Source organism: Anabrus simplex, chromosome 3, assembly GCF_040414725.1.
Source record: "Anabrus simplex isolate iqAnaSimp1 chromosome 3, ASM4041472v1, whole genome shotgun sequence".
In the NCBI taxonomy this organism is placed as follows: domain Eukaryota; kingdom Metazoa; phylum Arthropoda; class Insecta; order Orthoptera; family Tettigoniidae; genus Anabrus; species Anabrus simplex.
Genome location: NC_090267.1, coordinates 98,712,036 through 98,784,124, shown reverse-complemented (window position 1 = coordinate 98,784,124; position 72,089 = coordinate 98,712,036).

Genomic DNA, 72,089 nt, shown 5'->3' with positions numbered 1-72,089 from the left:
GCGACTGAAAATAAACTGTACTTAAATGTAGAAAAATGTGTATCGATGTCGTTCACTAGAAGGAAAACTCCCGTCCACTACACTTACAAACTAGGTGACAGTGATTTGCGATCAGTTTGCGAGATGAAAGACCTCGGGGTTTTATTCGACCACAAGCTTACATTCAATTCGCATATACTGAAAATGGTAGCTGAGTCGTACAAGACCCTAGGATTCATTATCAGGAATATAAAACCCTTCAAAAACACACAAACTTGCATTCGTCTGTTCAATACCATAGTAAGACCAAAAATAGAATATGCCAGCATCGTTTGGAGCCCTAGGTGTCAAACATATGTTTATCAGATTGAAAAATTACAAAAAAGATTTTTAAAATACTTACAATATAAAAAAACTGGCTGCTATCCCCGTATGGTACCCTATAGTGATATCCTTTTAAATTTCGGAGTGGAGAGTTTAGAAATTCGCAGACGGAAGGATGCAGTAAAATTTCTTTTTAAAGTTGTAAACTATGCTGTTGATAATCCTGAATTACTTTCTGTCCTAAATTTCCATGTACCTCGCTTCAATTCCAGAAATAATATAACATTTTTAAATGTAAAATCCAGGACGTGTGCCCATGATAACTCGCCGGTAAACAGACTCTGCAGTATCTTCAACAGTGCCATTCAGAAAAATAATGGCCTTGACTTCAGTTTGCCATTGAGTGAGTTTGTAACTGAACTTCATCGCGCAATTATATGAAGTCCTAAAATAGGGGAAATTGTAAGGTGAAGTTCTATAATATTATGCAATATAATGTATTGCTTTATTTATTCTATCATTTTACTTTGTCGTGTGTTGTTCCACCGCATTAATATAAGGTTTCTTTAGTCTTTAGAAAAATACTTTCATATTTTATATCAATACTATGCAATATAATGCATTGCTTGATTTATTTTATCGTTTTACTTTGTCGCGTGTTGTTCTACCGCATTAATATAAGGCTTCTTTAGTCTTTAGAAAAATACTTTCATATTTTATATCAATATTATGCAATATAATGTATCGCTTTATTTATTTTATCATTTTACTTTGTCGTGTGTTGTTCCACCGCATTAACATAAGCCTCTTTAGTCTTTAGAAAAATACTTTCATATTTTATATCAATAGTATAGGAGATTAGATAAAATTGTAGAATATAGTTTAGATATAAGTTTCACCATGTTAACTGTAGCTTGTCTGTCGTAGTTGCCACTGTAATTGGGACACTAAGTCCTGTAGTGTGCAATCAATAAATCAATAAATCAATAAATGTGTATTTGTTTCGTTAGTTGACATCCAAGTGTTGCAGTCTCCTGTCTTATTCTTCGTAGCAGTGTTTTGTTCATGACGGCAGTTTATTAGTTTGCGTGTGTATTATGTGTAAGTAAGTTGCAAATAAAGCTGTGTACACACTGCGTGTGTGCGTCTTTGTGGCTACAACATGTTGTCAAAAGAAAGTTTTCTGCAACGACGCCTAATTACCGACGCCATAATGAACAAGGTACTAGAAGAAATTGAAAACAGAGCTTACCACAGATTGAAACTTATCAGTGTCTCCATTGCAGCAGTTAACTAATAGTTAGAGCCCTGCACGGATGCTGATATCCACGGATATCGGCGAAGTTAATGTCTCGGCGGATACAAACTCTATACCAGTGCGGATAATTTTGCTGATAATTTTTAAATAATTTGACAGGCCCCGTATTTTAGGTGTAGCGAGCCTGCCTCTTACCCGGAGGCCCCAGGTTCGATTCCCGGCCAGGTCAGGGATTTTTACCTGGACCTGAGGGCTGGTTCGAGGTCCACTCAGCCTACGTGATTTAAATGGAGGAGCTATTTGACGGTGAGATATGGACCCCGGTCTAGAAAGCCAAGAATAACGGCCGAGAGGATTCGTCGTGCTGACCACACGACACCTCGTAATCTGGAGGCCTTCGGGCTGAGCAGCGGTCGCATGGTAGGCCAAGGCCTTTCAAGGGCTGTAGTGCCATGGAGTTTCGTTTGATTTGGTTTATTGATTTTCACTCAGGTATACTCTTACATTTACTTGTAGTTAGGTGGCCCTTGACATTGGTATGGGGGAATGGTGATATATAGAGCCTTTAGACCATAAACCGTAAATCTGACCTAAGCCTAACTGGCTCCTGCCCGCAATTAGTGGAAGAAAGGAACGAAGGTCAATACATCGGTAGTTGTCGCAAGAGAAAATTCCTCATAAACCTGTGACTGTAGGTGTTCTGGTGCCAGGTGTCAGACCTATTGTATTAAGTTACCAGATCTATCCGTTGCAGTATTTTGGCTGTAATATACTGTAGGTAAATATTTATAATATTCGCGGATAACTATTTGCAGATGCGGATAACAATTCGCGGATGCGGATGTTATTTTATATATCCGCGCAGGGATCTACTTATAGTTCATAAATATAACCGGGAGAGTTGACCGTGTGGTTAGGACCGCGCCAACTATGAGCTTGCATCCTGCATATTTTTCTGTGGTTTGCCATTTTCACACCAGGAACATGCTGGGACTGTACCTTAATTACGGCCATGGCCGCTTCCTTCTCACGGTCAGGCCTACCATATCCCGTAGTCGCTATAAGACATACTGTATCTGTGTCGCTGCGACGGAAACAAATTGTAAGAGAAGAAAAAAATATCTTAGATATTATGCTTCCGACTCTTTTCATGTAATTGTAGGCCACTATGTTCATGAGTGCAAGCCAAGAGTGTGTAGAGCTCTGCAAAGAGTTTCTGTTGCCAATTATATTTGTCCTCGGACACCCCCGGCACTAAAAGCCATACGCTATTTCATTTAGGCCTACATTATATTCCCCACAGCAAAAGAATGCCCGAAAATAATTCAAGATGCACATCAATTATCACATTTTTCCGATGTTGCACGATCCTTAGATTGCACTAATATAAGAGTAACACAACAGTCCGTTCTTTCACTTTTCAAGCACACTCGCGTACTTTCAAATTAAATCTATAACAACATTTGTCTCGCATTCATTAAAATAACCATTTTGTTCTCTCTTACTTTACGCCTTAGCGGTTTCCGCTAACCATAACCTATAATAATGCCAACCATGTGTGACAAAATACTATTCCAGCATACCACTAGGAGGGCTGTTTTTGTAAAAAACAAAACAAAAGACACTCACTGCCAAACGCGTCCAGAAATCTCACGGAAAGGTATTTAAAAGTTGTTTCCTAACAAGTGTTAGAAATGTGTTCGTGAAACAAGGTACTTTTAACCGAAGGGTTACATTAATAACAATTATTGTTGGTTAACGTTTGTTAAGTAAAATTTAACACAGAGATGAAGAAGTCGAATACAGATTCAAGCCGGCAACTTGTCCGTACACGCCGTTACGTGGGTATGCATACCTTCCAGGCGTTCTAAATGGCGATACGAACGGACTTTTGTCCCCACCTGACATTTTAGTACGCAGCCAGCCTTTGGGCTGATATCGTGACAGAGAAAAGAAATACGCCTCTTTTTAGTCCATAGGAATTCGTATCAGAAACTATTTTAAGCACCCCTGGTTCTCGGCTTGAAAAGATGTGAGGGTTGACTCTTTATATATGGCCACGGAGTGGATTATCTTTATATCTCATGGGACGAGGAGGCAAGGTGGCAGGGGAGAGCGAGAGAGAGAGAGAGAGAGAGAGAGAGCGTGCGGCCCAAACGAGGAATAAAAGGACGCCAGCGCCGCAAAGACATGCAAAGTAGACATACAGGGAGACGCTCCATATTATGCAGAAAGGAGCAAGCCTTATTCTCAACGACCACCATCATTGGAATTTCTCATCCGGAACAAATTTTTGATTTTTTCTACATTTTTAGTAACTTCCTCCCCCATTTTTGCTCATTTTTCTTACATTCATAGACCTCTATATATTCATTCTGGGCCTACCACTTCCTCTACATTCCCATAAAAATGTTTTGAAGCAAAGAAAGCAAGCAAGCAACTAAGGGCGCAATAAAAGGATATATCTTGCGTCTTCTTTTTTGTTCTTATAAGCAAGAAATAGGGAGGATCTCATATGACATGTGTACGTGGTTTTGAAAGACGTTGTTATAGATTCTGTACAAGCGTGTGCACTGCAGTCAAGTGGGTGAGATTTCCTGTTCATCCCACAGACAGATTGTCGAATAAATAACGAGGGAGAGAAATGAATAAAGCTGTAACTTACGGTAGTAAAGTGGCAGGTGCAATAATTGAATGTACAAGAATATGTTTGGGATAAGCGACAGACAGAGAGAGAGGATTATTCCTTTGTCAACAAAAATTGAAATTAATTAACTGTGAAATAACCAGCGTTTTGCCCCAGTATAGCGGCGGGCACAGCAGGTGGTTCTTAATTAAGATCACAGTCGCTTCCTTCTCATCGCTGACATGTCGGTGTGACGTAAACGACTTTTGACAACTTTCTTTATTTGAGTCCTGCGGAGACTGGTTTAGATTCGTTTTGATTCGACTGGCCATTAAACATCACGCTACAGTTGTGCTCTGCCAAACTTTTAACAGAGCCCCGAACTTGCCGCCGCCAACCCTGTAGCTTAAGAAAAAATACCACGTGTCTGACGGTATACAGCCAAATATTGTATAGGCCTAATTCTTCTTCTTCTCCTCTGTATTAGCATTTATCCCGCTTAATTGCGGCGTCTTCTGTTCTGCACTTCCTTTTCTACTTGATGCTGTCTTGAGCATCTTCAAGAGAGACTTTCGCCACATGCATGTCATCCCGCAGAGTGTCGAGCTAGCGCTTCTTAGGTTACCCTCGTGGTCTGCGGCCCTCAGGACTTAAGTTTTATTCCCTTCTCGCAACTGAAGGTTATTCCACTGAAGCTCAGCTTGTAGGATTTCAGCAAAATATAGCAGATATCCTGGATTCAGGAGGCCAAATGGTCTGCATTGCGATTGACCTATCTAAGGCATTTGATAGGGTACATCATGGAAGACTACTGGCAAAAATGAGTGCTATTGAACTAGAAAAAAGAGTGACTGAATGGGTGGCTGTATTTCTAGAAAATAGAACTCTGAGAATTAGAGTAGGCGAAGCTTTATCTGATCCTGTAATAATGAGGGGAATTCCTCAAGGCAGTATTATTGGACCTTTATGTTTTCTTATATATATCAATGATATGTCTAAAGAAGTGGAATCAGAGATAAGGCTGTTTGCAGATGATGTTATTCTGTACAGAGTAATAAATAAGTTACAAGATTGTGAGCGGCTGCAGGGTGACCTCGATAGTGTTGTAAGATGGACGGTGGGCAATGGTATGTTGATAAATGGGGTTAAAAGGTTGTGAGTTTCACACATAGGAAAAGTCCTCTCAGTTTTAATTACTGCGTTGATGGGGTGAAAGTTCCTTTTCGGGATCATTGTAAGTACATAGGTGTTAATATGAGAAAAGACCTTCATTGGGGTAATCACAGAAATATGATTGTAAATAAAGGGTACAGATCTCTGCACATGGTTATGGGGGTATTTAGAGGTTGTAGTAGGGATGTAAATGAGAGGGCGTATAAGTCTCTGGTAAGACCCCAACTAGAGTGTGGTTCCAGTGTATGGAACCCTCACCAGGATTACTTGATTCAAGAACTCGAAAAAATCCAAAGAAAAGCAGCTCGATTTGTTATGGGTGATTTCCGACAAAAGAGTAGCGTTGCAAAAATATTGCAAAGTTTGGGCTGGGAAGTCTTAGGAGAAAGGAGACGAGCTGCTCGATTTAGTGATATGTTCCGAGCTGTCAGTGGAGAGATGGCGTGGGAGGACATCAGTAGATGAATAAGTTTGAGTGGTATCTTTAAAAGTAGGAAAGATAACAATATGAAGATAAAGTTGGAATTCAAGAGGACAAATTAGGGCAAATATTCGTTTATAGGAAGGGGAGTTAGGGATGTTCAATAATTTTCCAATTTCTTTGTGATCATTTAAGAAAAGGCTAGGAAAACAACAGATAGGGAATCTGCCACCTGGGCTACTGCCCTAAATGCAGATCAGTAGTGATTGATTGATTGATTGATTGATTGATTGATTGATTGATTGATTGATTGATTGATTGATTGATTGATTGATTGATTGATTGATTGATTGATTGATTGATTGATTGATTGATTGATTGATTGATTGATTGATTGATTGATTGATTGATTGATTGATTTTGCGTAGCACATGGCCCTACCATCGCAAACGATTCTCTCACATTTTCTCAGGGATTGGGGTCACTCCAAATGCCATCCGAACATCCTCATTTCTGATGTGATCCAGTCTAGTGAGTCCCATTGGCCAATGAATCATCTTCATCATCATCATAGCATGCAATACCATGTCTCCTTTCGACTGGCCAACATTCGATTCCATACAGTGCTACTGGTCTAATGATGGTTTTATAGATCTTGGATTTCGAATTCACTGGCACCCTCTAATCAAAAAGTGCTCCTACCCAGAAATGCCGTTCTTTCTCTTACCGTACTTAAATATTATCTGAGCGATTTAATTATCAGAATGAGATTTCCACTTTCGGAGGTGCATATGGCCTTGCTGTTCACTCAGCCTCCAATATAAATGAGTACCAGGTTAGTTCTAGACGTAGAACTGACCACTGTATCCCACCCACGGATAGTGGAAGCCTTTACCTTTCACTGCCGACCCGTGTAGGGGTAGCGTGCCTGCTTCCTATCCGGAGGCCCCGGGTTCGATTCCAGGCCAGGACAGGGATTTTTATCTGGACCTGAGGACTGGTTCGATGTCCACTCAGCTACGTGATTAGAATTAAGGAGCTGTCTGACGGTGAGATAGCGGCCCCGGTCTAGAAAGCCAAGAACAACGGCCGAGAGGATTCGTCGTGCTGACCACACGACACCTCGTAATCTGCAGGCCTTCGGGATGAGCAGCGATCGCCTGGTAGGCCAAGGCCCTTTAAGGGCTGTAGTGACATAGGTGGGGGTTACGTTTCACTCCTCCCAGGGCCTTTATTGCCTGTACCGAGATGACTTTGCTTTTCTATTTAATTAAAAGACCATAAGACGACTTTCACAGTCTTATATGTATTTTCTTCCTGGTGTTAAATATGCATTTTTTCTTTAAGTGCTACTTGTTCTTAAGCGAAGATATGGATTGTATTCATAAGCATTTGTAATTTGTGATTCATAACTGTGTCTGTGAAAGTCATCTTATGGTCTTTTAAGATTGAAAGGTGTGCTATTCTGCGTATAAATGCATATGAGACTGAAAAGAGCTGCACCACCTCGGCTCGAAGACACGACACCTCCGAGGGTGGCAGGCAATAGTTCTCACCGTTATTCTAAGCAGATGGACGTTATATTCATAAATAATTCTTGTATAATAATTGAATGAAGCAGAAAATACCACCATACATAAGTAGTTGTACGTGTTCTAGTAGTTGTCAGTGGCAGCTGGTGGTATCCGAAGCTGTGTGTTGCACCAAATTGTTATACGAGAAGCTTACAGAAATAACAAGAAACTCTATTACCGTTCAGTAATGAACTACATTCCTATTAAAACTCAAGTATATTCGGCACTTAAAACACAGGAAATAAGATGCTAATTATACGGTATAAATACATTTATTCTTACCTCACTTGAATTGAAAATATGACATCCTGTTTTTCATTGATGCAAAAATGTTAGTATTTTTTTTTTTTTTTTTTGCAAGTTGCTTTACGTCGCACCGACACAATCAGGCCTTATGGCGACGATGGGACAGGAAAGGGATAGGAGTGGGAGGGAAGTGACCGTGGCCTCAATTAAGGTATAGAACCAGCATTTGCTTGGTGTGAAAATGGGAAACCACTGAAAGCCATCCTCAGGGCTGCCGACAGTGGGGTTCGAACCCACTATCTCCCGAATACTGGACGCACTTAAGCGACTGCAGCTATCGAGCTCGGTAGTAATTTTGTGGGCGGTCCGGTATGATGTACCCTAGTGGCGTGGAAAAGAAATTACCGTTGCGAGAGGAGAGAAAGCAGGAATGAAGTCATCGCCGTAGAATGATGCGATCTAACGGGGACATTTGGATTTTTTTTCTCGATGGGGGCTTGTTGGCCACGTGCAACACCCAACAACCGATACTGGCAACCGTGCTACCTGGTGCTACGTACACGCTTACTGTAGGCTGCCTTCACACGTACCATTTTGCGACCACACCACAACCACAGCACACCGATTTGTTGGGGGTGGTCTCAAGCTCTTATGAAAATACAATCTTGCCTTTACTCGTAGCATACACACTTCAGTCATGTTCAACCACTGTCGCAGTCTGTGGGCGATCGTCGCTGGCAGCATTCGAACGCAATTTACACGTACCACTTAGCAACCACACGCCAGTGATGGCGCTGCGAACCTCGGGCACACCCATTCACTTCAGTCGTTCTCTTAGTTTCCAGCAGAAGATACGTATTTCCGCTCTATCAATGAATATTATTACTATACCTCGGATTTGTAGGTGGTAATAGGTTAGAATGCAAAGTAATTTGGTTTGTAGGAAGTGTCATGCAACCCGTTGTACCACAATGTAGGAAGAGTAGCATAAATTCAAGGAGTTCTATAGGCTGTACCCCTAATATTTATGCAAATCTCATAGCATAACCGTTGCACATTGTAGGATATACTTGTTACTGGCTTAAGTAAGTTTGCATTCTAACCTATCAGTACCTAATAATACGGACTCTAATTATTACTATCAATACATTAATTAATCAATTTATTTATTTATTTATTTATTTATTTATTTATTTATTTATTTATTTATTTATTTATTTATTTATTTATTTATTTATTTATTTATTTATTTATTTATTTATTTATTTATTTATTTATTAAAAACTTGTCAACGTACATTCTCAAAGACTGATAGAGTAAATGAAAATGAGTTTCGCTCCTGGTTTCTATAATAGGATGGATCCAATAAACTCTATTTCGATGACGCCGTCTTCGTTGACGTAATAAAAGCAACAGCAATGCTTTCTCTTCGAAATCCATTTCAGTACTGTGCACGTACGGATGTAGAGTGGTTGGATTGTGGTCGATACGAACTTCAAATAACCACAAAGAAGCACCTAATTGTGGTAAAGATTGGTCGATTTTAACCACGGTTGAATCACTGAAGAATCACAGTTTTGCAGTTGCAACGTCTTGCTTGTGATGATGATGCTTGTTGTTTAAAGGGGCCTAACATCTAGGTCATCGGCTGCAAAGTCGTATGTGTGAAGGCAGCCTTAAGCTCGTCCCCGCTGAAGCTACATTGCGCCGTGCTGTCCGCTTCGGATTTGCCGTAGGAAAGCAAACGTCCTCAATTTTATTCGAAGTCGGCAGCGTTTATTGATCCATTACGAAGCATTAGTACATCGAAAGACCAAATATGGTTGATTTTAACCGATTTTAGAATATATTAGTTGATGTACCCGTGCTTCACCATGGATTTTTCAAAAAGACTGTCTTTGCGGTTTTCCCAACTGAAGTCAACGTAACAGTCAGTCAGTCAGTGATCTGCATTTTCTTAGACGTTTCCAAATGACTTCGAAATTTAGGTCATTACAATGATGTCAGTAGGAATGTAGCGATTAAAAGAAATGTTATCATACAAAATACTCGATCAAATGAAAAAACCGCACATTTTCTCGATTTTGACGAACAGTACTACGCTGCCGATCTAACAGTCCAAATGGCCAGGCTGCAGACAGCCGCAAACACTCCTCTGCCACTATTCCGTTAAATGTGCACACTGCTAATTCTAATGAGTGCCTCAGAGTAGGAATTGAATAGCTGAACTGCTATGATGAACTACTGTGTTACGTACCAGTAGTATCATAAAATTTATGAACCAGAGGAATGACATGCTAAAGAAGAGAGAGGTCTAACTCCCCAGCTTTCCCGCCAATATTCAGGCAGGCTGTTATACACGGTACGCAGCAGTAATCCAATCCATCGGAGATGTGTGACAATGGAAGACACAAAGCACATCACAACAAACAATGGTCATTGTTATTGTTGATCAATTTTATGAGTTTTCTATATTGTAGGCCTTCACATTTAGTTATCTCCAGAATCTGTGATATTAGACTTCTTATAAAATTATATATGTAGCGTTGACTGTAGAGCCGTATTCCTCGACTTCACACAGCGATTTTTATTAAAATATGTTTACCCATTTTCTCGTGACTCGGCGCTGATATGGACTTCCAGATTCATGAATATTTCTGTTATCATAGCCAGTACGGTAAAAATGTATAAGCCATAAATAAGCAAAAATGTAATACTATGTATGTAACTTTGCCTTAGCATTTATTGATAGGACCACTAACAACATCAATATTTGAGAATTAAATTTTAGGCCTTTCCCTAACTACCATTACATTCGGCGTGAATAAAATTATTTATGGCCTAGATCATAGTGGCCCATTGTCCCACTTTACATACCCATTTTCATTAAATTCTCTTCAGCCTTTTCTCGTGATGCGCGTACATATGTTTACAGACAGACAGACAGACAGACAGACAGACAGACAGACAGACAGACAGACAGACAGACAGACAGACAGACAGACAGACAGACAGACAGACAGACAGACAGACATTACGGAAAATTAAAACATGCATTTTCTTGTTACTCTGGACACGACCGATACAGAAATACAATTATTTTAAAATTCTGAGCATATACAGACAAAACAGGTTTATAAAACTAAACAATTAGAAGAAAAGACGACAATACAAGAATAATTGGGAGTTGTACAACACTGCAACAATACCACGCACTACCTCTGGCAGTTGTTGATTTTGTGATTGTGGTGATAGTAGTGCGATTCAACTCCAAGCAAGGGAAATCAGAAGGGACACATTTTACACAAGCAGAAAGGACCGAACATAACCAAACTCTATGTCCAACCCTCTCCGAGGTTGGGTATGAAATGAGACGAATCTCCATAGCGAAGTTTTACGATGTTCCTGATGTCAACTTCATCCGGGAAGTCAATGCGACGTGATCTATGACAGTAGAGAGGGAAAGGCTGAAATACGATGACATCACATAGCCTACTCCTATCGAATAGCACCAAAGAGTCTGCGCGAGGCTTAACATTCCCATCCGACGGAAGAAACCCCATCAACAGCGTGATTTCCACCCTTTCCCGCACCCATAAAAACATTGCGGAGAGGTTTGGAATTGAATCCAGGCTTTTGGCATGCAATCTAGTGATTAGATACCTGCCGGCCAACATTCTGATGGTGCAGATTTTTTCGACCAACGGGAAAACAAGGGCTATCTAACGATCCGGGCGGGGAACACAAACTATGCCAGTTATTTCATACTCGTTGGAGTATACAAAACTGCTTTACAAAAGCGTTTGGCGGATTGCCGATATAACCGGGCGTCAGGCTATTTATTTTAATCTATTGTTTTCACATTCTGACATACAGAACTCTATTTGTTATCTTCAAACTTTGTTTAACCACGAAAGAGTTCTAAAGAAAAAAGGAACAATAATTACCAAACACAAGTAAAATGGCATTATTGGCAGAAAACATGTATAATACTTGAAGAACGGTAAAAACTGTTATAATATTGCAAAAATTATTTTTGTGCCATCATTTAAAATTGAAAGCATTTCCTAGCAGACAAAGTAGAATTCCCCATACTACGAAAAGCGTAAAATTAAGCAGTTTTCTCAATTGTGCCGAACGTTGAAGGGCTAAAGGGCCCGGAAAGGTTTCAAATTGTGAATCTTCGATAGCTCTATCAAACTAAAAAGAAAAATTTCGAAAATCACTTCCGGCCAAAATGCAGTTCCGAAAAAAAGAGCCTAATATCGCTTGTTTCTTCACTCGTTTCCTTTTTTATTCCAATCCTAGCTAAATTAACTAAATTACATAATTCTTCCTGTAATGTGTTCCTTGGTTCAATACCCTCATGAGTTTCTTGATGTTTTGAAAAATGTCTACACCGAATGTTGTTATAAGAGATGAAGTGAAACAATGCATTGACTCACATTAGCGCTCGTAGTGGTGCTTAAGTGAAACAATGCATTAACTCACACTAGCGCTTCTAGTGGTGCTTAAGTGAAACAATGCATTGACTCACACTAGCGCTTCTAGTGGTGCTTAAGTGAAACAATGCATTAACTCACACTAGCGCTTCTAGTGGTGCTTAAGTGAAACAATGCATTGACGCACACTAGCGCTTCTAGTGGTGCTTAAGTGAAACAATGCATTGACTCACATTAGCGCTTCTAGTGGTGCTTAAGTGAAACAATGCATTAACTCACACTAGCGCTTCTAGTGGTGCTTAAGTGAAACAATGCATGACTCACACTAGCGCTTCTAGTGGTGCTTAAGTGAAACAATGCATTGACTCACATTAGCGCTCGTAGTGGTGCTTAAGTGAAACAATGCATTGACTCACACTAGCGCTTGTAGTGGTGCTTAAGTGAAACAATCCATTGACTCACATTAGCGCTCGTAGTAGAGCTTAAGCGTTGCCTACGAAATAAGTAAAGGCCTCTGCATGCGCGGTCATTTCAAGTACTAAATTGGCAGAGTAGCAGTAGTTCAAATAGAGCCGCCAGATGTCAGGCTAGCCCTCCATTCCTCAGCACGGTTCCAATTGGCATTTACGAGAATAACTTACACATAGGAGCACATTACAAAGATAAAACATTGCGTTTTGACCAGAAAAGTGTTATTTCTACGACGTTTAGTAAGGAAAAATAAATGTATCACACATAATTCAAGAAGAGCTCATACGAGTCAGATCGTATAGTTGCGACTGGAAAGAAGTCAGACTAACAAGGTGACCTGGGAGGTGTCTGTGGTTTTTCTTCTTCATGTCTGTATCTACCTTTCTATTCTCACCTTCTTAAATTTAATTCCTCTTACTGTCTAGCCAACCTCTCTGCTTCGTGTAGTAAACCCTGTGGGTGGGGTGGTAGAATAACAGCTACGGTAGCCCCTGCCTGTTCTAAGAGGCGACTAAAAGCGGCCCCTGGGGCTCTAAACTTGCTTCCACTCACTTGTGCCACCTCCTCACTTTCGTCTACCGGTATCCTATCCGACCTCTCTTGGTCATCTCTTGTTCTTTATTGTCCTCGACGGTATTAGAGTATTCGAGGCCTAGGGTGTCTTTCATTTTCACGCCCTTCGTGGCCCTTGTCTTTCATTGACCGATACCCTTATTTTTCGAAGTGTCGGATCCGTTCCATTTTTCTCTCTGATTAGTGCTATATGGAGGACGGTTGCCCAGTTGTACTTCCTCTTAATTGTACTTCCTCTTAACCACACCACCACCACCCTCTTCGCTCCACTTGTACGTCGTTCGAAACATTTGTATTTGCCTGCGAGAATGCATTTCCATAGCTTCTTTTCTTGGGCAGCTTACGCGTTTTATTATGAAATGCGATGGATACCCTGAAAGAACTGTTGGAATTGAATTTGGAAGAAAGCGCCTGGTTTTAGCAGAAATGCTAAAGCACGTGCTTTCAAAAATCGACTACATACTGCAGATTTCGAGGAAGGTTGTCACATGCTATTTTTCTCGTTATTTGACCCATTTTTCTTGTCATTTTGTATTTGCTGGGAACTCGTGGAAAGAAATTCTGCAACCTTTGTGAAGTTTACTTTTGCAGAGTGGTTCACAGCAAAAAACAATTGTCGAGGACGCGCAATAGACATCCTGTGAATAGAATGTTCACAATAAATTTTCTTCTTTTTCTTCTTTCGTTTTTTTTTTTTTTTTTTTTTTTTTTTTTTTTTTTTTTTTTTTTTTTTGCTAGTTGCTTTACGTCGCACCGACACAGATATGTCTTATGGCGACGATGGGACAGGAAGGGGTTAGGAGTGGGAAGGAAGCGGCCGTGGACTTAATTAAGGTACAGCCCCAGCATTTGCCTGGCGTGAAAATGGGAAATCACCGAAAACCATTTTCAGGGCTGCCGACAGCGGGATTCGAACCTACTATCTCCCGAATACTGGATACTGGCCGCACTTAAGCGACTTCAGCTATCGAGCTCGGTTCTTCTTTTTCTCTACCGCTTTTCCCCACAGTTGTGAGGATGCGGGTGCGAACTATGTCGCACATGTGGATCTGGTCCTGTTTTACGGCCGGATTCCCTTCCTATCGCCAACCTTATATGGAGGGATGTGGTGGTTGTTGGTGTAGTATGTTGTGTGAAGAAGAAAGTGTTGGGACAAACACAAACACCCAGTCCCCGAACCAGAAGAATTTAACATGAAATGCGCGATTAAAATCCCCGGCCCGCACGGGAATTGAACCGGGACCCTCTGAACCGAATGCCTCAACGCTGACCATTCAGTCAAGGAATTGGACGTTTACAATAAATACTCTCTCGGCGGTAAATATAGAACTTCGTATATTTATAACTATGCACCAAACATTATCTTAAACTTAGAAAGTATATACTCCCTACAAGCTGAATACACAAATCAACGCCTTATATAATTATTTTTAAGGTCTACCTGACCTAAAAACTCACTAACTTAACATTTTGCTTCACAATTTCTATATACGTCAGTGTTAAACAGTGGAGGACTAACACGCATTCTAGCGGCGACTCTGGAACTAGAACGTATTTCACGCTGTGTAAGATGCCATGCGGAGGCCTTATTACTGATCACGTAGGCAACGGCTTAAGTGAAACAATGCATTGACTCACATTAGCGCTCGTAGTGGTGCTTAAGTGAAACAATACATTGACTTACATTAGCGCTCGTAGTGGTAGAAAAAGGCAAACTGCTAATCTAATCGACCGGATAACGATGATTTAAGAAAAGGATTGTAATTTTAGTAATAAATAAAGAATATATTCTTATACTTTATTATATTTTTATTTACCTAAATTTCGTAGCTCATTCCCCTAGGATGTTTCCAACATTGAGTTGCTTGCCTGAAGGGCTAGAACTGTGGATTTTTTTGTTCAAATATAAATTAGTGATCAAATAAAGTAAAATATACATTTATATGACGAATAAAATCGTGTGATCTTCACAAAAGCTAGGAATGTGTTTACTTGTACTTAAGATTGTAAAAAGAGAACAAGGTTTCACATGACATGACATAGCATAGAAATCCGAGCCCTAGTTATGATATTTCTTGACAGTTTGCTTTCATTGATATTAGTTAGACCTGTGCGTTATGAACTAAATGAAATAATATAAAATCTGTGCAAGATGAGCCAAATATGAAGGAAATTGTGTATTTATCATGAAAATCTCGTTCATGTTACAGCAGAACATTGGATATTGTTTACATTTTGTTAACTATTATCAATTATGAAACCAATTTTCACACATAACTAACAAAGCTGAACATTTTTCTCAACTTTTCTAGCAACAATTTGTACTTCAAATGTTTTTCTAAATCTTTTCATTCTTCTATCATCTCACTTAAGGGATAAAGTCTTAGAACTCTGAACACTACCAAATACACTGCCTAATGTATCAGTACAAAGACAGTATGTAGGGATTGTGTACGTGTGGATGACTTCCTATCGTAAAGCATGGCATGTGAGGTTTGTAGGGTGTAAAGAAAAAACAACTGAGCTCGTCTCTGGTATTTGCCGAGGTGGCCAAGAGAGAGGGCTCTGTCCTCGTGGATCACATCATATCATGGCCCTCTGAACACGACCGCGCACTGCCCTTTGAAGTCGCCGACATTCCACGGTGGCCTTGAGGGCGTCGGCAAAGTTCTTACACGTTGGGTTGCATTGTATACTACCTCCTTATAAGCTGAACAATCAGTGATGTTCACAAAAAAGATGTCGAAGTATGAAACTATTGTTTCATTCTTTTGAGGCCTTCATTTGCATCTTCGAAAGCTCCGTGATGTGATGGCGCACAAACTATGTTTTGATGTAGGCCTCATAACACAAGAAGAGCCTGTTATTCTTACTTTTATTTATTGTAATACTCATTTGTCTTCATTAATACTCCACACTAAAATTTAAATCGCACTCAGGTCGGTATGTTTTTCGAATGAAAAGTCCCTCAGCAGGACTGAAAACTCGCTAGAATTTTAAAGAAAGTCACTCATTTAATGGCAGGTTTAAGCATTTATATAGTAATATTTCCGTTATTAGATTCACATTATATCAAGTCTATCAATAAATATTTTGCTTCTTCGCCATAAGACCTATCTGCGTCGGTGCGACGTAAAGCCACTAGCAAAAGAAAATATTGTGTTACAGTGTACTGAACTGCAATTCAACACTGCTAGCCTATGGTTCTAACCCTCCTCGCAATATGATAAAAATCTTCCGAGTTACTCTGCCGTGGTTTATTTCTTCTCAGACGTTTCGACTACTGCTGCATTTGTCATCTTCTGTGGCGTCGTCTGAGTACACTCTACTGTGTCCCGCTGGCGACACATGAATTCATAATGCTGCCGACAGATGGGGTATGAATGCATCATTCTGGCCGTGATCTCGCCCTCTATATCAGTTATCAGATGGCAGCGGCTCGTAATGGAAGTTACCAAAATCGAGCAGCGTTTGTACATATCTGTCTGTGTGACTTCGATCTTATTCCCAAATTGAAGTGGCCATTGCGTAGGAAACACTCTACCAATAAGCAAGACATCGTACGAGCATTTCGACAGAAGGTAGAGCACATTGACGAATCTTGTACAGCCGGTGGTATTTCCGATGTTCCTCATCAATGGCAACGAACCGCAGACAACCTAGGATACCACTTTATAGAATTTTAAACAGCTTGTACAATACAAACAAATTATTATACCGGTTATAACGGTTTTATGAGAACAAAACAAATCAAACAAGATGTTTTAAATGCCTTGTTTGTCCTGTTACCTTACCAGGATTCCTGCATCCCTGCGCCATGTGGTATCACATTTCGGAAAGTTTTTGTAGTACAGTTTCAAGTATATATTTTTTGCCAGTGGCTTTACGTCGCACCAACACAGATAGGTCTTATGGCGACGATGGGATAGGAAAGGCCTAGGAGTTGGAAGGAAGCGGTCGTGGCCTTAATTAAGCCCCAGCATTTGTCTGGTGTGAAAATGGGAAACCAGGGAAATGCATCTTCAGGGTTGCCGATAGTGGGATACTTAGAATATTCCCTGTGTTGGAGCTTTTTCGAGAGATTTTTTTTTTCATGACTTATGAATCAACCCTTGAACTTTATATAGATGGAAAACCCATTACCACATGCCGTCAACATATTTGGAGAAAATGCAGTGTTAATACTGTCGGCTTTTTTTATTATGGACACTCAAGTTTTGTATTTTACGACAAACGAACTGACAGGCCTATTGCAAAATGAGTTATACCAATAGTTTCCTTATTTATGAAGGTTGATCAAAAAGAAAGGTTACAAAGCCCGCAAAAGAAAGATGTACATTTTCTTTCACATAACCAATACAGCCAACTGATAGTACACTGACTGAGCAAATGCACTGATGCGCAGGTGTGTTGTCTGCGCACCACACGCACTCTCTGTCAGCGGCAGTTGTATAGGAGACTTTGTGAGCAGTGGCTGTGCATGTGACAGGTGTAACATGGAACGTCGTTGTGAGCTGACACCGTTCAAACGGGGTATGGTGGTCGGTGCCCGACGCATGTGAAGTGCGATTTCGGAAGTGGAGCGGGAATTCGGCTTCACACGATCAACCGTGTCCAGGGTGTATCGTGAATGGTTGAATGCGGGTGTAACCGTCCACAACAGACGAACGACCAGCCGTCCAGCCACCCTCAATGACCGTGACCGGCGACATCTGAGACGGATTGTCAATAGTTACAGTCGGGCAACAGTGCAACAAATCACGGCTCAATTCAACACAGGCCATGCTAGACACGTCTCTCTGTAGACAATCCATAGGAACATGGGTTCTATGGGGTATGGGAGCCGGCGCCGCACACGGGTGCCACTGTTAACCCAACGTCATCGGGCACAACGACGCGCATTTGTCGCCAGTCATCAGGTATGGACACTGGAACAATGGCGTAACGTGATATGGTCCCACGAATCACGATTTCAATTGCACCATGCCGATGGGAGGCACCGTGTATGGCGCAGGCCACATGAAGCGATGGATCCCGCCTGCCTCGAAGGTGTGGTCCAGGGCGCTGGTGTGTCTGTTATGGTCTGGGGTGCATTTTCCTGGTATGGAATGGGCCCCCTAGTTGTTCTGGAAGAAACTTTGAATGGTACGCGATGTTGAGCTGCTCGGAGACCATCTCCACCATTTTTTGGCCTTCCAGCGCCCAGACGGTTCTGCGGTGTTTCAAGATGATAACGCGCTGCCTCATCGCTCCCATGTCACCCGGGAATGGTTCCAGGAACATGCAGCGGGGGTCGAACGACTGCCATGGCCACCCAGTAGCCCCGATATGAACTCTATCACACCAGGCAAATACTGGGGCTGTACCTTAACTAAGGCCACGGCCAATTCCTTCCCACCGGGCGAGATGGCCGTGCGGTTAGGAGCGCGCAGCTGTCAGCTTGCATCCGGGAAATAGTGGGTTCGAATCCCACTGTCGGTAGCCCTGAAGATGGTTATCCATGGTTTCCCATTTTCGCACCAGGAAAATGCTTAGGCTGTACCTTAATTAAGGCCACGGCCGCTTCCTTCCAACTCCTAGCCCTTTCCTATCCCATCGTCGCCATAAAACCTATTTGTGTCTGTGCGACGTAAAACAAATTGTAAATAATAATAATAATAATAATAATAATAATAATAATAATAATAATAATAATAATAATCTGTTAACGCTGTGCTGGGTCGGCCACTGCGATCCTCGTCGGTGACCATTTCTCTACCGGCTGCAAACCACGACACGGTTCTGCGACATGCTGACGAGACATTACAATCTCTCCGTAAACCTTTCCCAGCCGCCGGTCGATTTCAGCCGCGGTTACATGTTTCGCCGACAGAAATCGAATAACTGAGCGAATTTCTTCGCGAGACCAATTTTCCAAACGAGTCGCAATAAGTGCTTATCTACAACTAGCGCTGCAGGTGGCGGTGACTGAAACTCTGCAAGTTGCCAACGGCATTAGAATTACCGCACGCTACTAATTTCTCTATAACAGACGAAACTCCAGGAATATCGAACTTGTAACCTTAGTTTTTGATCATCCCTCGCAATTCTGCGTTAGGGTGTATAAGACCATTTTTTTAAAGTACACAAGAAACTCGTTTATCCGAATTAAGTGGGACCGGAACTGATCCGGATTGTCAAAAATCCGGATAATCCAGAAAAACTATAAAAAGAATTGAATACAGTACATGTTATATAATCTATTAAATATGCTGTACAGTAATATCTTTTCTCAAATAAATAATATAAGAACACTTTTCTTACATTTACGACTCTCTATTATGCACTAAAATGTGTGTTTTTTCTGTTTTACATCTGTATAGGGTTTGCGCGCAGCACGATCACGAAGACGATTTAATAAGTTAACATCAGTTCTGCCAGCATGGTTTCAGTCTGGGATTCTAAATAGGCCATCAGTTTGTCCAGCTGCATTGTTGCCTAAACAATATTTACCGAGTGGCGTAGCTCTCATGCTAAGGCATGTTAGACGTGCGTTGACTTCAGATGAGCGTGGGTTCGAATCCCACCTCGGCCGTCCTGGGAATCGCTTTTCACGGTTTCACATTCTCAATTCCAGGCGAATGCCGGGACAGTAACTTTGATAGACAGTGGCCGAATTACTTCCAATTCCTGTTCTTAACTATTCTTGGCGGAAAAGACATCCAAGAAGAGTCGACCCCGTAAAAGAAACACTCCACAAGTAAAAATATCTTTTTTTTTTTTTTAATTTTCGATCCGGATAAACTGGAGATCCAGCTTAATGAGGGCCGGGTAAATGCGGTTCTTGTGTACATTAATTATTATTTATTTGTGGTTGCAGTAACCACTGTCCGAGTTTTGGGCTAGGAACCTCTCACTTGAAAATATACGCGTGGAAAACTACTTGTCTTATGGTAATGGAATTTTTATATGTTATAGCCACATGTATTCGTAGTGTAATACTCAAGTTATATTTTTTCAATCACCCAAGAAAAATGTTATAATTTTTCCAAGGCAACTTTTTATCAGCCCAAGTAAACGTACAACAGGACACTTGGGCTTATTTTGAAGCACTCATCCGTTGGTATCACAAACTACAATCACTGTAACTGTACTGAATGTATGAAGATGAATATTGATGAGAGGTGGTGTATGCGCTGGACCGTGCGATTAACAGCAGGCAGGGTGGTGAAAGCGTGTGCAGTAAATATGAATCTTACGTCTATCCTTCATCCATTGTGGTCAACATCGAATAGGGCAGCAGTTAGTGTACATTAAGGATTAGGCCTACTACTGGTGTGTTGAAACAGCTTACACTTAATCTTACTCTTTTAAATCTGGGAGTTTCATGGAAAGAGATAGATACAGTATGTCATTCCCCTTCTCTGAACGATTATGAAATAACATGAACCACTCTCTGTCCTTGATACAACCAGTAAAGAAACCCACATTTTTGTATCACACATTTACGCAGATCTGAACCCCAATCCCTTAACAGCGCATTGTGCTGCTCGGATACAGACATATCCGTATCTTTTAAGCGCGAGCGGCAGATAGTACCCTACAATAGCTTCTGTGCTGGCCCGCCAGAGCGTATGATCTGCACATTACCACGGCTCAATTGTGAAAGAATTCTCCTTACCTTGTTTTGCCAACGGAATTCTGGCCCAGTTGGAGTTCGGAGTTATACAAGGTGGTGGTGTTGTAACAAGGGCGGCGGCTTTAGTGCGGTCCCGAGCCTCTCACCTATAATTAAGACACTGTAGAAAGAACCCAAAAACGAACGGAAAATATGTCCATAGTCACAAAGTGCCCCCTTCTTTTAGAACCTAGACAGGACGGCCAGATTCGGAGGGTAAAACTGAAACTCGCTTTGAACAGCAATTTATAGCGCATACTGTAGTTAATATTAAAATATGGGTGGGAACAGACGAGGGAATCTCCTGCAACGTTTCCATGACATTGTCACCCGACGTGTCTGACTTCAAATGAAATGAAAGAGACGTTAGATTGGCAATGCGAACAATAACTACAATAAGTGACAAATGACATCATTTAGTGCGTTATTGTTTCGAAAATAAATATTTAAATAAATAAATAAATAAATAAATAAATAAATAAATAAATAAATAAATAAATAAATAAATAAATAAATAATTAAATAGTCCACCTCCGTGGCGTAGTGGTTAGTGTGATTAGCTGCCACCCCCGGAGATCCTGGTTCGATTCCCGGCTCTGCCACGACATTTGAAAAGTGGTACGAGGACTGGAACGGAGTCCTCACAGTCTCGAGAAGTCAGCTGAGTAGAGGGGTTATATTCCCCGCTAAGCCATCATCGAAGTGGTTTTCCGTGGTTTCCCATTTCTCCTCCAGGCAAATGGCGGAATGGTAACTAACTTAAGACCACGGCCGCTCCATTTCCTCTTCCTTGCCTATCCCTTCCAATATTCCCCCCCCCCCGCTGAAGACCCCTGTTCAGCATAGCAGGTGAGGCCGCCTGGGCGAGGTACTGGTCCTCCTGTCCAGTTGTATCCCCCAATGCAAAATCTCACGCTCCAGGACACTGTCCTTAAGGCGGTAGAGGTGGGATTCCTCGCCGAGTCCGAGGGAAAAACCAACCCTGGAATTTTCACGGATAATGATATAAACAAATAAATAAATTATATAAATAAAGACAGAAATAAAAACACATCAACTGATTTTATCGTTATGGCTATTCTGTTATTGCGAAGTACGTTACCTGGCTGGTCAACTAGCTACGCGCTTGGCTAATATAACTTAGCACAGAGGTTCTCACACGTGTACCCCTCACTTATGAATAAAAGTTCAATGTACCCCCACGAAAAAAACCCAGTAAAATATTGTTTAAAAAGAATAAAGGTGCCTGCCAAATTATTAAGGCAGTTGTAACTGATTAAAAAAGCGTTGCTTTGAATACACATCGTAAATAAGACAGGATCGTGAAATTAAATAGAATCTCTGTAACACTTCCCAAGAAATTTAAGACGTTGTGTCTACAGGCCTTAACAATGAGGTACGGTCAACCTTCAGGACACATCCCTCACACGGAGAAGAAGAAAATGTGGTAAACGAATACGGATCGGGAAATGTTTTATTTCCATGTCAGAACTCATTTTCTACACTCTACAGTACATTCATCACGGATAACACACAGGAACAGGACGTAGGCTACCAGTATAACACCTGAAACTCTTTCTAAGATGAAAAGCTCAAAACGCCTTCCGTTAGCCCTAATAAATGATGTATCAGCGCATCGGGAATTGAATGCGACGAAGGGATGATTGGCTACCGTCATCGAAGTCCTGCTTCGATTCCTGTAATGCTAGAAACTTAATGCGGTGAACGGATGAATAGCTGCATAGGTGTGGTTAAAAATGATTAATCAATTTATAGATTAAGTTCAGTTTGTTTGATCAATACTTGGTTCCTTTTTTGGTCATTTTGCTTTCCTATAATGCTATTGTTACCAAAGTCAAATCGGGATAAAGTAAGGGGCCCTTATTTCGCCCCTTAGCAGATTTGAACTTGTAGAAATTCAGGAATATTATGGACAAGGCTAGAAATTGGTAGGTCTATATGTATTCTGAATATATGCTCCAGTTACTGGCTAGTTACAATGAAACTGTTATAATGTATGGTAGTCAATATTTTAGATAAACATAAACACTATAAAAACTAAACTACCAGAAATGTGTTCGTAATTTCGTTCCCCTCCAAATTTATGAAAAGTACAATAATGTTAATACTTTTTTCTATCTAACCTTACCAAACACTTTGCCTATAATGTATTACTTGAAAGCCTTTTATGAAGAAAATTGTTAATTTTTTAACACAGTCATTCAGCGTTCCTCCTGGGATGTTAGACGCTTTACGTGCACGTTTATAACCCATTATCTTCTCCCTCACTGTCTTAATAGCCTTTTTCATAGCCTCCTTAGCCCACTGCTTGCGTTTTTTCATCATAAATAACAAGTAAAACGAAGGGGGACGAAATTACGGATATACCCTGATTTATTATAATCGCCGCTACAGTAACTCACGCCAACCAACTCAGTAGTGATTACACACCAGGAACTACACCAACAAACTGAAACGTAGTCCAGCATTCCATACACATATCAGTGCTCACTCTAGGAGTACAGGCTCTTCATTTGAATGCTGCACTAATTCAGCTCAGTGTGAAAAATTAATCCTCCTTGTACACGGAAACTAAACGTGGTGCACACAACCAACTCTCACAACAAGACAACGGGATGAGGCCACACGTGTGTGCGGCTAAAAACTAGGTACCAACCGTGCAAACTGGAAATCCCTAGGAGAACTAGATTAGGTGCGGGGACGGAATTTCGCCCCCTCTACCTTATTGTTTTCTGCATGTACATTGCAAATCAATGTGCAGTATGTACATACTTAGCCTAATAATTATATTTTTGTTACTCCTAATAATAACGTTCTATAGACTATTCCTCCTTTTAAATATGTATGTAGGCCTACTTGAAACTCCAAAAGTGTGTTCGTGAAAACAAAGACGTTTGATAGAATGCCGCATTGAAGTTTGAATTAAAGCAGTACCTACAATATATTATCCCGTGGCGGATTTTATCTGTTCAAGATTTTAGGTTTTTGAATCTACGGCAGATTTTACCAATCAAATATTTTAAACGCATAAAAATAAACGCAATAGTGGCGGAGTTGACTAGCCAGCCACACTGAGGACGAGGAGGTATACAATCTCTAAGCACTGGATTGCGTGCCGAAAGCCTGGATTAAATTCCAAACCTCTCCGCAGTGCTCATATGGAGTGAGGGCATACGACGCTGTTGATTGGAATTCGTCCGTCAGATGGAGACGTTAAGCCTTGAGCAGACCCCTTGATGCTATTCGACAGGAGTAGGCTACATGCCGGCACCGGGTTTCACCTTATCTATTCCTACTATCATATATCACGTCATTCATTTCATCTCATGAACTCCTCTGATGAGGTTGATGTCGGAAGGGTATTCGGTCATAAAAAGAACCCGCAGATTCACCTCACCTCATACCCGCCCCCGTAGAGAAATGGGACATGGGTTAGACAAACAAACACACATTATTAATTATATTGAAGCATTAAAACCCTGATAATTTTTATATTCTCAAATAATGCATTCCCTACGTGTTTGTAAAATAAACTTGTAGATCATGAAATTCTGTTCATGACTGTGAAAATCGTTTTACGTGACCTTAACATAAGTTACGTAGAACTATCGATATATCTCAGTGCATACGTCATCATCAATTAACTACTCCATCACACCCAGCTACTATAATGATGATGCTTTATTTACAATGTAAAACTAGTAGTATTTATTATAATATTATAATATTTAATATGATATAATATAATATTATAATATTTATAATATTTTCTTTTCATGGAATTGCTTGTTGTAGTTTTCTTGTTGTTGTTGTTGTTGGGTAATTATGTTTTACCTTTACTTTACTATCACAGTAATTTAAGTGACCATTGCCACAGCGATTGCGATGTATTTGTTACTACTACTACTACTACTACTACTACTACTACTTTTTTTTTGCTAGGGGCTTTACGTCGCGCCGACACAGTTAGGTCTTATGGCGACGATGGAATAGGAAAGGCCTAGGAGTTGGAAGGAAGCGGCCGTGGCCTTAATTAAGGTACAGCCCCAGCATTTGCCTGGTGTGAAAATGGGAAACCACGGAAAACCATTTTCAGGGCTGCCGATAGTGGGATTCGAACCTACTATCTCCCGGATGCAAGCTCACAGCCGCGCGCCTCTACGCGCACGGCCAACTCGCCCGGTACTACTACTACTACTACTACTACTACTACTACTACTACTATTAATAATAATAATAATAATAATAATAATAATAATAATAATAATAATAATAATAATAATAATAATAATAATAATAATGCTTTTCTGTAATTAATTATATAACAGCACGGTTGATTTTACGGCAAAATTATTTATTTAAATCATTTAGCGGATGACTTTTAGTGCCGGGAGTGTAGGAGCATATGTTCGGCTCGCCTGATGTACTGTACGTCTTTCTATTTTGCGTCCGCGACCAGCGTATCTGGGTGTTAGATGATGATAAAAGTAAATTCGTGTCTCCTTCGCGAGCCGGTTCTGTTCTTTTCTTACACACTTCCAATGGATGTGAGCTGCATGTGCGCTTTTAAACATATATTAGCCCTTCTGCCATTCTTAAATCTCTTGAAGTATCGGGAATCGAACCCGGGCTAAGAGAACGTTAGCCAATAGTGCTAACTGTTTCGTTACGTAGGCGAACGTGGTGATGATGATAATGATATGGTAGGGAGAGGGTGAAATCTAGTGCAGGCACATAGCCTATTCCTGTCGAATACCAACAAGGGGTCTGCTCAAGGCTCAGCGTCTCCAGCCGACGGACAAATCACCATCAACTTGCGCCCTCATTCCATAAGAACACTGCAGAGAATTTAGAAATTGAATGCAGGATTTTGGTTGCAATATAGTGGTTAGAAATTGTGAAACACCACCTCTCCTAACCTGGTCGCCAACGTTCTGTTGATGACATTTTTTTCTATTACCGGGACTCAAAATGGGTATCCGCGATGTCAAGACCATAGCCTAGCCTAAAGACTTCACGGGTTAACGATGATGACCGCCAAGCGGGCTACGGTGAACTGATTATTAACCATGTAGAATGTCCTAATTGATGATTCTACCAAATTTCACTGAAATCTGTTTGGTCCAGCCCTAAAAGTGCCTTTGTGGGAGAGTTGAAAATGCTAATTTGCCGACCGTTTCTTTTTTCCTTTCATTTGTTCCTTCTACGTAAAACATCAGTTTAAATGTTTAATACCGAGCGAGTTCGGGGCACGCAGCTGTGAGTTTGCATTCAGGAGAATGTGGGTTCGGCCCCTAAAAGTCGGCAGCCCTGAAGATGGTTTTCCGTGGTTTCCCATTCTCACGCCAGGTAAATAATGAGTCTGTACCTTAATTAAGGCCACGGACACTTCTTTCTCACTCCTAGCCGTTTTCTACCCCTTGGTCGCTGTAAGACCTGTGTCGGTGCGGCGTAAAGCAGATTGTTAAAAAATAAAAAATAAAACGTTTAATTTTTTAAATGTTTTAAAATTGTATGCACTATTTTTTACATGTATGGTATTACTTTTAAGAATGTTCCCTCTTGTTAAATTTAATTTATTTCCAGTTCATTTAATTTAATCATATCATTATTTTTTATTATTTTTTACTTTTAATTCATATTTAATTTAATTATTGTAATGTAATATACGTATATTTTAGTGCCTGGATAGATGGAATAGAAGGCCTTAATCTTGCCAGGTAAAATAAAACATTACTTACTGCACCCATATCCCGAGAGGATCCCAGGGTACAATACTTACTTATTTGCATATTTCTTGATCCGCCTATGGTTACCGGTCATTGGCTATTAACGGTTTCACATTTGGAGGTGTAGTTCAGTACTTTGTGCCTGACAAGGGTTTTTGAAGGACAGGAAGCTATTTTGCAAGTCGGATTGTCTTGTCTGCAGATCCTTCCTGTCTAAACGTCCATTAGAAGGGGAGGAGCCAGCTCCCACACACACACTAACACACCTTTATGACTCGTTTCTTTGTGTGAACAGCCGACTGGATGCGAGTAGCCTCCGTGGCGCCACAAAGGATCACCGCAACAGGCTCCACTCCTCCTCGCTACTTCACATCCTTGTCCCATTGTAGAAGCAATAGAATCGATGTTCTTCCATGCACACCCGTCTTTCATACTCTCAAAGACGAAAATAGAATGGATGTCCTAATTGCATTATTATTATTATTATTATTATTATTATTATTATTATTATTATTATTATTATCCGCCTCCGTAACGTAATGGTTACTGTAATTAGCTGCTGTTCTCGGGGGCCCGAGTTCGATACCCGGCACTACTAGAAATTTAAGAATGGCAGGAGGGCTGGTATGTGGTTGAAATGGTACATGCAGCTCACCTCCAATGGGAGTGTGCCTGAAAAGAACTGCACCACCTCGGGACGAGGACACGAGTTAACTTTACTGTTCTTCTTCTTCTTCTTCCTCTTATTATTATTATTATTATTATTATTATTATTATTATTATTATCATTAGTATTATTATTCCTGGCATTTTTCCAATTATCTCCAGTCGGCATGGTCTATGAATTTAGCCAGGTGTTACGGCCGGATGACCTTTCTGACGCAAACCCTATGTGGTGGGATCTATTCACGAATCCGCGTTTCTGTGTTGCTTCGTAGTGTTATGTGTTGTACGTAAATGAAGATGTGTATGAAGACGAACACAGAAACTCAACCCCCGAGCTAGAGAAATTAACCAGACAAATTTAACATCCCCCACACGGCTCTGAATCGAACCCAGGGCCTGATGAGCCGGAAGCCACTACCTTGACGATTCAGCCAAGGAGCTGGACATTATTATTATCTATATAAGTAATGTTGTAGGAGGTCCGCTGTGTGTAATTTCGTTTGTTTTGCCAATCTTTCAATATTTATCCGTTTTAGGTCAACTGAAGACCGAATGTGTTTTTTTCTGTCTGTCTGTTTGTTCCACCATCACGGCTAAACGTCTGGATAGATCGCGACCAAACTTCATATTTAGAGTACACTCATCTCGGGGAAGATTTTGATATGCATATGATTTAAAATTCTCTGAATAGACAGGGGGTTTATAGGAAAACCAGAATAGTTTTCTTCCAATTTCTCTTATACTGTTGATTTTCTGAAAAATCCGTGGACTATATATGAAACGTCCAATCATGAAAAAAAACTTTTGATATGTTCATAATTTCGGTTACTTTTCAAATGACGGAGAAAATCACTATTTTCTGCATTGAGTGACCGACAGACCGACAACGAAGCTACAGGTTGCCATAGCAACGTCTCTGACTGCTTGCCAGCAGAGAAGTAACGTATTGCCATTGTCATCATTCCTGTAAACTCGTGGTCTTTCCTTGGATAGAAAGCAAGGGAGACGTCAATCGGCCATTCTGTGGGAAATTGAACGGAATACCGTTGAAGGTTACAATCGTCCTCGAATACCACTAAGAGGCTCTGTTAATATTTGAACAGTACTAGGGAGTATAGCCCATTATTTCACACCGTAAGGTGTATTCTGGAATTTGCTACAAATTTTGCTGTATTTCTATTCTACTTCTGTTTTCCGCTTTAATTTCTTGTCTTTGCCTTGCCTCCTTCGGCTTAAGTAATAACACCGTAACATATCTTCTTATCTGTTTATCTAAGAATCCCTGCGCCTAAATTTCTCCTCTGTCACCGCCTTCTCATATCCGTAACTCATACCATAACAATTTATTGGGGGATATTTTATTTTCCAATACATTCACTTGGTACTTACATATTTGTCCTATCCGGCTGTCCTCAGTTACAATCCTATTTTCTATTAATTTCAACTCTCTAATTGTATTACTTTCTTCCTTAATTACTCCGTATGTGTGCGAGTGCTAATCCCGAAACCTGGACACTCTTTTCTTTGAGGAAAAATTCCAAGCTGTTCAAATGTATAACTTTTGGCCACGGAAAATATCGAAATGTGGATGCATCGTAATGACGGTGCAGACCTTCGTTTCGGGGTAACTGGTGGCTACATGGTAAGTCGTACTATAAAACAGATAGCACAATCGAGATCTACAACCTTGGTCCTATGACTTATTGTCGTGTCTCGATTGTTGATTGGTTAGATAGCGCTGCATTTCTCGATTGTAATCAAATCTCTTCAACTCGATTGTGACTGGTATTAGGAAAAGGGCCTGTCTTTATAATGAAAACTCTCCATCTCTGCTGTGAGTGGCTGCTGCCAAGTGAGCCTACCGTTATAGTAGAAACGTACGAACTTGGTAGTGATTGGCAGTAGGAAATGTAGCCTGTCATTATCATCAAAACTTCCCCAATGTCTACCTTACATCGGAAACAACGTATGGCTCCCGCCCAGTTTTGTTTCTTGGATAACGCTAAGAGACATGCAATTTAATATAAACTTACTCACTGTCTTTGCAGCAATTTACGGAGAAATCCGTATACAATGTAGAATACCGTAGCGAAGCACGGGTACATATGCTAGTTAAGGACGACACAAACACTCAGTCCCCAGACCAGGGATATTAATCATTTACAATTATAAACCCCTGACCCGGCCGGGAATCGAACACGGGGCTGCTGTGTGACAGACGGACAAATGGTTTTCTGCCCCTTTGTTGAATCTTGTATATCGGTAAAGTTGGGCTTATAGCTCAAGAATTGTGTGTCTGGCTCTCGGAGTCCAAATCCTGTAACCACTGTAATTGTACATTATCGCTTTGTTGCTAGGCTACTAAGTACCTGTTATATTTGTTATTTCTTGATCTTTAAAAGAAATATAACCTTGTTAAATTTTAAATTAACTTTAATTTCGTAAGTTGAGACCTGTTCATCCCAGCACCTTCTTTCACCTCTAACTACCACGAAAAACTCCGTAACATTTTAGATAATTTCTGACGAATTTTAATTTATGACTTGATCAATTTGGTGAGCCAAGTATTGCTCTTCGTGTGACCGCGTGGGCGCGCGGTGCAATGTATTCATCTACGCATTTTAAGTAACGGCATGTGAGAGTGCATGACTCATTCATGCGTGGGGAGCATGAGTTCTCATTAATTTCGGAAAACTTGTCACAGACCGTTCGTCCAACCCGCTCACTTCCTGTAAGGGAATGTAGATATGAAATTTTAATTTCACTGTGATGAGATTGATGTCAACATTACTTTTCATTCTATTATTTCGAAAGCATTTATTATTCAATTGCCCCAGTCATTCTAAGAAAAGTTCAAATGAATATTCGAAAAACAATCTAATGGAAAGTAATCGAATAATCGAAAAATAATCGAATAGGAAAAGTAATCGAATAACCGAAAAATAATGGAATCGAATAATCGAATGGAAAAAGGAATCGAATAACCGAAAAATAATCGAATGAAAAAGTAATCGAATAACCGAAAAATAATCGAAAACATGAAATAACCTAATAAGCTATTATTTTGTACTTGATTATCCCATCAAATGAATCTCTAAATGTTGAAACTAAATGAGTGAATTAACAGTATTAATATTTAATATAAATAAAGTTCCTTATTTATACAAATGCCGTCTTCTGGCCGCATAATGGAACTAAACCCCCGTACAACCAAATGACAATTTGTTTGATCTAGCAGCAAGGAACAGTCCTATACCTACTTCAATTTCATGTCGTCCGGCTCCATGGATACATGATTAGCATCCTGGCTTTTGGTCCAAGGGTTCCAGGGGGTCCCGGGTTCGCTTTCCAGTCGGGATTTTAATTTTCATTTGTAATTCCTATGGCTCGGGGACTGGGTGTTTGTGCCGTCTTCAGCATTAGATTTCATGGATTGGAAAAAAGACGTAGTTCTATTTTTCGTAAGAGTTTATCTGTTCGCTTATTTCAACCGATTATAGATCCGACACACTTAAACCTAGAAATGTATTCATGACGGATCCTATTATCCTACACGATATAACTCAATGATATTTGAAACTCATTCGATTATCTTATTTGATTATTTATTCCATTATTTAAACAACCGGATGGAAGTTAATCGATTATTAAAAGTATTCGATTATCCTATCACTAGTAGGGTGGGCATTTATCCATTCAAAGAAGAACTGGCCCCACTCATGAGTTCTGATGGTGGTGGTGGTGTTTATTGTTTTAAGAGGAAGTACAACTAGGCAACCATCCTCCATGAGTTCTGAGACTGGCCCACTCTTACTAATTCTCTTCTTGGAATTCGAGAATTTTGATACTCGTGAGTTTTGCGACTCGTGAGTTCCGAGACGACACGCGCTAACCTAGCACCGCTGGGGTCGGAAGAGGACAAGAGTGGACTGGGGGAGTTCAAATAGGAAAGAAGAACGTGAGGAGTTTGGCGCAATTAAGTAGAAGCATTGCCAGACACAGCTAAGGTCCCCATGATTGCCAACCCACATTCTGAAGCTGAGAGTCACCTTTTACAACAGGCAGGGGATACCGTGGTTGTATTCTACCACCTTCTCCCGTCAGTCCATCTGTTTCCTGTTTTTACTTAAATATAGCCTATCTTACCGCTGGGGATCATCCGTGAGTTTGGGTAACGAAATAGTGTCATGTAACAAAATGTGTGACGTGATGCTATTTAGCGACAGTACCTTGAGAGCTGCTCAGGCCGTGGATCTGTACGTCATGGCCATCCATCAATACTTCACATCACAGCCTGCACGGTTGCTAGGTAACATCGCGTCGCACATTTTGTTGAAAGACATATTTATGAACGTTTGATTTCCCGAAGGGAAATTTAATAGCACACTTTTATTCGGCTTTTTTGTTTACAATTTGATTTAGGTAGCACCGACACAGATATGGATAAGGAAAGGGCTAGGTGTGTGAAGGAAGCGATCGTGGCCTTAATTAAGGTATAGCTTGGTGTGAAAATTGGAAACTACGGAAGGTCATCTTCAGGGCTGCCGACAGTGGGTCTCGAACCCAATATCTCCCGAATGCAAGCTGACAGCTACGTGACGCAAACCGTGCAATCACATGCTCGGTACATTAGGCTTTTCTTGAAAATTGTGATGTGTTTGGAATTTCTCTCAAAGTCGCTCCTCTGCGTATTTAGGTACGATTTGGTTTTCTTGTCCCGAAAGTAGATAAAAATCCTATTATTGCTGAGCTCATTCGTGTCACGTGTCCGTAAAACTCAATCGTTCTTTTCAGATTTGTGTCACTCATCTTTTCCACGTGATTGTATAATTCGTGATTATGTTCACCATTGTCTTTGTCCAGACCACGAAAGAGTCTCTCACCGTGCGAGTGGCTGCGACGTTTTGCGTCATGTAGCTGCGAACTTGCATTCGGTTTGAACCACTCTGTCGGCAGCATTGAAGATAGTTTCCCGTGGTTTCCCATTTTCAAGCCAGGCGTTGCTGGGGTTGTACCTAAGTTAACGCCACGATTTCCTCAACCAAAACTTTCTTGTTCATTGTGAGATATTCCGTTGCATGTAGAGGATTATTATTATTATTATTATTATTATTATTATTATTATTATTATTATTATCATCGATTCATTTTTAAATATTTTCGAATAATTGTACGATATTATTTTCATGTAATTGTTAACCTTAGTTTAGTGTAAGGGAAGGCTTCGCTACCTTAACTCTGCGGAGCAAACCAAGACAAATACTCGTATTCTTCTTCTTCTTCATGGTCTTTTCCCAGTTTATTGGTCAGATAATATCATTTGTCATAATTTTACGACTGGATGCCCTTCTTGACGCCAAACCTATGTGTAGAGATGTATTCACTATTACCTGTTTCTATGGTGATTGGTAGTGCGGTGTGTTGCGAGGCAGATGGAGTTCTTGGCCCGAACGGAGATCGAACCCGGTGATCTCTGAACCGAAGGCCATTTCGTTGATAATTCAGCCAAGGAGCCGGACTACACAAGATAAATAAATAATTAAATAAATATAAAACTTACTATTTTACTGCTGGTTGAAAGTCGCACTAATGTGGATAGCTTTTAGGGGACATTGGGATAAGGCAGGGCTGAGAAGGGATTGGCTGTGGCCTTTAATTAATACAGTTCCTGCATTTGCCTGGAATGAATGTAGAGAACCACGGAAAATTACCTTCAGGGCCTCAGATTTCGAAATCATCATCTCCTGATTGCAAGTTCACAGCCACACAAGCTAGATAAGTTAATGATATGTTACAACAATTCCCAGCCGTTCATAAAAATAACCAGTTCGTGTAGTTCCCACTATCCACAAGAATGATGAATTACTACAGTTCAGAACCGTCCACAAGAATCACTACTTCCTGTAGTGATCAACTATCCACAAGAATTATCAGTTACTACAGTTCAGAACCGTCCACAAGAATGACTACTTCCTGTAGTGATCAACTATCCGTAAGAATGATGAGTTATTAAACTTCAGAACTGTCGACAAAAACGATCAGTTCTTGTAGTTGTCAACTAGCCACAAGTATGACCAGTTACTACAGTTCAGAATTGTCCACAAGAATTACTAGTTCCTGAAGTTCCGAACCACCAACAGGAATAATGAATTAATACAATTTCGAACCATTCACACGACTGACAAGTTCCTTCCGTTTAGTAACTACCGTCCACACAAATGACAAATTCCTGAAGTTTCGAACCATTTGCTTGAATGATCAGTTAGTGTAACTCCGAAACGCTCGTAAAAATGACAAGTTATTTCAATTCAGAACCGTCCACGAGAATGACCCACTCTTAAAGTCAGGGGCGTAGCTAAGGGGGCTTACTGGGGGTTAAAAAACCCCTCCCTCATGGAATTTTTAGTAGAGAAATTAAACAGAAACGGACAAGAAAAAACTGAAATCGATTAAATGGGTTGGCTCTTTTGAACATTCACAGACATGTAGTAATAATAATAATAATAATAATAATAATAATAATAATAATAATAATAATATATAGTCTACATATTATATATATTTTATATATATATATAAAATTATATATTATATATTATTATTATTATTATTATTATTATTATTATTATTAATATTATTATTATTATTATTATTATTATTATATATATATTGCGAATGAGCCCATTAGGACTACGCAAAGTACTTAGAGACAGGCATTTGCCTTTCTTTGTGCCCACACTTCCTTCATTCGTTTGCTGTGTGCTTCTTTTCTCTCTTGAGACCATGTTGTTCCGGTCTTCTTCTTTGGTTTTTCCTCTTGGTCAACTTGCCACTTATGAACTTTGGTTCTGAAGATAACCCGGCTTTGGATGTCTTCAGGTGTAATTCCTGCCAGTTTGAGATCTGTTTTAATTTCGCCAATCCATTTTATTGTGTCCGTTTTAGCTTTACTTCGGTTTTCATAAAATTCAACTATTTGCTTGGTAAGTCTATCTGGGTTCATCCTTTTTATATGTCCAAAGAATCTTAATCTGCGTTTTCTGATGTCGCTGTGAATGTTAGAAAATTGTTTGATTTCCTGTTTCCCTCTAAGGCGGTACTGTTCATCTACGAGTTTTGGGCCTAAAATTTTTCTAATGATCTTGCGTTCCTTTTTCTGAATATTTTCTAGATCAGTTTTCCTGTTAAAAATTAGTGTCTCTGATCCATAGAGGCATTCTGGTTTAATAACTGTATTATAGTGTCTTAGTTTAGCATTATTATTATTATTATTATTATTATTATTATTATTATTATTATCATCATCATCTCGATTCTGGACATATTAGGACCATGCAAAATAACCCAGTGCATTGATTTCCGTTTATTTCCTGCTTTCTTTTGAATCTGTTTTCTAAGAAGCGTCGAAGGTTGTATTTTAGATTGTAATCTGAACATACCATTCACCGTAAAACTATTCACCCTGATCATATTGTTCATGTTCTGTATTTTATTGAAAGATTCTGTAATGTACCGGTACTGCAATCTGAATATCAACATAATCTACTTGTATCAGTGTCCTTGCCGGAGCTGTACCTTAATTAAGGCCACGGCCGCTTCCTTCCACTTCCTAGGCCTTTCCTATCCCATCGTCGCCATAAGACCTATCTGTGTCGGTGCGACGTAAAGCAAATAGCAAATATATATATATCAGTGTCCTTATAATGATACTCATGCTACGTGCACCACACACACGCACAAGCACCTACATTATGTGTTATCATTATTTTGTAACTATAACCGTCCCCCTCCCCCACCTCCCCACTATCGGTCGTTCCTGGCTACGCTACTGCCTAAAGTTTTGAGTTATCCAGAAGAATGATCATTTACTAAAAGTTCCTGGAGTTCTAAACTATGCACAAGAATGACCAGAATTGATCTAGGTGCACTCACAGCTAGCGTAAGAAGTGGTCAGTATTATTGGACCTTTATGTTTTCATATACTGTATGTATAGGCTATATGATATGAGTAATGATCTCGAATCACACATAAGGAAATTAGTGGATGAAGTTATAACTTACTGTATAGAGTAATAAATGAATTGTAGGGTTACAAGCGACTGCAGGGGGACTTAAACAATGTAGTGAGATGGACAGCAGACAATGGTATGAATGTAAACGGGATGAAGTCAAGTTGTAAAATTCACCAAGAGGAAATATCTTCCCAGTTTTAATTATTGTGTTGACGGGGTGAAAGTACCTCATGGGGAACTCTGTTATTATTTATTTAGCTTATGGCTAGTACATAACTCTACATACAAATATTCAAAAATATAACAAACAATATAACACCTTAAACAATCAACCAATCTCTAAAACAGTTCATAAACTTCAATCCAAGCTGTCCAACCATTGTACAACCCCGTCAGAAGCACACACAAACTCCTTCAGCTGACCGGAGTATGACCTCCTAGGACATTCGGTGACAATATGACGGATGGTCTGTTTCTTCTCACCACAGTCGCACTCAGGGGAGGAGCGCATACCCCACATATGCAACAATGACCCACATCGTCCATGATTGGTACGGACTCTGTTGAGAAGAACCCAAGTTCTTCTGGGGAGATTAAAACCAGGTGGCGGGTGTTGGCGACTAAAGAGGGTCTGCCATTCATCTGGAGCTGAGCTAGTCCACTCTAATTGCATAATTGACTATAAGGAACTCTGTACCTAGGGTTGATATAAGGAATGATCTTCATTGGGGTAATCATATTAACGAGGTAGTTAAGAAAGGTTACAGATCTCTGCACATAGTTACGAGAGTATTGAGGTACTGTAGTCAAGATGTAAAGGAGAGGGCGTATAAGTCTCTGGTAAGACAGTAGTTAAAGTATGGCTCCAGAATATGGACTACTTGATACGAGAACTATGGAAAGCAGCATGATTTGTTCTGAGTAATTTCCGTTAAAGGAGGAGTGTTACTAAAATGTTGCAAAGTTTGGGGTGGGAAGACTTGCGAGTAGGGAGACGGGATGCTCGACTATGTGGTATTTTTCGAGTTGTCAATGGTTAGTTGGTGAGTAATGACGTAAGTAGAAGAATGAGCTTGAGAGAAGCTTTCAAAAGTAGGACAGATCATAATATGAAGATAAAGTTGGAATTCAAGAGGACAGATTGGGGCAAATATTCATTTATAGGACGAGGAGTAAGGGATTGGAATACATTTTCAAGGGAAATGTTCGATCAATTTCCAAGTTCGTTGAAAATGTTTAAGGAAAAGCTAGGAAAACAATTGACAGGGAATCTGCCACCTGGATGACCGCCCTAAATGCAGATCAGTGGTGATTGACTGATTGACTGTCATCATTCACCGCTGAATCGTTAGTCTGTGGTAATCATCAGTTTAAGGCACACCACAGGGAATCGAAAGTAGGACTAGAATTTAAATTTGTCGCTTTAAAAGAATCACAAGTACGTTGCAACAAAAGCCGAGGAGAGATTAGTGAAGTTGAGAGAAATGCTAATTTAAAATGTATTTTTAACAAGTTAGTGTAGTTGTTTTGAGTTTGGTGTCGCCAGGCGGTCCGCTGTTGGGGCGTCCTGTGGTCGCGTGCCTAGACTTTGCACCAACAAAGGAAACAATGCCTTGGTTACAATTTATGCGCGACGAGAAATAATAAAAAAGTTTTGGCACGTCGTACGTTGGGGGAACCCCCCCTTTCCCGGAGAACGGGTGGCCGGTCACGTGACGCCGCGTGGCCTACAGGATAACGAGGAATAATAATGTCACCCAATCTAAAAACGTCAGAACAGTGTTGAAGCCTCGTTTATAAATGCTGAAGTCTCAATCTGGTGCTGGTACAGTCCCTGCCCCTCAGACAAACGACAAGCCGTATTCACTGTTCAGGAAACACCTTCTTTACGGATCCCAAGATAGCGGGTTCAAACCCGGCAGAGGTAGTCGGATTTTTGAAGGGTGGAAAAAAGTCCACTCGACACTCCATGTCGTACGATGTCGGCATGTAAAAGATCTCTGGTGATACATTTGGTATTTACCCGAATAAATTAATTAAATCTCAGCCATAGACGCCCATGAGAGATCCGGTTTACTCTGTCTGACATCTAGCGGGCCTAGAGTAAAACGGAACGTCGAAATTGACGAGCAGAAGCCAGATGGCGTCAAATCGAAAGGTCTGCACACGGTAGCTGAGGCCATACAATTATTATTATTATTATTATTATTATTATTATTATTATTATTATTATTATTATTATTATTATTATTATTATTATTTATTCGTTTTGCCCATTCAAAGAGAACGTTTGAATTTGTTTGATCTTCTGTGAGATCGTCCGTGATATTCATTTCTTGGAGGTTCACCTTAGTTTCTTCTAGCCAGTTTATTTTCACTTTCTTTGAGTTGATTACTTTAAATAATCTTTCGGCGATTCTGTCGCTCTCCATTCTATAGATATGGCCACAGCATTTCAGGCGTCTCTTGCGTGCGGCAATCACTGAACCTGTCAGTTGAGGTTTAGAAGATGAGACATTATTTCAATACTGATATAGAGATCATCGCACTCATGAAGGAACACCAAAACTTATGGCGTAAAATGCTTGAGATGGAGAACAGAGATCATGACAAAGACAGGCTGTTTCATAATCGTGGTGGACAACTCCTTCGTGAAGAGAAGGAACGGAAGAAGATCCAAAAGAAATTGACAACAATTGAGGAATAATTGAGGACACATGTGGCCTCCTATAGGGAAAGAGAGGGAAAGAATTTTATGTATTATGGTGAATGTATTCTGAGTTTCACTGAACACCAAAAACATGAATACAAGGTCAATAAGGAGCAAGAGAAGCAAGCACGAAAAAATGGGAAAGAGCAACTGGATTCTTCTTCTAAAGTGAATACCCGAACAGCTTCGTATTTCAAACGTAAATTGGCTTGCGGCAACACAATGAGTAAAGGTCCGCTGTTCTCCTCATAATCCACATTCCATTTTATCTCGTGGGACCATAAATGTTTCATGGAATCGTCTTTCCTTGCTTTTTTAATTTACATAAATTTTTTTTGCTAGGGGCTTTACGTCGCACCGACACAGATAGGTCTTATGGCGACGATGGGATAGGAAAGGCCTAGGAGTTGGAAGGAAGCGGCCGTGGCCTTAATTAAGATACAGCCCCAGCATTTGCCTGGTGTGAAAATGGGAAACCACGGAAAACCATCTTCAGGGCTGCGGATAGTGGGATTCGAACCTACTATCTCCCGGATGCAAGCTCACAGCCGCGCGCCTCTACGCGCACGGCCATCTCGTCCGGTTTACATAATTTTAGAGTAACAACTGTCTTGTAATGTCGTAATTTTGCATTACGCGGTATGACTCTCTCGTTGTAGCAATTCCACGTTAGTATGTACGGCTTATGAAGTAGACTGGCTCTTTCTATGTTGGCCCTACTGTCTAGTCCCGATGGTAGTATGATTTCTCCAAGGTATTTGAATGAGAACACATGTGAAATTGTGCCGTTTTCCGCCTCTAGCGGAGATTTTTTGCTATATTGATATAGATTTTCGATGGACTGGGATTTTCGTACGATATCTGGAGGTCTGCCTTTGATGCTATAGCGTATAATCTCTGTATGGTGTATATGGTTTCATCTCTGGTCTTGGCAATGATTGCTAGATCATCAGCAAAGGCTAAACATTTCACCCTCACTTTGCTTCCCAAATATCCGATGCTCACACCTTTGACGTCCCCTTCCCATTCTTTAATAACTTCGTCTAGAACTAAGTTAAACAGAAAAGGGGAGATGCCGTCATCTTGACAAACACCCGTACATATTTCAAAAGGCTCAGAAATTTCGCCAAGGAATTTCGCCTTAGAAGTCGTATTCGTGAGAGATTGTCGGCTTTTTAATATTTATTTTTATTATTATTATTTTCTCGATTTTGGCTATTTTAGCACAATAAACCAGTGCATTCATTTCCGTTTATTTTCTTCCTTTCTTTCTTTCCAATAGTTCTTCATTATTTCACTGTTTTTTTTCCTCCTCTCTGCTGTCCAGATGTTATTCCGTTGTTTCTTTTCTTTCCTCTGGAAACCATTGCAATTTTGTGTGATCTCCCTGTTCTGTTTTGTGTTATATCTGCTGCAGTTCCTATCTCTGTCATGTCTTTATTTACACTTTTCATCCTCTGATCGCCATTCTAACTCTTGTAAACACGATTAAAACGTTGTTTTTTGAGTCCGGAATTATTCATCCTCATTATGTGACCAAAGAGCTTAACTCTTCTCTTCCTGATCGTATCAGACATTCTTTTTTTATTATTGTAGCGGTCTTCACTGTTCCCGTGCCTAAACATTCCATTTTTAGTCTTTAATAGGCCCCTGATATTTCTTAGAACTTTTCTTTCCATTTTTCTCTAGCTCTTCCAATTCTCCTCTTTCCGTCGAGAGCATACACTCTGCAGCATAGAGACATTCTGGTTTTAATTACCGTGTTGTATTGTCTAATTTTAGTTTTGATGGAGAGACTCCTATTATAGGTATCCTTGGTCAGTTGGTAAGCTTGTTCCAATTTCTTTGCTCTTGATTTATTTGTTTCCTTGTAAAGGCCATCTATTAGAATTACTTCTCCCAAGTACTTAAACTATAGGTGAATTTCCAGTGTTACCGGGCAAGTTGGTTGTGCGGTTAGAGGCGCGCAGCTGTGACCTGGCATTCAGGAGATAGGGGGTTCGAACACAACTGTCGGCAGCCCTGAAAATGGTTTCCCGTTTTCACACCAGCAAATGCTGGGGCTGTACCTTAATAAAGGCCAGGGCCCCATTCGACCCATTCCTAGCCCTTTCTTGTCACATCGTCGACATAGGAAATATCTGTGTAGGTGCTACGTAAAGAAAATTGTCAAGAAAAATTCCAATGTTAGTTATAAATTTCGTCTTCTCAAAAGATATCTGAAGTCCAAATTTCACTGCAATTAGTATTAAATAATAATTATTATTTTTATTAGTTTTTTTTCTTAGATCTTGGCCAGTTGTGGACCACGTGAAATTACTTCATGATTTTATTTCTTTCCTTGCCTTCCTGACTTTTCAGTATTTCTTCATTATTTCGCTACGTTCCCTCCTTCTCTCCTCCGTCCAGACAGACTCCTTTGCTTCTTGTCTTTCTCTTGGAACCCAGGAACTCCTTATCCTTTTACTGGTTCTATTATCTCGTTTCTTGTGATATTCAGTTCAGCCATATCGGATTTATATTTTGGGATTTTTATCGAAATGGTCAAATATTGTTTTCGTTTCTCTGGATTCATCCAGACCAAATGGCCATAAAAGGCAATCCTTATTATGATAATGTCTGAAAGGTTTTCATTTTCAAATAAGAGTTCTTTATTGTAGAGATGATAAAAAGAAATATGGTGAACATTATTTACGTTTCTCATAGAACTTAGCTTTCCGTGTTCAGAAGAAAATCTCGTATGTTCATGAGCAAGAATTCTCTTCTTCTTCTTTCTGTTCCTGTTTCCACATTGATTTTCATTTTTCTTTGGAACAAGAATTACTCTTAGTAATTTATTTCTTTTCTTATTCATCAATTTCTCCTCTTTGTTTTAAGAGCAAACATTCCAGCTACATACAGGCGCTCCGGCCTTTTGACGGTGTTGTAATGATGATGTTTCGCTGTTATTGGCGTTAATATTTTGTTGTAAATGTCTTTAGTTAATTAACGAGCTAGTTCCACTTTTGTGATCTTCATTTGTTTGCTTCATTATCAAGGGATTTCCTTAATTGTTTTACATTTTTTTCCCTTATTTCGTGTTAAGACATTTTAGAGTTTACTAAAAACAGGTTTGGCAAATCTGTCCGCCCGTTCTAGTGGACATATTTGCTTCATTTCTCTTTTATTTTCTCTGGAATTACCTGCCGGTGAATTATGAGACATTGATAGGTCTCTACGTTCAGCCAACTTCGAGTAATCATAAAATCGAATCAACTAATGATCACTCTAGCAATTGCAGGTGAAGGCTTACCCTAACTCGCAATACATTCTGTACTTAGCAGACCCCTAAGAGATTAACACTTTCATTAATATTCTGATATTATGTGATTTTCATCCTTAGTAACGTCATTGCATGCGGCCATGTCAAGTCAGAGAGTATACACTTTCTCTGATCACGTAAGAATACTATTATTCTCTGTTAGGTACTCTTTGATTCTCTAACGTTCGCCAGCTTCTGAATATACTCAACAGATGGCAGAACATTCCTAATAACCTGCATGCTGCTAAGAGAAAGCAATCTACGCTCGTACAGACTGGAAGGTATCGAGTCGACTAGGGGCAAACTCTTTAAAAAGCAGTTTTCAGCGACGGTCAATTGTATGTTGTACTATCTCGGGCAAGATCGTTTGAAAATGTTAAGATCCAGACACGGCCGACCAAATGGTCGAGGCACAGAGAATATTGTATGGAAAGACGTGTTATAAACTACATTACCGGTGTTAAATGTTCATAAAACTATTGAAAAGGGCAGGCAAAATAATTTGACTGTGACGGGCTTATTAAGGCGAGTTCTAAGCAATTGTGCGGAGCAACACGGTCTACTAGTTACCTATTATTATTATTATTATTATTATTATTATTATTATTATTATTATTATTATTATTATTATTATTATTATGATACAGTATGCAAGGTGAGAATCAGGAAAGGAGTAAGACAGGGGTGTTCCTTATCACCATTTCTATTTAATCTGTACATTGAAGAGGCCATGAAAATTTTTAAATCCAAAACACCTGGCATTAAAATAAATGGAACAACTGTACACTGCATTAGATTTGCCGACGATATTGCACTTCTGGCTGACAATGAGAAGAACATGCAGATCATGCTCAACAAATTAACATCCATCTTAAATGATTTCCAACTTAACATTAATGTAAATAAAACTAATGTTATGGCTGTAAGCAAATCTAAAATGGAGCCAGAGGCACAGCTCAGAATTGGAAATATTTCATTAAAATAGGTGCACAAGTTCTGCTACTTAGGATCATTTATTGCCGATGACAACAGATGCACTGTGGAAATAAAAACAAGGATTTCCCTTTGTAAGAAAGCCTTTGAGGAGAAGAAGCAGCTCTTAACTAATAAATCCTTAAATGCTGAACAAAAGAAATTATTTATCAAAACGTTCATTTGGAGTGTGCTGTTATACGGCTGTGAAGGATGGACTCTCTTGAAGGAGGAAGTGAAACGACTAGAGGCAGTGGAAATGTGGCTATGGAGGAAGATGACAAGAACTAGCTGGACTGAGAAGAAAACTAATGAAGCAGTGCTTAGAGAAATAAACACCCAGAGACATTTAATAACAACGATAGAAAGGAGAAAAGCGTCACTTTTCGGTCACATTCTCCGGCATAATAACTTCATAAAGAACTTGTTCGAAGGCAAGGTGATGGGAAGAAAGGCAGAGGTAAACCACGGAAGAAGATCATTGAAGAGGTAGTTGAGATGATGGGATGCCAAGGCTATGGAGAGATGAAAAGGATCGCAGAGAGAAGAGATCAATGGTTGCAGCGACAAGGCGAAGCCTTTAGATAATGATGATGATGATGATGATGATTATTATTATTATTACTATTACACTTCGGTCAACAAAGCCTCCGTGGCTCAGACGGCAGCGCATCGGCCTCTCACCGCTGGATACCTTGGTTCAAATCCCGGTCGCTCCATGTGAGATTTGTGCTGGACAAAGCGCAGGTGGGACAGATTTTTCTCCGGATACTCCGGTTTTCCCTGTCATCTTTCATTCCAGCAACACTCTCCATTCTCATTTCATAGCATCTGTCAGTCGTTAATAAATCACATTGAGAGTGGCGACTAGATGTGTTTCATTCATTCTATCCCTGAGCCGATCAATGACTGGAAAACAGGTCGTAGGTTATCATTTATTCGGTGAACAACGGGACTACGTCATTTCAACTGATTTTGTCTTCTTCCATGTTCTTGAATTCTTGCCCAGTATTCCTTTGCACCAGGTATATGCATAAGTTTTTGACGGGTTTTAAGGTAAAGAAAATACGTAAAATTCAAAGGAAATTCATTTTTTGTTTATTCAAACTATAGGCCATTGGTTTGTACACACTTCGCCCATCTTTCAGGTAAGTTATGAGTACCATGCCAGAAATAATGCTTGTTTTTTGCGGCAAATCATTCGTCAAGCCATTTTCCAACTTCCTCTAAATTGTTGAAGTGCTGCTCTGTGAGCGCGTGCCCCATTGATGCGAGGAGGTGATAGTCAGATGGTGCCAGGTCGGGGCAGTACGGCGGGTGCGGAAGGATGTCCCATCCAAGCGATTTCAACGTGTCTTTCACTGGTTTTGTTGTGTGAGACGGTGCATTGTCGTGTAACACAATCACTTTGCCACGTTTTCTGGTCCATCCGGTTGTCTTTCGATCAATGCGTGATTTAAGTTAATCATTTGTTGGCGATAGCGTTGTGCATTAACAGTTTCGCCGGTCTTCAAGAGCTCATAATACACAATACCGCTACCAGAGCGTGCATTGTCTTTTACATTGAAATCACCACCTTTAAATTGTTGAAACCATGTCTCATGTTCTAATTGATGGAGCGTATTCACCACATGTTTCTACCAGCAAACGATGGCTTTCCATAGCCTTTTCCTTTTGATTAAATAGTAAAAGCAATGCGTGCCGCAAATGTTCTCTTTCAGGCATAAAAGTCGATACAACACAGGCGTTAATGTCTGGCGGACTCAACTTGTGTTGTTGGTAGGTTAATGTCAGACGAATAAACTGTCGTATATGTCAAATTCATACGCTGCGTACTGTTCGCTGACGCCATCTCTTAGTAAAAACGGAAAAGACAGCATACACCTGGTACGTATTCGGTGTTCTCATTTCATTTCGCAGTCTTTATCTTTTCTGTCTTTAATTTCGGACTTTTTACAAGCTCGGGATGTTTATCTCTTTCTTGTGTCATTTTCACCTCCTGCAGATTCCCCTCCACCTCGGTGAACTAGGCTTCCTTAATTTTGTTATTTATAAAATAGGCGAAGGTCCAGTTTTTCGATCTTCCTTGCACTTTCTGGTCAAGTGCTCATAAAAAAACAACCATCCTTTTCCGAATTACATCAGTGATCTTTTCGACGTGCGGGTATAATTCATGGTTATATCTTCTGCTCAACTCTACATTTCTTTGCCAGGACGAAGGATATTCCAAGATCTCTCATTCTTTGCTTTTCAGTTTCTCTATAAGTCCTTTCCTATTCACTGTGAGGTATTCAGCTGCACATACGACTTCTAGTCGGATGACCATGCAGTAGTGCCTGATTTTAGCGTTGAGGGATATAATTTTATTTAGATACCGCTAGTTTGTTGGTAGGCACGATATTCTTTTTTTTTTAATTGAGCCTCCATGGACCGCGTGTTAACAACTAGTCTCATTTTCAGTTTCTGTGTCTTGTTCGTCTGTCGGCTTTGACATCCTGCCAGTATCTCTTGAGCGCGTAGATCTGCGCTTTCTTCCGCTCCTCTGGTTAAGGGCCTCTCCGTCTTCTGGGTTCTGTCCCCGTCATAAATCCTGGATAGCTTTTCACCATCCTCATTATTCTTATTATTTATTTATTTATTTATTTATTTATTTATTTATTTATTTATTTATTTATTTATTTATTTATTTAATTTATTTATTTATTTATTTATTTACATTTGACAGTATTTATATTTCCCTCATTCTTTGTGAGTGGGTTTGCTTGCTTTCCTCTGCCCACCTTGTCTTCTTTTCGGTTGTTCGTCTCGGTTTAGCCCGTTCGTCGCGATCTTTTTCCAGAAGGGACCTCTCTGTCAAAGGCGTCTTCGCGTTTGATTTGTAGCATTTAAAGTTCTTCTTTGGTGTTTCTAAATTAAGGCATCTTGGTTTTGGGTTTTTAATAAAAAAGATCTTTTGGTTAACCTGTTTTCGTCCATGCGTTTGAGTGACAGAATAATCGTGCCTGTATTTTACGGATTATGCCTGTAATTTTCTGTATTCTGCAATAGACTTTCCTTTTTGTATCTGTTTTGGTGGATGGCATTCTTGTAATTGAATCCCATGATTCCTCTAATGATTCCGAGCTCTTTTGTCTCCACTTCTTCGAGGAGTCCTTTATTGGCAGTTAGGGATATGGTTTCAGCTCCATATATGACTACTGGCTTTATAGCCGTTTCATACTGATGTATCTTAGTGTTTTGGGAAAGGCTTCTCTTTCTGTAGATCGTGTGTGACGTTACCTGCTCGTTCCCTAAGTGTTTCATTGTCCAGTCCATTTTTCACGATTTCACCTAGATACTTCAAATTTTTCTACTCGGCTGATGTCCCCGTAGTTTTGGTGGGGCGTCTTTCATGTTAGTCGACTGCTGTCCAGCAAGATGGTATGCGGTTATTGGAGTGCAACGTGGTCAGTGTGACAGCACCCTCAGTTTGGCGTTCGTGACCGGTTCCGCTGGCTGTCGTATCATAAGATTTTCAACTGGTCTCACTAGGCTGAATAAACCTGATTTCAATCCTTGATTTAGAAAGCCGGAAATTGAACCCGGGGTCTTAGGATAAGAGGTAGGCACGCTACATCTACACCACGTCGTTAGATTATTATTATTATTATTATTATTATTATTATTATTATTATTATTATTATTATTATTATTATTATTATTATTATTATTATTATTATTATTATTATTACAGCTACTGTTAAACGATAGTCAAACATGGAAAATCGTTGTTTAAGTTAGCGGACGATAGTCCAGCACTCTCTGAATGTTGTGGTAGCTGCTTCAGTAAATCTCCAGCGGACCTGAGAACTGACGGCACCGCTGGCAAGTAATTGTTCATGCTATGATCTTGTAGCACTCGGAGCGTAGTTATTGTGAAGCCACTCGAGCGTACAGTAAGGCTCAATATATACATTGTGGGAAGAGCACAGGACTCACAAGTAGGTTCCTTAATTAAGAACTGTAATAAGAAAACGTCAGGAGTTCACACTAAAGAGTACCCCTGCAGTCAACTTCATCACGGTTTCCTTCCTTCCTTCCTTCCTTCCTTCCTTCCTTTGTATTTTCCTATTCCAATCTTTCCTTCTTTCTGACTGCTTTTGTTTCGTCATTATTATTATTATTATTATTATTATTATTATTATTATTATTATTATTATTATTATCTTTTACCTCCCGTTATCCTTTTCGTTGCTCTTCCTTCATTCGCTCGTTACTTCCGCCATTCGCTTTACTTTCTTTCTTTCTTTCTTTCTTTCTTTCTTTCTTTCTTTCTTTCCTTCCATAATTTTTCTCTTTCTTTCCTGAACTTCCTGAATTTTCCTTCCTTCTTTATGTTTTTCTTCCTGTCTTTAAATCTTTCCTTCTTTCTCCTTTTTATTTCATTCTTTTTCTAACCGGCTTTTATTTCATTACTTTTGTTAGTATTAGCTTCGTCTTGCTTCTTCTCTAGTTCGTTCTTTCGTTCCATCCTTTTTGTTCCTTCTTTTCTTCTTCCTTCGTTTATTCTCTTTTTTTCTAACCTTCTTACTTTCTCAGTAACACATTTCCTTCTTTTCTGACTTCTTATGATCAGTGTTCACATTTTATGAGACTTGAGTATCACTCACAGAGCCTCAACTGAGTATCGCGTTATAATACTTCCACTTACTTGTGCCAGGCTACTCTCTTCCATCCTGTCTGTTCTCCCTTAGTCAATTCTTGTTTTCTCCCGATACCGACAGTGTTAGTTTTTATGACGTATGGAATTTTCAGTATCCATTTCCTTTGTTTCCTTCTCCTTGTTTACCCACTTATTTGATTCTCGAGAGTTTTAACTTTTCCTGTCTTATTCACAACCAGTGTTAAAAGGATCAGATAATCTTGATAATTTTTTAGTTTTCCGCCATCCCAAGGTAACTATCTCCTTTGGTGTATTTGAATAATAATGATAATAATAATAATAATAATAATAATAATAATAATAATAATAATAATAATAATAATAATAATTCATTTTACGGTTTTCGAAGACGCCGAGGTACCGTCTGCCAAATGCACATTTCAGATGACCTGAGACATTCCGTCTTCTTTCTTCCAGTTTACTAGCTTCCTCTCTTATAAAAGAACAGAATTCCCAAGAAAATCAATTTTTACAATCTGTCCTTGCTTGTTTAAAGATTTCTTTTGCTTTGGAATGCTTGTTATATAAGTCATTTATATTATTTAAGTAGGGCCTACGTGCACAAAAATATTGTGCAGCTCAGATGATAGAGTGCAGGCTTTCTCAGCTCAAGTTAAGGGGTTCGATCTTGGCTCAGTCCGGTGGTATTTCGCGGTTGCGCCTACAAGAACCGCTATGTGATAATATTTCAGCTTAGAATTCTGACCAGAAATATTCTGTCATTTGAGGCACTGTTATTCAAACTTTTGGGTTGGCGTACCCCCAAAATCCAGTTGTTTTACCTTCGTACCTCCAAAAGTACGAGTATATTGCGGTTATAGCAGAAATAACAAATGATTGTTGGTGGATGCCAGTTAATATTAACTATCATCAGGGTCCCTGCACACACTGAGGCATGAAAGAGTCGTGGTCTGGGATTTAAGGTCGCTTGTCCTTCTTCACACTTCGGAATTTTCAACAAAAAATCCGTCCCCAGTAACTCCAGGAATGAAATCACGGTCGCCGGGGTGACAGACAAGCCTCTAAGCCGCTACACCACCCTGCTCCCCAATGATAACAATAATGTACTAAAAAAAACCATGGCGCAATAGTCCCGACGGGCTATGCCCTACCAAACGACCGCTGCTCAGCCCGAAGGCTGCAGATTACGGGGTATCGTGTGGTCACCAAGGCGGATCCTCTCGTCCGTTATTCTTAGCTTTCTAGGCCAGGGCCGCTATCTCACTGTCAGATACTTCCTCAATTGTAATCACGTAGGCGGAGTGGATCTCGAACCAGCCCTCAGATGTAAGTAAAAATCCCTGATCTGGCCGGGAATCGAACCCGCGGCCTCCAGGTGAGAGGCAGGTACGCTACCCCTACTCCGCGTGGCCGGCGCAATAATAATATACAGTATATATATATCGTCGCCGGGCAAAGGAAACCGCGTAACTCCTTTAGAGTAAAGTTTACAGAAGAAGCCCAAAACTGTGCGGTCAACAACGGCCGGGGAACTGTTCCTGCCACTTTCGTGGCTTAATGATAGCCCAATTATTCGACCATTCGAGTCTTCTCTTCCCTTCTCAGGCAACGCGACGAGCATTCACAAGACAGAAGGAGAAAAGTAGTTTTCTTCTGAGTGGAATTAAGAAGTTTTCTTGACTAGCAACATCCGGCTCCACGGCTAAATGGTTGACGTGCTGGCCTTTGGTCACAGGCGTCGCGGGTTCGATTCCAAGCAGGGTCGGGAATTTCAACCATTATTGGTTAATTCCGCTGGCACGGGGGCTGGGTATATATGTCGTATTCGTTACCGTATCATCCGCATCATGACGCTCAAGTCGCCTATGGGAGTCAATTCAAACGATCTGCACCTGGTAAGCCGAACTTGTCCTCGGACACTCCCGACACTAAAAGTAACACGCCATTTCATTTTCATTAAATACCAACGATATATAAGAGTATAATTATTAATGCAGCAATTAGGGGAAAAGGGGCAAGTTAAAGATGATAAGCTTCCTTTCAATATTCCACCGGAATATGACCTGATTTACGCCTGTGATGACATGTTATTACTGCTTACCTTACAGTTCTACAATGTTCAAAGTTCTTGTTTTAATGGTTTTTCGTAAAGTAGTACAGTTTAATTTTATGTAAATTCGTCATCTTGCCCCGTTCGTCATCTTGCCCCGGTTTCCCCTACTATCGTACTATATAGCCTACTCTGTTACTGAAAAAATGGAAGTGAATGAGTGGATTTAGGAACACAAAATTTAAAAAAGTGCAATGCAGCATAAGTAAGCATTTTTACATACCTAGCCAATGGGAAGTACAAATTGACACATTTTTTAGAATGACTATTTTGGAAATGCGCTGTATACTGGGAGACAAAAACACTAAATGAAAACAAGATTTTAATGAAATGAGCAGGCTCAACTCTTTTAACGGCTCATTGGAAACAGTTAGAAACTATGATAAATTTGCGTATATACCTCTTGAGAGGACCCCGCGCACCCCTACTGGTACGTGTGCCACACTTCGAAAACCACCACGAATTTTCGTTCTAAGTGATACATGTGCCGCGGGTCAGTATTTCTCCCCTCAACATTGTCACATAGCGGTGTTTCGAGGCGCTACGACGATTTGAAGGTGTTCGAATTGGAAAGATAATGATATTGATGACAATGGTTTTAGTCGAAAGAATAAAAATACAAAAGACATTTTACGAGCCTGGCTAAGTTGCAAAAAATTCATAAGGGGATACAATAAATCTAAAATAGGATCACCTTAAGAATCCGAATCCAGGTTGGTTTACGAGAACCATTGAAGTTCTTAGAAAGTTGACCAAGTTGTGAGAGCTGGGTTTGTGAAGTGTTGGCGAGCTGTTTGTGTAGCTAATTGTGTGCGCCGTCTCCGCCCTCTCCTGTCAACTAGTGGCAGGCATTGTGTAACTCAAATTGAGATGTCATAGGGCGACCCTAGCGGCGCGTGCCGCACCTATTAACATACACTCCCTGTAATATGATTCGATATAGAGACTTAACTTTTATTGTACAGTATCATAGCCTGGACGTGACGCATGCCTTAGACAGGGCAGATTTGATTTGCGCAGCTTGTATCATTTTCCGCACAGATGGCCATTTCTCCCCATTACATTAAGATGAAATAAGCGCTTTTCATTGCCACATGTTTCCAATTGTACACATTTTAATTTTAAATGTGAGTGACATAACCTCATTTTTCAGGCTTTCCCTGTTTATGCTAGTAAATTCCCATGAAATTCGCAGGATTTTTTTTTAGTACGACCTTACCCTCAATTCGGCCTGCCAGTGCCATTGGCAAGACCAAACTGATTGTATTTACAAAACTCCATAGTCGTAGGCCTTCGGGCAAGCACCACAATGTTGAAAAAATCCTAGGGATATAAGCTATGAATTTTAGATTTTAAAAAATTAATAACGTACGAGAATATATTCTTTATTTATTCCTAAATATTTCAAAAATTACGAGCGCCAAAGTGAGTCAATGCAGAGTTTCACTTAAGCCCTTATAACTACATTTAGTGTGCATATTAAAAAAAATCAAAAAACGCCTGAGGGTATTGAACCAAGGACCACATTACAGAAAGAATTATGTACATAAGTTAATTTGTTCCGCCTCGGTGGTGTAGTGGTTAGCGCGATTAGCTGCCCCCCTCCGGAGGCCCGGGTTCGATTCCCGGCTCTGCCACGAAATTATAAAAGTGGTACGAGGGCTGGAACGGGGTCCACTCGGTCTCGGGAAGTCAACTGAGTAGAAGTGGGTTCACTTCCCACCTCAGCCATCCTCGAAGTCGTTTTCGGTGGTTTCCCACTTCTCCTCCAGCCAATGCCGGGATGGTAGTGCCTACCTAACTTAAGGCCACAGCCGCTTCCTTCCCTCTCCCTTGTCTATCCCTTCCAATCTTCCCAACCCCGCCAAGGCCCCTGTTCAGCATAGCAGGTGAGGCAGCCTGGATGAGGTACTGGTACTCCTCCCCAGTTGTATACCACGACCCAAAGTCTCACGCTCCAGGGCACTCCTCTTGAGGCGGTAGAGGTGGGACTCCGCGCTGTGTCCGAGGGAAAAACCAACCCTGGAGGGTAAACAGGTTAAGAAAGAAAGAAAGAAAGAAAGAAAGAAAGAAAGAAAGAAAGAAAGAAAGTTAATTTGGCTAGGATTTGATAAAAAAGAATGAGTAAAGAAACAATCGATTTAGGCTGTTTTTCCGGGACTGCATTTAGGCCGGAAGTGATTTTCGAAATTTGTTTCTTTAGTTTGATTGAGCTATCCAAGACTCATAATTTTAAGCCTTGCCCTTTATCCCTTCAACTTTCGGCACAGTTGAGGTAATTGGTTAATTTTATGTTTTTCGTAGTATGGAAACCCTACTTTGTCTGCTAACAAATGTTTTCAACATTAAAACACATTAGCAAGCCTCCCTGTACATCAACAACACATTATTGTTCAGCAAGTGTCATCCTTCAAATATCTTGGGTCTATAGCGACTGAGCATTGCGATCCAAAGAATTAAATATTCATGATTCGGCAAGCCAAAAATGTCTTCAACAGAATGAGAGCCCTATGCACCAGTAGAGATCTCGACTTCAGATAGTGCGGTGCTATGTTTTCCCTGCCTTTCTGTGTGGTTTTCAATGCTAAATGCTCAGCCGTTTGCTGTAGAGACGGATTGAAACTTTCGAAGTGTACAGAAGATCACTTGAAATATCTTAGGTATAAAAGAAGACCAATGAGAAAATCCTCAACTTGTTGAAAAAGAAAACAAGAGCTTCCAGCTTTCGTCAAGCAACGAAAGCTCATGTTATGACAACTTATGTTTAGAACGATGGTGCGATCGGATTGGTGGAGAAAATTTTTATTTTCAAGAATATTAGATTCCTTTGTTACTTCCGAGCGAGCGATTCAAATGGACGAACTTGCCGTTTTTGCTACGCCAGAGAGGTAGCCTTTGTCTGTTGCTGTGCATTACCGGACGTAAGTCCGGCTCCATGGCTAAATGGTTAGCGTTCTGGCCTTTGGCCACAGGGGTCCCGGGTTCGATTCCCGGCAGAGTCGGGAATTTTAACCATAATTGGTTACTTTCGCTGGCACGGGGGCTGGGTGTATGTGTCGTCTTCATCATCATTTCATCCTCATCACGACGCGCAGGTCGCCTACGGGAGTCAAATCAAAAGACCTGCATCTGGCGAGCCGAACTTGTCCTCGGACACTCCCGGCACTAAAAGCCATACGCTATTTCATTTACCGGACGGAAGGGTAGGGAGGGAAAGTGAGAGACGGAGGTAATGCTCCGTGCGAATGCACACGTTTCCCGTTCGTTTTGGACCTAGTATTTCGACACAGACATGTTTAAAAGTTGAGCTGCTGGACATGCTTTTGACGTCCACTGGTAAGAGATCTCATTGTCGGGCTGCGGTAACCGTGAATGATTTCGTGTATATTGGTGTTCTGTGTACAGGGAGGGATAAACACGTTGTGCTGCAGGATCGGCTACTTTTGGTATGGTCTGTGGAGAGGAGTTTGATGCGAGCCCGGAGATATACTGGTTGAGTTTTATGAATATTATGAAAAAAGCAAAGAGTATAAATTGTGCGCTCCTCTCGCAGGCAAAGCCACCCATCCGCGTGACGGTGGCGTGACATGGTCAGCGTACCGAGGTCCACAGATAATTCTTATTCCTTCCCCATTCTACTATTAGGTTGTTATATATCGCAGTAATCATAATGAGTTAATGCGAGTGATTCAAGAATAATTTTCTTTAATTTAAAAGGGAAAATTAATTTGAATTTACTGAGACAGTGTAGCGTACCGTAATTTTTCTACACACAGATATAGTTTGGGCAGACCAGGACAGTTGTTCGTCAAATATTATACCAAGATTCCTTATGTTTTGGATATACTGTTTGGGAGTACCACTTATGGACAACTGTGGTAACGCTGTTCGATTGAGTTTGCAAAGTAATTTAGGGTAACCAATAATTATTGCCTGGGATTTTGATGGGCTAAATTTTAATCCGTAATTTTTGGCCCATACACCTATGGTCATCAAGTCTTCATTCAGGTGAAGTGTCTCTATAGAAAGGAGGCTAGCCGTGAACAGTGAGCCAGTGTTGGAGTCAGGGGTAGAGTCAGTGTGGGAATCAGTGTTTTAGTCGGAGTTGGACTCGGTGTCTTGTGGTTCGGTGGCTGGGCTGAGGGTGACTGCCGTGTTGGCTATCGGTAGTGTATCACCTGAGTCAGAATGACGAGTTGTTTTTGTCCTTGTTGTTGCGTCGGAGTATCGAGGGAATAACTGGGCTGGGATGGCTGTTCGCTGCCGTTATTGTCCCATCGGAGTCAAAGGTGTCGTCAGGTACGGAACGGAATAATGTGTGTACTGTCTTAAAGTACTGCGTGTGCGTAGATTAAGAACCGTCGTACAGTCAACAACTAGAGTAGCTATCGTGAGTGTAATTGGAACAGTGTTAATGGTTGTTGTTGTGAGGAGTATTGTCCTGCTGTTTAACACTGTTGCTGCTTAGTTGTCACTGTTTATTTGTTCACTGTGTTTGAGTGTCTGAGTTACTGGAATTTCTCTGGAGTCCACTCAAGGAACAGTCGTCGTGTGTGGTGTGGCGAGTAGCTTTGTGCTCAAACCTAGCTGTCTGCACGCACCTTCGGTGTGAGGACTGGACTTGTGAGCTCAAGTAAAACGCCTGCCATTAGGATTACCATCTCCCATGTGATACCAAGGAGCTGGACATCCTGCTGTGTGAAAAGGAGATTTGTAAATAGTCAGCAGTTAGTAAGTGTGGTCATTCATGGTTGAATGGAATTGTGTGTGTGTGCGTGTGTGCATTTATTGGGTCATTCTCAAATAAATTAGGGTAATAAAACAGACGGTGTTTCTTTTGTAACAATACTGTTACGCGCATGGAGATGCTGAGTGAATTGACAGGTGCGGGGGAAGCAAAATGAAAGGTGACACCTGTCAATCGAGATTACTGGACGATCGCCCGTTTTAGGTAAATACCAGCCAGCCTGAGGCCCACTGTGAGGACAAGGGTGTGTGTGTGTGTGTGTATTCCGATGCGATCATCCCAGGTCGTCTCAGAACTCAAGAGTCACGGGTATCAAAATTCACGAATTCCAAGAAGAGAGTTAGTAAGAGTAGGTTTCTTTACCTGGGCCAGTCTTAAAATTCTCGAGCCGGGCAAGTTCTTCATTGAATCGATAAATGCCTATCCTACCCACATAACAACTGTAGATATTTGAGAATGTAATCGGAATTGTGCGAAAACGTCCATTGTTATCGCCAGCCGGAACTGCGTGCCCTCTGGTAACTGGCAGCTCTCTCATCAAGAGGTGGTGGGCCTGTCGTGTAGCCTCGCACAAAGTACACGTGACAGGAGGTTAAGGAACCCACGTACATCAGGTACACACTGGTGGTCTGTGTCACTTAAAACTAGTGATATATATTTAGCCATATTGTGGTAAATTTATGTTTTTATCAATGAGCTCCAATATTTTATTTTGAATCGTCTCAATCATTAAGATATATGAATGGATGAAAACCATAATGATATAAGTGAGTAAAGTGCAGGATGTAATTCCGGGAGGATGTATCCTTTCACCAGCAAAGAGATACAAGTGATAGCGGTAATATTCTGCACTCTAGTGATGGGTAGTGTAACTACAAATAGCATGCTTTATATGAGTGTTGAAGATGTTTAAATGCCTTTTTCTCTGAATGATCAAAATGCTACTTATACCGTTATGGTTTTCATCCATTCATATGTCATTACTATATTCGTGATTTCCTTTCAACTGTGTTTATCTTATGTAACTCTTTGTAGGCTGATGATGGCTCGACGAGCAGGAGAAAAGGTCCTCCCGGTTTTAATTATTGTGTTGATGGGGTGAGAGTCCTCATGGGGAACACTATAAGTACATAGGTGTTAATATAAGGAACGATATTCATTGGGGTAATCATACTAACGAGGTAGTTAAGAAAGGTTACAAATCTCTTCACATGGTTATGAGAGTATATAGGGGTTAGAGTAAGGATGTAAAGGAGAGGGAGTGGAAGTATCTGGTAAGACAGCAGTTAGAATATGGCTCCAGTGTACGGGACCCTCACCAGGACTACTTGATACGAGAACTGGAAAAGATTCAAAGGAAAGCAGCACCATTTGTTCTGGGTGATTTTCGACAATGGAGTAGTGTTACTAAAATGTTGTGAAATTTGGGCTGGGAAGACTTGGGTGTAAGGAGACAAGATGCTCGACTATGTGGTACTTTTCGAATTGGCGTAAATAACGTAAGTAGAAGAAAAAGCTTGAGTGGAGATTTTAAAAGTAGGAACGATCATAGTATGAAGATAAAGTTGGAATTCAAGAGGACAAATTGGAGCAAATATTCATCTCTAGGACGAGGAGTAAGGGATTGGAAAAAAAATCAAGGGAAATGTCTGATACATTTCTAAGTTCGTTGAAAATATTCAAGAAAAAGATAGACAAACAATGATAAATAAATATAAATATGACGTAAACCTGGGCGACCCTAAATGCATATGATTTATTTATTTATTTATTTATTTATTTATTTATTTATTTATTTATTTATTTATTTTTATTTATTTATTTATTTATTTATTTATTTATTTATTTATTTATTTATTTATTGAAACATATCCACTTTTGTTAGATAAATAATTATTTTTAGATTATATTGTGCATTGATTGCGTGGCTAATTTGTATATACTTTTTCTCAAATACCACTTTGTAGTCGCAAGTTTTGATACTATTTTCTACTAATTTTAGCCCGTGAGTTTTGGATTAACGGATTAAATTAGTCGGATAAAACGGTCTGTGTTTTGTTCTTAACAATCCCATCAAACATCTCAAAATTGCAACAAAAAGACCAGTATATGGACAGATACTACATTGTTATTAGTGATACCTATCCTAATGAAAACATTTGTGTAGACTCAGGTCTTACTGCGATGATAAGTGCATGTCTCCATAACAACCAATCACGTCAGTCCAGTCGTTGTACTTGACATCACCGGAGTGGAGACTGAATTATGAGGGAGGGAGAGGAATGGACATGAGGTTGTGTAGATGGAAACCTCTCGCATCACTTGGCAAACAAATTGTTTTATAAAGTGATTACATACGTCTGCAGTCAGAAAGTCCCCAGGGAACCCTCTGGCCGCCATCTACTACACGCCATCAATTTTACATTCGAATTCACCGAACACAAAACGTAAAATGTTCGCTTGTTACGTTTCATATGGAAGTTGGAGAGCATTGTGTATAATTAACACAAAATTAGGAAGTTACAAAGTGTTTTCTAGTTTGAAGTAATTAAAGCGAAAACGATGGAAATCCGGGAGCATGACCGCAGAGTATCTGTTACTGCCAGTCACTCGTCTAATGAGAATCTCCATAACCGAAAACCCATGATCCTGGAAGGAAGAAAATTATCCTGCTGTTACTTCAACACAACCCACGTCATTATTGTCTCTATTCGACTCCATAGCGAAATTATTACCTTGCTGCTACTTGATCTGAGGGAACTCCAGTTCGATTCTCGGCCGCATCGAGGATTTTAACCTTGGTTCTTTGATTCCGATGGTTTGGAGGCTGTGTGTGTGCGGTCTTCAGCATGAGAATTCATTCTCCATCCTCCCAGACGCACAGCACGACTTTTAGAAGAATAAGTATATTTTCTTTTTATTTGTTTTTTGATTACCATTAAATATTTTAGTATTAAAGGGAGATTTATGTATATTATGATTATGTTTAAATAGTTTAATGTAAAATGTTAGTAAATTTTATTAAGTTTAAATGTAAGTTTTTAAGGTAGAATTTTTGAATTTGGTAACTATAACATTTTATTTGCACTCAGAAAGTATTGATTTCTCAATCTACCTTAAATAAGAAGCGCACCAGGCTTTCTCCGAATCCACACGCCATTATTATTATTATTATTATTATTATTATTATTATTATTATTATTATTCCACCTCTGTGGTGTAGCGTATATTAATAAATCATGATAAACAATATAATGTACTTAGGACCAATCGATTACAAGATATCAATTTGCATTACTTTCAACAGCCGGAATTTTGATTCCTGTGATAATTATTTTTTTCTACTTCAATCTCATGGCGTGACACTCTTTTACAAAACTTTTTCGAAGGCGTACTTGAAGATGAAAAGTACTACTGAGGAAAGAAGAAATTTATTTCAGTAAGGACATTCACTGTACTTATCAAGCCGATCTAAACATGGTTAAAGTTGTAAAATTATTAGGTCTATATTTGTAAGCACTCTCTCAGAAATTGAACCGAAAATACCTTTTTGAGCGATTTTTTATGTTTTGATATTTTTTATTTTATTTTGAGTTAAAGTATTGAAACTGTAGAGAAACTACAATCAGACTGCGATAACTTACTGAAGTAAATATCAAACTTTTAAAAAATTATGTTAGTAGCAACATGTTTGGAATACTCCTGGTTCCCTTAAGAAAGAAACTGTGGTTACTTAAGACATAGATCTGCGTACTAGAAATATTTTATCGAAGACCATTGTATGGGACGTGACATTGTATGGAAGTGAATCATGGAGAATGTCTAGTGTAGAAAGAAGGAGAAGAAAGGTTTTGCACTGTGCTGTTATAGAAAAATTCTGAATGTCAGACGAGTGATTCGATAGAAGGCAGTTCGGGTTTAGGAAAGGTTATTCCACTGAAGCTCAGTTGTAGCATTCCAACAAGATATAGCTGATATAATGGATTCAGGGGTTCAAATTGACTGAATGGCGATTGACCTATCTAAGACATTTGACAGGGCAGATCATGGGAGAATACTGACAGAAATGAGGGCTATTGGACTAGACAAAAGAGTGACTGAATGGGTGGCTATATTTCAAGAAAATAGAACTCGGTGAATTATCAGATCCTGTAATCATTAAGAGGGGAATTCCTCGAGGCAGTAGTATTGCACCATTATGTTTTCTTATATATATCAATGATATGAGTAAAGGAATGGAATCAGAGGTATGGCTTTTTTGCGGATGATGCTATTCTGTTTAGAGTAATAAATAAGTTACAATATTGTAAGCAACTGCAAAAAAACCTCGACAATGTAGTGAGATGGACAGCAGGCAATGGTATGATGATAAACGGGGTTTAAAGTCAGGTGGTGAGTTTCACAACTAGGAAAAGTCCTCTCAGTTTTAATTACTGCGTTGATGGGGTGAAAGTTCTAATGGGGATCATTGTAAGTACCTAGATGTTAATATATGGAAAGACCTTCATTGAGTTAATCACATAAACGGGATTGTAAATAAAGGGTACAGATCTCTGAGCATAGTGATGAGGGTATTTAGGGGTTGTAGTAAGGATGTAAAAAAGAGCGCATGTAAGTCTCCGGTAAGACCTCAACTAGAGTATGGTTCCAGTGTATGGGACCCTTACGGGTATTACTTGATTCGAACAGGAAAAAAATCCACACACAAAAAAGGAGCTCGATTTGTTCTGGGTGAAATAAATGTGAAATGTCGTATGGCTTTTAGTGCCGGGATATCCCAGGACGGGTTCGGCTCGCCAGGTGCAGATCTTTACATTTGACCCCCGTAGGTGACCTGCGCGTCGTGACGAGGATGAAATGATGATGAAGACAACACATATAACCAGCCCCCGTGCCATTGGAATTGACCAATTAAGGTTAAAATACCCGACCCGCCCGGGAATCGAATCCGGGACCCTCTGAACCGAAGGCCAGTACGCTGACCGTTCAGCCAACGAGTCGGACATTTGTTCTGGGTAATTTCCGACAAAAGAGTACCGTTACGAAAATGTTGCAGTGTTTGGGCTGAGAAGACTTGGGAGAAAGGAGACGAGCTGCTTGACTAAGTGGTATGTTACTGGATGTCAGAGGAGAGATGGCGTGGAATGATATTAATAGAGGAATAAGTTTGAGTGGTGTCTTTAAAAGTAGGAAAGATCACAATATGAAGATAAGGTTGGAATTCAAGGGAATAAATTGGAGAAACATTTGTTTATAGGTAGGGGATTTAGGGATTGGAATAATATAACAAGGGAGTTGTTGAATAAATTTCCAAATTCTTTGCAATCATTTAAGGAAAGACTAGGTAAAAACAAATAGGGAATCTGCCACCTGGGCGACTGCTGTAAATGCAGATCAGTAGTGATTGTTGTTGAATTGATTGTTGTGGATCGATCACAAACGACCAGATAATCGATTTGGTGAGAGGAGAACGATTTAGTAAAATTTGACCAGAAGAAGAGATAAAATGATGGGGATTTTCCGTGATACTAAGTTAGCATAAGGTAAGTGTAGGCGCCAATAACAGCAGGCATGAATATGAAGTACAGATTAGGGTAGATGTAGGTTGTAGCAGCAACGTAGAAATCTAAAAGGATAAAGTGGCACAATTAGATGTATCAAACCGGTCTATGGAATGACGACCCAACCAACACAAACTAAATATTTCGTAATAGACAGCCTGATATCCCAAAAACCTGTATAAAAATTGATAATGTCTAACCTTCCCCGAAAGGCTCGTGCCTAGGCTTTGAAATTGAGGCACAGAAACACATTAAAAGACATATGCAAACGCATTGAGGTTCCATGGCTCAGGTGGCAGCGCGCCGGCCTCTCTTCGCTGGGTTCTATGGGTCAAATCTCGGTCATTTCATGTGAGATTTATGCTGGACAAAGTGATGGTGGGACAGGTTTTTCTCCGGCTACTCCGGTTTTCCCTGTCATCTATCATTCCAGCAACACTATCCAATATCATTTCATCTGTCAGCCATTAATCATTGCCCCAGAGGAGTGCGACAGGGTACGGTAGTCAGCATAGTTCCTTTGCTCACCGCCAGATAGGGTCTTCATTCATTTGATTCCTGGCCCAGTTAAGGACTGGAAACAGGCTGTGGATTTTCATGCAAACGCAAGCAATTCCTTGAGCCAGTAGGAAATTATTCTTTAAAAGCCATGACCTACAATTTTTCGTTTACTTAAACGTCTCCAGAAAGACCATCTTAATTTTAACGTAGAACCCCACAAAATTGTTGACGAGACATTTCGAGATATTAACGAGGTTCCGGCTCTTATCTACACGACGTTCAACTCTAAACCATCGAGCTCACCAGCACATCCCAAGACGTGGAGTGCTCAACTCTACACATCACATCTTATGTTTTCGCTAGCCGGGTGACGCCCACAACTCTAATTCACACCCAGCCGGCCGCAAGAAAGCATATAGGGCCCCCTTATACCACCTGCCTAGTCCATGACATTCATCCTTCAATTTCTGATCTCGAAATTGAAACAGAGTTACGCAAATACGGCGTTTACAGTGCTAGCAGGCTCCTCACAGGCGCGAAACCATCCAAAGAGGTACTCATTCACATCTCCGAGCCTCATAACTACCAGTACATCCTAAATAACAGAGTAACGCTCCGTGGAAACTGCCATAGGACTGAACGCACTCCGCAGCATATACTAGCTCATCTAATGGACTCCTCACCAGCTTAACACGTGACAGCGCCACTGCAGGAACCGCCGCAGCATCAGATGCCACCCACACTCCCCTTCACCCCAACATCTACAACTATCACCACCTCCACTATACAAATCTCCTCTCCCGCTCCCAGCACCGCCACGGTCACGACCCACCCACACTTACTCATGACTTCCTGCCTCCCTGTATCCCACACCCCTCAACAACCTGCCCCACAGCAAGAAACCCTACAACTACCTGGAGAGGAAACTACTACTGACACAGCAAGACCACCATCACCCTCATCAATACCGGACAACACCACCATCCATAGCTGCGTTATACGCGGAGTGGACCCCAACATGAAACCAGAAGACATCGTCGAAGACTTTACGGAGGACAGCAATTCCTGTTCAGCGTGCCTTCAGGACCTGGAACGCAGATGGCCCCACCTTCTTAGTGCGTCTCCACCTTCCGAGCTACGAAGAAGTACAGCACTTAGTTGACCACGGACTACACCTGCACGGCCGTCACCACTGAGTGGTACACTCTCGTTCCCCTCTTCGAACTATAACCCGCCCCACCACATCCCGACGTCGTCCCCGGCTCGCACCACCAACCACACCACCTCACTCCGAACTGCTCCATCTACTCCTTACCTCACTCATGAACTTCTCCTCACTATTCCATATCCTAGCTCTCCACATTACTCCGCACACCTTTCCCAGACTTTAAACATCTTATATTTTATAGCACCATTGTAATCACATCTGTAAACCTAAATTCATTTGTAAAAAACCACTCCTAGCGCACATCGCCTACAATTCCCATCTACATAACCGAGATAACTCGTAATCCCGCCTCCCTAAATTCTGCACATCGTTCTTTCCATCTCCTCCATTCAACACTCCTCACAGTTCCCATCACATCTCTGGCCTGGGAGACAGCGTTACTGTCTAGGGGCCCGCCCCGCTCTTTGAGCGGGGAATGAAACATAAACACATTCTAAAAAAAATGAAAAAATTCATCTACTCCATGAATGGCACATGTAAGTGCGACACCCTAGAAATTCGAAAAATAGTACTAGAGGTTTTGATATCACCAATACTCGTAGGAAAGTAAATAAACAGCTTGAGGAGGCTGAGCTAGGGGTTTCAGAATTGGTGTTCATAAGCGAAAGTACGCAAGCTGAACCATGTTTTCAACCATTGGAAAACATTGAAACCATGTGGTTAGGAAAAATGCGCAATAAAGTGTATGGCACTTAAAGTGATATAAACGTTAAACAAATCTATAATAATAAAGAAATAATATGCATATATTTATGTACAATTTCTCGAAGAAGAATGAGCGCACTGTATAAGTTTTTTGAAGGTACACTTTTCTCACAAACAAAAGTAATTATATGATTTAATGTTTGTTGGGGGTAGCCATAGGGCTTATATCTACACGCGAGGTGACTGTGATAATAATTAAGTCTTATAAAATGTTAAATGTGAAGGGCACAATACCACGCACTCATTCCTTTCCTTGAGTGACTAAACACATACATTTCTTTTATATAACTGCCACGATCTTCAGTCAGCTGAAACTAAGTTTTGAATAAAATATATAAAGTACCTGAACAAAGAAACAAATCAATTAAAAATAAAATGAAAGGTTTCGTTCCTGAAAGAACATCATCAGATTCTATCAAAACACACTCGAAAATATTTATAAATGTATAAACATTTCTGTTTAAATTCTGAAATACTTGAAATGTGTAACTTATCTTTAAGTAAGGGTTTGATAAATTTTATACCTTCAATGGCCATGTGGTGGTTTCTTCTTAGTTCTTCAAATATGGCTGCGCCTCCTTCTTTAAATCTAATAGGTGAAATTGGATTGTTTAATAGATTAGGTGCATGGTCTTGGGTAACCATGAAGTTCTCATTTCTCTCCACTCTAAAGTAGAATGCAAGCTGGTGTAATACTCTGTCGTTGGCGTGAGTCCAGCTGGCTACTTAATTCAATTTCTGTCAGGTCATGTTCCGGTTAGGTCAATGATACGCTGAACTGTACCTTTATGTTTTATTTATATACTAGAGGACCAGTACTGTTCCGCGACATTCGTTATACATAGGTCAGATAACTCGTCGTTGTCATACTGTTTTGCCTGCCCTTCTCAATAGTTTTAAGAACATTTAGTAAGAAGCACGTTATGATATGCCGCAGTTTGCTGTCAGATTTCATCCATTCTGACGTCATCATGAAATCTGTTAGTTAAAAATCTATCCATATATTCGCTTTTTTCTTGATGTGAAGCTTGGTATTGTGTCGTAGAAGGCAATGACATTTTTAATTCAGTTCTTCTATGTAGAATATTTGTCTTCTGAGCTCATAGGTTAGTATGGAAGGACCGTTTTTTGCTAGGCAGAGAATTGTTTTAAGATACATGGCCTTCACTCTTTGTAGTGTACCTAGGTTATCCTTCGATAGGTGTTCCCAGTTAATGTCTAAGGCGTATGTCATGAAGGCGTCTGTTTGTACGTAGACTTTATTTCTCTCAGCAGCGTCTAAGTTATTAGGAACGCTCTGCCATCTGTTGAATATGTTTGGAAGCTGGGAAAGGTTGGAGAATCGCAGAGAATAATCGCAGGGAATAATATTCTTCCGTGATCAGAGGAAGTGTATACTCTCTGGCTTGACAGGTAGTAATCAGATATGGTTGCATGCAATCACATTAATAAGGATGAAAATCACATAATATCAGAATATTAATGAAAGTGATTGTCACTTAGCAACCTGCTAAATACAGAACGTATTGTGGGTTAGGGTAAGCCTTCACATGCAATTACTGGAGTGATCATTTGATGACTTGATTTTATGATTACTCAAAGTTGGCTAAATTTAGAGGCTTAGCAATATCTCATGATTTACCGGAATGAGAATAGGTGGCTCTGTTTCTAGAAAATAGAACTCAGAGTATTAGAGTAGGTGAAGCTTTATCTGTCCCTGTAAAAATTAAGAGGGAAATTGCTCATGGCAGTATTATTGGACCTTTATGTTTTCTTATATATATATCAATGATATGTGTAAAAAAAGTGGAATCAGAGATAAGGCTTTTCACAGATGATGTTGTTCTGTACAGAGTAATAAATAAGTTACAAGATTGTGAGCAACTGCAAAATGACCTCCATAATGTTGTGAGATGGACAGTAGGCAATGGTATGATGATAAACGGAGTTAAAAGTCAGGTTGTGAGTCTCACAAGTAGGAAAAGTCCTCTCAGTTTTAATTACTGCGTTGATGGGGTGAAAGTTCCCTTTGGGGATCATTGTAAATACCTAGGTATAAATATAAGGAAAGATCTTCATTGGGGTAATCACATAAATATGATTGTAAATAAAGGGTACAGATCTCTGCACATGGTTATGAGGGTATTTAGGGGTTGTAGTAAGGATGTAAAGGAGAGTGCATATAAGTCTCTGGTAAGACCCCAACTAGAGTATGGTTCCAGTGTATGGGACCCTCATGAGGATTACCTGATTCAAGAACTGGAAAAAAATCCAAAGAAAAGCAGCTCGATTTGTTCTGGGCGATTTCCGACAAAAGAGTAGCGTTACAAAAGTGTTGCAAAGTTTGGGCTGGGAAGACTTGGGAGAAAGGAGACGAGCTGTTCGACTAAGTGGTATGTTCCGAGTTGTCAGTGGAGAGATGGCGTGGGAGGACATCAGTAGACGAATAAGTTTGGATGGTGTCTTTAAAATTAGGTAAGATCACAATATGAAAATAAAGTTGGAATTCAAGAGGACAAGTTGGGGCAAATATTCGTTTGTAGGAAGGGAAGTTAGGGATTGAAATAACTTACCAAGGGAGATGTTCAATAAATTTCCAATTTCTTTGCAATCATTTAAGTAAAGGCTAGGAAAACAACAGATAGGGAATCTGCCATCTGGGCGACTGCCCTAAATGCAGATCAGTAGTGATTGATTAGTGATTGAAGGTAATTTTGGAGAGAATAAAATAAAAAATAAAAATTGTCAAAGCTGTTTTTAGTTTAAAAGAGTTTACTAAAACAGCTTTAGCAAATCCGTCCATCCGTTCTACTGGACCGATCTCCTTCATTCTTGTTTTACTCTCTCCGGAATTACTTGCCGGTGCATCGTGAGGCATTAGTAAGTCTCTAAGTTCAGCCAACTTTGAGTAATCATAAAATCAAATCATTAAATGATCACTCCAATAATTGCAGGCGAAGCGCAATACATTCTGTACTTAGCCTGTAGCTAAGCGACTAACACTTAATTAATATTGTGATATATGCGATTTAGCCGATACCAGAAGACATAGCGCACTATAGACACGACATCTCGCCAGCAAAGGCATATTAATTATGCACTGTTAAGAAAATAAGTCTACGTACAAACAGACCCCTCCATGACATACGCCTTAGACATTTACTGGGAACACCTATCGAAGGATAACCTAGCTTAAGAGTGAAGGCCATGTATCCTAAAGCCAATAGCATTGCCTGCAGCCATATCTGATTACTATCTGTCAAGCCAGAGAGTATACACTTCCTCTGATCACGGAAGTATACTACTCCCTGCCAGATACTCTTTGATTCTCTAACATTTCCAAGCTTCCAAATATTTAGTTTGATGTATGTTGAATGTTGGGTATTCAGCCCGAAGGATGGTTTGATTCTCCACAGCTCCACCAGTAGCTGTCATAAATAGCCTAGGTGTCACTAAAGAGACGTACTAGGGAAATGAGGAGTGTGCTAGTTTCGCGTTGCTTTCCTCACCGAGCCAGAAGTTGTTATTATATAACAGTCTCCCAAGCCCACTGAAATGTATGCACCAACTGACCCTATGAGCGATATTTTCAAACCATTCAGAACAGTGATAGGCTGCATAAGGAATGGTATTACTAGCATCACGCATACCTCAGTCACTTTTATATTTTCAAAGCCAAAGATGAGCCTGAGGATTGGTCAATGAAAGTAACAAATTGCTCTAGCCCATACCAGAAGACATAGCGCACTGTAGACACTACATCTCGCCAGCAAAGGCATATTAGTTATGTACTGTTAAGAAAATAAGTCTACGTACAAACAGACCCCTCCATGACATACGCCTTAGACATTTACTGGGAACACCTATCGAAGGATAACCTAGCTTAAGAGTGAAGGCCATGTATCCTAAAGAAGTTCTCCGCTTGGCAAAACACGCTCTTTCGAGACTAACCTATGAGCTCACAAGACAAGCGTTCTATATAGAAATACCGCAATTAAACATACCACTGTCTTCTACGACACAATATCACGCTTTACATCAAGAACTGCAGGCTGAGAAAAAACGAATATATGGATAGATTTTTGCCGAACAGACGGCATGATGACGCCAGAATGGATGAATTCTGACTACAAACTGTGGCATACTGTAACGCGCTTAATTAAATGTTCATAAAACCATTGAAAAGAGCAGGCAAAACAATATGATTACGGCAGGCATATCAAGACGAGTTATCTGGCCTATTTATAAGGAATGCCGCGGAGCAGCACAGGTCACCTAGCTAATATTACTCTTATTATTATTATTATTATTATTATTATTATTATTATTATTATTATTATTATTATTATTATTATTATTATTATTATTATTATTACCGTGGTTTGGTGGATTAGCAGAGGTGAAAGAAGGTGGGGGGTGAACAGGTCTCAAAATACGAAATTAAAGTTAAGATAAAATTTAACAAGGTTATATTTTCTTTGCAAAATCAAGAAATAACAAATAGAACAGGTACTCAGTAGCCGAAACATAAATCGATAATGTACAATTACAGTGATTACAGGATTTGGGCTCCGAGAGCCAGACACACAATTCTTGAGCTATAAGCCCAACCTTACGATATACAGAATTCAACAAACGGGCAGAAGACCTCTATCATGCCCAGGAGCACTTGCTCCCAATTACACAGTAAAGCCTCCTCGAGGCGCACAGAAAACAAAATTTTAGAAAGAGCAACCCGCTCTTAAGTTCAAGCCTATCAAAGGCCACACCAAACTCCACTTTCAAGTTGTCCTCCAAAGACATGAAAACAGGGGTAAAAATACCCAACCTACTGAGGCCTATTAAGTAAGGAAAGGTTAATTACATGGCCTCTAAAATACCAACTTGAGAGGAGGCGTTCTTGCACTCCTAATACACTTTATATAAAACCTACCTGGCACTAGGCCGTTACTGCAAGGGCTAATCCCATACTAGAGAGGTGACTTATAGAAGGAGACAATTTACATTACATTAAGGAAGAAACGGTAGAGAAAATAAGTTCACCTCAACGCAATATGAGTGGGAGCTCGAGAGGGTTAAGCACTCTCTATCCCAATATGTAGTTTAAAAGATAGAACTGATACTAAGTGTCTTTACATTTTAGGGGAAAAGTTACATGGTAGAAAGGCTTCGGACCTGCCCCGAGAGTTAAACTGCTGAGCTAGCAAGAAGTTATTAAACGGCCATTACCTGGTGGCTGAACTGCTGCCCGAAGAAAGAGGCGCTTCCCGCCCCCTGCTACGTACTTTACACACTGATAGATGTTACTGAAGTGGCTCGAGACCCGAAAATCAGCAGTTTATATACCCTCGTGGAAAGTTCGAGGCGTTTCAGGAATGAGAACACCCTCCCACAAGAATTTTATTGGCTAACAACGAAAACCCCTACACAAGATGAAGAAGAAACACATTATTGGTAGAAAATTAATTACAGAAATTCCTTATTGGTCAAATTCAAAACTGGCGGAAAGAAAGGGTTAATATTGCCAACTTAAACAATAACTGAAAGAAATTTAACAAAGAACAAACTTATGAATTCAAAATTTCTCCAAAAAACACAGTTCTTTCACTTCGCACTAGGGTGCATAATTGTAGTTCTTCAGTAGTGCCATCTGGAAGAGAATGTCCACACTTCTTACTACAGGCAAAACAAAAATAGATCGAAAACGACCCAGTTCAGAAACCTCAAAATTTACAAGTAGTGACATCTTCTGAGAAACTTGAAAATTAACACAGTAGATAAAGTTCAGACTTCCTCCAGTAGAGGAGTTTCAACTGGCGCAAGGTTTGAATTAGCGGCGTGGGGGTGTACCACCCGGTACAATTATTATTACATTCGCTAAGCTCATCTAAGGACCGCGTGTATACAGTCCACCAGATCTTGTATCACCAGGCGAGTTGGTCGTGCAACTGGGAGTTATTAGGTTCGAGCCCCACTGTTGGTAGCCCTGAGGATGGTTTTCCGTGGTTTCCCATTTTCACACCAGGCAAATGCTGGGGCTGTGTCTTAATTAAGGCCACGGCCGCTTCCTTCCCACTCCTAGGCCTTTCCTCTCCCATCGTCGCCATAAGACCTATCTGTGTCGGTGCGACGTAAAGCGTGGTGTGAACATGGGAAACCACGGAAAACCATTTTCAGGGCTGCCGATAGTGGGGTTCGAACCTACTATCTCCCGAATACTGGATACTGGCCACACGTAAGCGACTGCAGCTATCGAGCTCGGTGAACTCAGAGAATTAGAGTAGGCGAAGCTTTATCTGTCCCTGTAATAATTAAGAGGGGAATTCCTCAAGGGAGTATTATTGGACATTTATGTTTTCTTATATATATCAATGATATGTGTAAAGTGGAATCAGAGATAAGGCTTTTTGCAGATGATGTTATTTTGTACAGAGTAATAAATAAGTTACAAGATTGTGAGCGGCTGCAGGGTGACCTCGATAGTGTTGTGAGATGGACGGTGGACAATGGTATGATGATAAACGGAGTAAAAAGTCAGGGGTTTTGAGTTTCACAAATAGGAAAAGTCCTCTCAGTTTTAATTACTGCGTTGATGAGGTGAAAGTTCCTTTGGGGATCATTGTAAATTCTTAGGTATCCTTAATATAACGAAAGATCTTCATTGGGGCAATCACATAAATATGATTGTAAAGAAGGGGGTACAGATATCTTCACATGGTTATAAGAGTATTTAGGGGTTGTGGTAAGGATGTAAAGGAGAGGGCATAGAAGTCTCTGGTAAGACCCCAACTAGAGTATGGTTCCAGTGTATGGGACCCTCACCAGGATTACTTGATTCAAGAACTGGAAAAAAATCCAAAGAAAAGCAGCTCGATTTATTCTAGGTGATTTCCAACAAAAATGTTGCAAAGTTTGGGCTGGGAAGAACTTGGAGAAAGGAGACGAGCTGCTAGACTGAGTGGCATGTTCTCAGCTGTGATATTAGGGAATTCACACACACACACACACACACACACACACACACACACACACACACACACACACACACACACACACACACACACACACACACACACATTCTACACCTAATGATCTCGTTTTCCTTTATTCTTTGAATGATCGTTCTTTCATGTTTCCTCTCATTTCGATAGTTTTTATTATCTTCCAGATCGACAACATGTGGATTTTCACCTTATAAAATCAATAACGAGAATTACAACATCGCCAGCTTGTTCATTACCATGAAGACTGAAAAATATGTCCACGTCTGCAATGATCAATCAATCAATCAATCAATCAATCAATCAATCAATCAATCAATCAATCAATCAATCAATACTGCCTTGTGAGACCTCTCTCTTAATCGTTATAGGAGTAGATAAAGCTTCAACATTGGCGCACTTACAAAATCTGAACTCATGAATACCTGCATTGTAATTGTTAGTACGGTAATAACTCAACGGACACAAAAGATTTGAAATTAGATTGATAGGTACACTTTTGAGATAGAACTAATATTTGTATGGTTATGCAATATGAAATAGAAGCGAATGTCCTTCTTGCTATTCCGAGTTTAAAAATGCATCCGATGTCAAGGGTCGGAAATTATGTTGTGCAGAATTTTAATTAAGTTTTACTATAAAGTTGAAATGAAGGGAGTAATATGACCTTTCTTGTCTTGATCCCCTTAGGCTAATATTGCTACACCAATGTAACAGCCGGGCTGAGTAGCTCAAACGGTAGACGCCGGCCTTCTGCGTTCAAGTTACTGGATTCGATTTTAGTTCAGCCCGATGGTATACGCCCGTTTCGTATCGGTAGAGATATTGGCCCGTAAGATAAAGCCTTCGGGACAAAATTCAGGCACCTCGGCGTCTCCGAAAACCGTAAGATGTAAACAGATAATAATATTAAATAATATATTGCCTAGTACAAAACCTTACTACCCGTGAACTTGAATACCGAATTTCGAGAACTTCAGTGATGGTTGCACAAACAAACAAACAAACAAACAAACAAACAAACAAACAAACAAACAAACAAACAAACAAACAAACAAACAAACAAACAAACAAACAAACAAACAAACAAACAACAGAGAGACAGACAAAATTAATCTGTACTTTATTTCATCTCTTGTACACATAATCCGAAATAACGAAGTTGTTTGGGTGATCAGTCCATAGACTTGTTCGGTGCAGTCCTCCATGTCACCCTATCCTGTGCTAATCTTTTAATTTCTACATAACTACTGCATCCTGCATCTACTCTAATCTGTTTGTCATATTCATGGCCTAGTCTACTCCTACCCGTTTTACCACCCGTATACTTTCCTCAGTGAATAGCTGAACAAATCTTGGGTATCTGGGTGTCGCAAAAAGGTATCCTACAAAAATCTGAAGTGTGGACAAACTTATAGTTTTATTTACATAGAAGACAGATATACAGTATACCTATTCTGCATATCTCACTGCACGAATTTTGACCCTTTAATTTGAAGAAAACGATGGATCTGGTTCACCTGTTTGTTGGGTGTTACCAATTTACGACAACCTGTGCGTCAGTATAATTTTCATTGCAAGTAATAATACCATATCTAAACCTTCTTCTTTCAATATCTGAATTATTATTATTATTATTATTATTATTATTATTATTATTATTATTATTATTATTATTATTATTCCGCATCTGTACTGTAATGGTTATTGTGGTTCGCTGCCAACCCCGCAAGCTCAGGTTCGATTCCCGGCTCTGCCACGAAATTTGGAAAGTATTTCCAGGGCTGGACCGGGGTCCACTCGGATTTGGAAGGTCAGCTGAGTAGAAGGGGTTCGATTCCCTTCTCATCCATCCCTTGCAAGTGGTTTTCCGTGGTATTCCGTGGTTTCCCCACTTCTCCTCCAGGCAAATGCTGGGATGGTACCTAACTTACGGCCGCGGCCCCTTCCTTCCCTTTTCCTTGTCTACTCCTTCCAATCTTCCCTTCCCCCACAAGAGCCCTGTTCAGCATAACAGGTGAGGCTGGCTGGGCGAGGTACTGGTCCTCCTTCCCAATTGTATCCTCAGCCCAAAGTCTCACGATCCAGGACACTGCCCTTGAGACGGTAAATGTAGGATCACTCGCTGAGTCCGAAGGAAAAAACTATCGTGGAGGGTAAACGGATTAAGAAAGAGGTATTTATTATTACTATTATTATTATTATTATTATTATTATTATTATTATTATTTATCAAAGGAGGGCTGGTAAAATATGTAATTTTCTGTGTAGGTGTACTGTAATTGAGGACGTTTGTGTCCTGTTGTATGCCAGATTTATTGAACTGAATTAAATTAATTATTATGTAACATGGATCATTCCATTACTAATATGTATTTATTTGAACTCTTTGTTAAAACTCATTGCGGTTTTTACTTTCCTACGCGCATGGATTCGTACGTTGCTCACTGATGTATCCCCATGCAGTCTCCCTGTTGTTGATATCTTGTTTAGATAATGCACTCTCCATCACACAACCCTCCAGCGATGAGCTCCATGTATAGATACACCAGCTGAAACATAATTTTCTCTAACGACCAAATTCAATCTACCTCATTTTCTATCAATTTCCCATCAGCCCCTTCTCCTTGGTCTCCCTCCACCAAAAAGAACATAAACGAAGTTAACGCGAGGTTTTCGTGGTTCTCCTACCCCTAACTTCTGGGTGTAATGTGATTTTCCTAACTCGTAACTTTTCTTCCCTTCTCCCCCCTTCGCTCCCCTCTCCTACTCCCACAAAGTTTGTTACGATGCTTCACGGAACAGTCATAGTTCACAGCCTGGTTGCTCTTCATCCAATCACAAATGTGATAAAACTCAATATTTTATATCCCCTTTCTGATTCATACTACCTATCCGGTGCTCGGAGAAAGCCACATTTAACAACAACACTACCTAATTCTATTGTTGTTGAATAGTTCATAGAGCTTCTAATACTGACCTCCTTAGCCGTGCCTGTAAAGGTGTATTATACTGAACAGTATTAATGCCTCTTTACACTGAGAGTTGTTACACGAATACAAACAAGCTGTTTGTTAACACTGTGTTAGAAACAAGCCCGGTGACAGGATTCTCGGGCACCTGGGCAACTGAGGGGTACACCCGGTACAACACCCCCTCTCCAATCATTTAATTTAGACCAGAACTGCGAACTTGCACGTTATTTTAGAGCCAAGACTTATCTGATCATCAGGTGTAATAATGGTGTAAAAGTGGTTCAAAAGTTCTATCGGTGCAAACGTTGTGTATTTGTGGTGCTAATTTGCTGCAAACGAGGTGTATTTGTGGTGCTAATTTGGTGCGAACGTGGTGTATTTGTGGTGCTAATTTGGTGCAAACGTGGTGTATTTCTGGTGCTAATTTGGTGCAAACGTGGTGT